The sequence below is a fragment of the Loxodonta africana genome, chromosome 16 (genome assembly GCF_030014295.1).
Source record: "Loxodonta africana isolate mLoxAfr1 chromosome 16, mLoxAfr1.hap2, whole genome shotgun sequence".
Taxonomy (NCBI): domain Eukaryota; kingdom Metazoa; phylum Chordata; class Mammalia; order Proboscidea; family Elephantidae; genus Loxodonta; species Loxodonta africana.
The window spans coordinates 60202249-60274337 of NC_087357.1; the positions used below are offsets into that span (position 1 = coordinate 60202249).

The window sequence follows — 72089 nt, forward strand, 5'->3', positions numbered from 1 at the left end:
GCTATTGTAAATGGTATTGATTTGGGCGATTTCCTCTTCAATGTTCTTTTTTGTTGGTGTAGAGGAATCCAACTGGTTTTTGTATATTTATCTTGTATCCTGATTCTTTGCTGAACTCTTCTGTTAGTTCCAGTAGTTTTCTTGTGGATCCTTTAGGGTTTTCTGTGTATAAGATCATGTATCTGCTAATAGAGATGCTTTTACTTCTTCCTTACCAATTTGGATACCATTTATTTCTTTTTCTAGCCTAATTGCTCTGGTTAGGGCCTACAGCACAATGTTGAATAAGAGTGGAGATAAAGGGCATCCTTTTCTGCTTCCCATTCTCAAGAGGAATGCTTTCAGACTGTCTCCATTTAGGATGATGTTAGCTGATGGCTTTGTACAAATACTGTTTATTATGTTGAGGAATTTCCCTTCTGTTCCTATTTTGCTGAGTGTTTGTGTCATGAATGGGTGCTGGACTTTGTCAAATGCTTTTTCTGCATCAATTGATAAGATCATGGTGGTTCTTGTCTTTTGTTTTATTTATGTGATGGCTTACATTGATTGTTTTTCTAATGTTGAACCATCCCTGCATACCTGGTATGAATCCCACTTGGTCATGGTGAATTATTTTTTGACATGTTGTTGAATTCTATTGGCTGGAATTTTGTTGAGGATTTTTGCATCTAAGTTCATGAGGGATATTGGTCTGTAATTTTCTTTTTTGTGGTATCTTTACCTGGTTTCGGTATCAGGGATATGCTGGCTTCCTAGAATGAGTTTGGGAGTATTCCATCCTTTTCTATGCTCTGAAATACCTTTAGTAGCAGTGGTGTTAACTCTTCTCTGAAAGTTTGGTAGAATTCTCCAGTGAAGCCGTCAGGGCAAGAGCTTTTTTATTGTTGCTGTTGCGAGTTTTTAAATTACGTTTTCAATCTCTTGTTATAGGTTTATTTAGTTGTTATAACTCTGTTTGTATTAGTTTAGGTAGGTAGTGTGTTTCTAGAAATTTGTCCATTTCCTCTAGGTTTTCCAATTTGTTAGAGTACAATTTTTTCCTAGTATTTTGTTATGATTTTTCTAATTTCAGTTGAGTCTGTTGTGATATCACCCATCTTATTTCTTATGTGTGTTATTTGCTTGTGCTCCTGTTTTTTTGTCAGTTTGGTCAGTGGTTTATTGAGTTTTTTGATCTTTTCAAAGAACCAGTTTTGTTCTTCTTAAGTCTTTCAATTGTTTTTTCGATTTTCTATTTCATTTAATTCTGCTCTAATTTTTATTATTTGCTTTCTTCTGGTGTCTGAGGGCTTCGTTTGGTGCTCTCTCTCTATTTGTTCAAGTTGTAGGGTTAATGCTTTGATTTTGGCCCTTTCTTCTTTTTGAATGTATGCATTTATTGCTATAAATTGACCTCTGAGCACTGCTTTTGCTGTGTCCCAAAGGTTCTGGTAGGGTGTGTTTTCATTCTCATTGGATTCTATGAATTTCTTTATTCCGCCCTTAATTTCTTCTATAACCCAGTAGTTTTGAAAAAGGTGTTGTTTGGTTTCTATGTACTTGATTTTTTTTCCCTTGCTATTTCAGTTATTGATTTCTACTTTTATGGCTTTATGGTCAGAAAATATGCTTCGTAATATTTCTATGCTTTGGATTCTGCTAACGGTTGCTTCATGACCTAATATGTGGTCTATTCTGGAGTATGTTCCATGTGTGTTGGAGAAGCAAGTATACTTGGCTGCTGTTGGGTGGAGTGTTCTGTATATGTCTATGTGGTCAAGGTGGCTGATTGTGGCATTTAGATATTCCATGTCTTTATTGAGCTTCTTTCTGGGTGTTCTGTCCTTCACTGAAAGTGGTGGGTTGAACTCTCCTACTATTATTGTGGAGCTTTCTATCTTTCTTTTCAATGCTGTTAGAATTTGTTTTATGTATCTTGAAGCCCTGTCTTTGGGTGTGTAAATATTTAATATGGTTATGCCCTCCTGGTGTATTGACTCTTCAATCATTGTATAGTGTTCTTCCTTATCCTTTGTGGTAGATTTTACTTTAAAGTCTGTTTTGTCAGAAATCAATATTGCCACTTCTGCTCTTTTTTGATTGTTGCTTGCTTGATATTTTTTTTTCCATGCTTTGAGTTTTTGTTTGTGTCTCTAAGTCTAAGGTTTGTCTCTTGTAGGCAGCATATAGATGGATCATGTTTTTATATCCATTCTGTCAATATACTGCTGCAAGTCCCTTTGAATGATCTTCAGCAAAATTTTAGTTGCCTGTGATATTGATGATATTGTATGATAATTTCTGCATTCTGTTGGACCACCTTTCTTTGGAATGGGCACAAATGTGGATCTCTTCCAGTCAGCTGGCCAGGTAGCTGTCTTCCAAATTTCTTGGCATAGATGAGTGAGTACTTCCAGTGCTGCATGTTTGTTGGAACATCCCAAATGGTATTCCGCCAATTCCTGGAGCCTTGTTTTTTTTTTTTTTTTTGCCAATGCCTTCAGTGGAGCTTTGACCTCTTCCTTCAGTACCATAGGTTCTTGATCATATGCTACCTCTTGAAATGGTTGAATGTTGACAAATTCTTTTGGTATGGTGACTCTGTGTATTCCTTCCATCTTCTTTTGATGCTTCCTGCGTTGTTTAGTATTTTCCCCTAGAATCCTTCAATATTGCAACTCAAGGCTTGAATTTTTTCTTTAGTTCTTTCAGCTAGAGAAATGCCAACCATGTTCCTCCCTTTCAGTTTTCTATTCCCAGTCTTTGCACATTTTATTATAATACTTTACTTTGTCTTCTTGAGATGCTCTTTGAAATCTTCAGTTCAGCACTTCTTAATTTTTTCCTTTTAGCTACTCTGTCTTCAAGAGGAAGTTTCAGAGTTTCTTCTGTCATCCATTTTCTTTCTTTCTCATCTTTTGAATGACCTCTTGCATTCTTATGTATGATATCCTTGATGTCATTCCACAACTCATCTGGTCTTCAGTCATTTGCATTTGATGTGTCAAATCTATTCTTCAGATGGTTTCTAAATTCAGGTGGGATGTCATGCTTTGGTTCTCATGGACTTGTTTTAATTTTCTTCAGTTTCAGCTTGAACTTGCATATGAGTAATTGATGGTCTGATCTGAAGTCGGCCCCTGGCCTTGTTCTGACTGATGATATTGAGCTTTTCCATAATCTCTTTCCACAGATGTAGTTGACTTGATTCCTGTGTATTCCATATGGCAAGGTCTATGTGTATAGTCACTGTTTATGCTGTGGAAAAAAAAGGTGTTTGCAATGAAGAAGTTGCTGGTTTTCCAATATTCTATCACGCAATCTCCAGCATCATGTCTATCTCCAAGGCAATATTTTCCAACTACCAACCCTTCTTTATTTCTAACTTTTGCATTTCAACTGCCAGTAATTATCAATGCATCTTGATTGCATGTTTGATTAATTTCTGACTGTTGAAGTTCAATTTCTTCATCTTTAACCTTAGTGGTTGGTCTGTAAATTTGAATAAAAGTTGTATTAACTTGTCTTCTTTGTAGGCACATGAATATTATCCTATCACTGATAGTGTTGTACTTCAGGATAGGTCTTGAAATGTTCTTTTTGATGATGAACATGTTGCCATTCCTCTTCAATTTGTCATTCCTGGTGTGGTAGACCACATGTTTGTGTGATTCAAAATGGCCAATGCCAGTCCATTTTAGCTCACTAATGCCTAGGATATCAATATTTATATGTTCATTATTAATGGATGTTTATAGCTGTTTCTTCTTATTTTGAGTTGTGCCACATCAGCAGATGAAGGCCTCAGAAGCTTGACTCCATCCACCTCATTAAGATCGACTTTACTTTGAGGAGGCAACTGTTCCCCAGTCATCTTTTGAGTGTCTTCCAACCTGAGGAGCTCATCTTCTGGCACTATATCAAACAACGTTCCTCTGCTATTCCAAAGGTTTTCACTGCCTAATTTTTTTCAAAAGTAGACCACTAGGTCCTTCCTAGTTTGTCTTAGTCTGGAAGTTCAGTTGAAACCTGTCTCTATGGGTAATCATGCTGGTATTTGAAATATCGGTGGCATAGCTTCCAATATCATGGCAACATGCAAGCCCTCACAGTACAAGAAACTGACAGATATGGGCGGGGGGCGGGGAAGCAAACATATAACTAAGAAAATCAGCAATGGCAACAATTGGTTCTTTGTAAAAATTAATAGATTTATACAACCATGGCAAGATTGTTCAAGAAAAAGGAGTGATGGTACGAATTGTTATTATCAAAAATGAAATAGGAGACATTAGTGCAGATGCAATAAACATAAAAAAGATGATAAGGTAATATTATGGAGACAATTTTACACCAATTTTTTGGGCAATCTGGATTAAATGGACAAATGGGCAAAATATAACTTACCAAAATTGTCAGTAGAAAGTCCAAATAGCTCAATATCTATTAAAGATATTTAATATCTTTTTAAGAAAGAAAATTGTGGACCAATTTCTCTCATGAGCATTGATGTAAAAATATTTTTTAAAATATTAGAAAATTGAAACTATGTAAGTTATCTTTATATATATATATATATATTGTGTTTATTCTAGGAATGCAAGATTGGCTTATTAATCCAACAACATTAGAAGGGAGAAAAAAAGGTTTAGAAACACCTTTATAGATACAGAAAATAATTTTACAAAATTATTATTATATATTTTAAAAAACCTCTTGACCCACTAGGAATAAAAGGCAACATTCTTAAATAAATAAGGAATATTGCAAATACAAACAAACAAGAACCCATAAAACATCATACTCAATGGTGAAATATTGAAAACTTTCCTTCTATTGAACATATTACTGGAAGTTCTACCCAGGGTAATTTACAAAAAAGAATATTATGATTGGAAAGTATTAAACAAAGCAGTTATTATTTTCAGACTTCACGATTATGTCCCCAAAAAATCCCTAAGAGCCTATGAACTATTTGAATTAATAACTTAATTTACAATGTTGCTGGAAATAAGGTGATTATTCAAAAATCAATTTTATTTCTATATACCATCCACATGGAGAAAATTATATTAAAAACAGATCATTGAGAATATAATCAAAATATCTAACAAAAATGTACAAGTCTTCTACAATGAAAACTACCAAACATCCTTGAAGTTAAATATCTAAATAAATTTAGAAATATACTTTTAATACTTGTTGTTGTTATTGTTAGGTGCCGTGGAGTCAGTTCCGACTCATAGCGACCCTATGCACAACACAACACTGTCTGGTCCTGAGCCATCGTCACAATCGTTGTTATGCTCGAGCTCATTGTTGCAGACCCCCGCGTGTCTGTCAGTTGGTCGTACTGTGGGGGCTTTCGTGTTGCTGTGATGCTGAAAGCTATGCCACCGGTATTCAGATACCAGCAGGGTCACCCATGGAGGACAGGTTTCAGCTGAGCTTCCATACTAAGACAGACTAGGAAGAAGGACCCAGCAGTCTACTTCCGAAAAGCTTTAGCCAGTGAAAACCTTATGAACAGCAGCGGAACACTGTCACATTTTAATACTTAGCAGACTCAATATGACAATGATGTCAATTCTTCCCAATATTTTAATGATGTCAATTCTTCCCAAATTAATCTACACAATCCCAATCAAAATTCTAGCAGAATTTTTTTTACAGAAATTAGCAAGCTGATGCTAAAATTCATATGAAAATACAAAGGGCCCAGGATAAACAGGCAACTGGAGAGGAAGAGCAAAGCTGGAAGACTTGTTCTACCTGAAAACAAGACCCATCATAAAGCTACAGTAATGAAGACCATGTGGTATGGCACAAGGACAGATAAACTAAGCAAAGAACTACATGAGAGAATCCACACATATGTGGTTATCTGATTCGAGACAAAGGCAACAGTACTGTGATGAAAGAACGGCATTTTCCGTAAATGTAGCTGAGTTAACTGGATAAGTGGGAGAAAAATGTACCTGGACCTTCCTACATCATTATTCTAAGGTCATTTCCAAATAGATCGTTGATCTAAGAAATGTATGTGGTGGTGAAAGAACAGATTTGCACTTTGCTAGAAATAAAAACATAAAGAGTTTTATTCAAGGACAAAAACATTTCGAGAAACGGGAGACACACAAGCACCCAGGCAGGATGCTGCAATGTGTTCCAAAATGCAAGGAGAGTGATTTTTATCAGATGAAGCAAACAAAGGGCTGTCACAGACAGGGGCTACATGGCAAAAGTTGCAAGGGGCTTATTAAATTGTAACCTTAAACAATTTTTGTGATGGTTAAGATTGTGTGTCAACTTGGCTGGGCCATGATTCTCAGTGTTTTGGCAGTTGTATAATGTTGTGATCACTTCCCTGTTGAAATTTGATATGTGATCACCCCCATGATGGAATCTGCTGAGCGGTACCAGCAGGGGTGGGGCCTGTGGTGGCTCACTGCCCCCTCAGTCTTCATCTCTCCACCTTCCTTCACCTGCTTCTTTCCTGCTTGCCTTAAAAATGTTGTTGGCTTATTCTGGATCCAGCAGCTGTCTCTTGTCTGACCTCTGGTTCTTGGGACTTGAACTAGCAGCTTACCTGTCCATCTTGGGATTTGTCGATATTCAGGGCCTGTGAGCAAGAGTCTACTCCCCAACCTGCCTATCTTCAGTTCACCAGCCCCTGCAGCTCCATGACTCAGGAGAAACCTTGCGGTCTGCCTGCTAACCTTGGGGATTCCTCGACCTTCACAGCCTGTGAACGGGAGCCCTGCTCTCCAGTCTGCTCACCCTGGGTTCACCAGCTTCTGTGGCTCCATGAATTGGGAGAGGCCTCTATCCTGATCTAAGGACTTGGGACGTTCCAACCCCTACAATTGCATGAGCTGTTTCCTTGATATAAATCTCTCTATGTATATTTATATGCTTTACCGGTTTTGCTTCTCTAGAGAACCCAGCCTAAGACAATTTTCTTAACATCAGTAAGTCTATTTGTTTACATCCTGGTGTTTGCTTAACAAAGCATTGTCAGGAATAATTGAGTCAATTTTCTGTCACAGCAGCAGGTTGATTTTTTTTTTCTTATCATAAATCAATAAGCTTATGTTTCTATCTTAGTTACAGGTTTACGAGGAGTCAGCAGAAATGGAGCAAAAGTCTCAGCGAGTGGTTTAGGATGGACTCTAAGTGAAAATGCTCTAATCTGAGGGAGTCAAAGTAGAAAATCAGGGTCTACAGGGCTAAATGTTGGTTACAGACTTATGAGACAATAGCAGACCTCATCTTTGACTTAACGTTGTCAGTTCTATTTCCTAACCTCTGGAAACATGTTTGAACAAGGTATTCCTTGCAGACCAAGCTGGCAAGCATTCTTAACAGACTCCTTTTAACAAACAATTCCTTGTACAAGCTAAAGTCTTAACCTTTGTTCTTTGCTATGCTATGAGCAGTTGAACTTTTATGAGAATCTGACTTGTCTCTTCAGAACGGTAGAAGTGAAGTTTTCAGTTTAATTCAAAATGGAGTTTTAATTTGGGCTTGAGATCAGTCCTTTTTAAACATGCTAAGTGCCTCAGTTTTAAGGTTTGCTTACTCAACCAAAAGAATAAAGCTTTGAGAGAAAAACATAGGAAGGCATCTTCAAAACTGTGGAGTAGGCAAAGGTTTCTCATACAAGACGTAAAAGGTGCTAACTCTAAAGGAAAAATCACTATATGTATATCTGAGAAAGGATTTGTATTCTAAATAGATGCACACTTGTAATCAATAAGAAAAAGATAAAGCAAGAGAAAATAAGCAAAAGATTTGACCAAATACTTCATAAAAGAGGGTACCCTTATGTCCAAAAAAACATATGAAAACATGCTCAGCTGCATTAGCCATCAGGGACATATAAATTAAAACCACAGTGAGATACTAGAACAGGTAAATGAAAGCCTAATTCCAAGTTGGAGAGGATGTATGGTAACTAGAACTCTTATACATTACTGTTAGATTTGTAATTTGCTGTAACATTTGGATAACTATTAGGCAGAATCCACCAAAACGAAATATATGCATACCCTATGACCTAGCAATTTCACTCCTGGGTGTATACATCACAGAAATGTGTACGTATGCTAACCAAAAGACATACTAGAATGTTCATAGCAGCTTATCACGATAACCCAAAACTGAACACTACCCAATGCTCATCATCAACAGAATGCATAAATAAATTTCACACAATAAGTCCCTGAGTGGGTTTGCACTGGACTAGTGACTAGTGACCTAAAGGTTGGCAATCTGAACCCACCCAGTGGCACTAGGGAAGAAAGGCCTGGTGGTCTGCTTCCACAAAGATCATAGCCAAGAAAACCCTATGGAGCAGTTCTATTCTGTAAGGCATAGGGTAGCCATGAGTTGGAATCAACTCAACAGCAACAGGTTTTTGTTTGTTGGTTTGTTTTGTTTTGAAGTCACACATGAAATATTATACCGCAGTGAGAATGAGCGAACTACAGCTACACACAACAGAGGTGAATCTCCCACACGAAAGAGTACCCACAATAGGATTCCATTTACAGTCATTTATACGAATAGGATTCCATTAGTAAGAAAAGCCAAATGTCATCCATGCTGTTAGAAGTCAGAATGATGGTCACCTTTGGGGGAAAGGGAGAAAAAAATGATTGACAGCAATGCAAATGAATGTCTGGGGAATTGGTATTACTCTGCTTCTTGATTTGGTGTCAAATTTGTGAATTCATTAGGCTGACACGATATGAGAACTTTTTACATGTATATTTGTCTTCAATAAAGAGTTTAACAAATAAACTTTAGAGAGGACTTAAACTAGAAGGCAGAGACCAAAGAATACTATGTATTTTCACCTTTTGACAATAATGTACCAAAGAACCTACCTTTTTAAATCGCCTATGATCTTAGCCAAGAGCCAGCTAGTAAAATTTATCTCCTGGCATATTTAGGAAATCATTCCTGTACTCATGAGGGTAGAGGAGGTGCTTTTTTCTTCTCAATCAGAAGAATTATGTCTATACCCCCAAAAAAAAAAGAAGGGTAAAAATGGCTTCAATTAAATGACTCAAAAGTCTGCATTTGAGTATAATGTTAAAAAAATGATTCCTATTATATTGTTGGGTTATGTGTGAGGTTAAGGGTTCAGAGTATACCGTGTGCTTCCTTTATAAAAAGGAGAAAGGTCTATATATTTTTTATTTTCAGGGTCAGTTCTCTTGATCTTTGGCTATAGTCACAAATGTTCCCTTTCTCCTCTTTGCTTCTAAAAATGAATGCCATTTTTCACCTAAAATAGTAGAATAAAATTTCTGATGTATTCTGTGTCCTAGAAAACAGGCCCTATTTTGACAGAACATCAGTTGCATAGTTCATTCTTCACATAATTACATAATTCAAACTCATTATTTAACAGTTCCCATATTTTAACTGTATCTTTTTTTGTATATTTCCTTCCATAGCAACATGCTTTCTAGCTCTCCCACACCCATTTCTCTGAAGGAAGATGTCTCAGAGGTTTTTCTCTGCATTTTAAACCACCAAGAAAGGAAAGAGCTGGAAGCTTTATGAACCATAGGTACTGAAAACCTTCTAGTATAGCCACCATTCATCCCATGGTTAACAACTGGTTTTTGAGGGCTCGCAGGGTACCAAGCAATGTTCTAGGCACTAAGATATACTGGGATAATGGTTCTAAGTTTAGACAGCCTGGGTTCAAATCCTAGCTATATTATTTACTATCTCTGTAAACACGATCTGTTTTTATTTAACCTTTCTATGCCTCAGTTTATGCATCTAGGAAATATGGATACCAATAATACCTTTCTCCTAGCCTTCTTCAACTTGAAACCAAAACCGTTGTTGTCTAGTTGATTCTGACTCATAGCAACCCTGTAGGAGGGGGCGGCTGGTGGATTCAAACTGCTGGCATTTTGGTTAGTAGGTGAGCTCATAACCAGGCCTCCTCTAGCCTTCTTGTTGTTGTTGTTAGGTACCATTGAGTCCATTCCGACTCATAGTGACCCCTTGTACCACAGAATGAAACACTGCCCGGTCCTTTGCCATTCTCACAATTGTTATGCTTAAGCCCATTGTTGAAGTCACTGTGTCAATCCATCTCGTTGAAGGTCTTCCTTTCTTTTGCTGACGTTCTACTTTACCAAGCATGATGTCCTCCTTCTGCAGGGACTGGTCCCCACTGATAACATGTCTAAAGTATGTGAGAGAATTCTCGCCACCCTTATTTCTAAGGAGAAGTCTGGCTGTATTTCTTCTAAGACAGATTTGTTCATTCTTCTGGCAATCCATGGTATATTCAATATTTTTGCTTGGACCCAAGTTCACACAGCTAATTAGAGGCAAAGCTAATATTAGACATTGGGTCTCTGTGTTCCTTGTCCAGGCACTAGGCTGGATAAACCTGCAAAATGGAAGATTAGCCTGTCCTCTTGGTCTGACTGACGTCTCATCTCACTAAAGGGCCCAAATAATTCACAAGGCTTCTCCAAGCTGGGGGGCCCCCTTCGCCACAGGTTATCTATTTTTAACCTCCATAGATGCCCTGCTCCCTGCAGGCTCACTCTGGCTAACAGGATGCTGTAGGATTTAAGGCACTCTTCATGGTGGGTAGCTTTCGTTGGTTGCCATGCCGATGAAATCAAACAAAAATAGAGTTTTCTAGCAGATTACTCTGGTGGAGGCTTTAAAGCCAGATTATAGTTCTGACTGTGAACCTTAAATGATGCAAGTTATAAGGACTGGCACATAGTACGCACAGCATAAAAACTTGTTGAAAGACAGAATGAAGACATGGATGAGCTCGGTGGCATCAGGGAGCTGGAAGATGTAGCACCAGAGAACTGATTGGCTACTTTAAGTCATTTTGAAGGAAGTTTACTTATATCCTCCTTGGGAGGTGGCAAAGTCCTGAATTTTAATAATTATCAGTTTGTGGATAAAATGATTTGTCTGATTCCATCAAGCTGCCTCTGATCTTCAAGCCACTTACTAGGCCTGCAAACCAGGGGGAGACTTCCACAGAGTCTCCACTTCACCCAGAGGTGTGTTGCAGGCATGGAAAAGGTAACAGGAATCTGACCCTGGGCCCCCATTGAGGACCTCTTATTTACACCTTAGTGGGTCTGTTTTTAGTTCCTCTAGGGTAGATTTTTGGAGCCCTGGTGGCACAGTGGCTAAGAGTTCAGCTGCTAACCAAAAGGTTGGCAGTTCGAATCCACCTTGAAAACCCTATGGGGCAGTTCTACTCTGTCCTCTAGGGTCACTATGAGTCAGAATCACTTGACACCAACAGTTTTTTTTTTTTTTTTTTTTTGAGTAGCTTTTTGGCAAATTTAATCAACACATTTAATAAAATGGATTAAAAAAAATTTAAACAGCCAAGACGTGGGTGGCGCAAACAGTTAAGTGCTTGGCTGCTAACCAAAAGATTATAGGTTCAAGTCCACCCAGAGGCACCTCAGAAGAACGTCCTGGGATCTAATTCCGGGAAATCAGCCACTGAAAACCCTGTGGAATACAGTTTGACTCTGGCACACACAGGGTTACCGTGAGTCAGAATCCACTTGACAGCAACTGGTAGGCGTGTATGCCTGGGTCAGGTTCTCATCTGTTCAAAAAAAAAAAAAAGCTACCACTCTAAGATAATTATGGAGTTATTTACAGTTAAAATAAAATCAGTGTCCAGGAACAGATGGATGTATAAACAAAATGTGATATATTCATCCAACGGACTATATTATTTAGCCGTAAAAAAAAAAAAATTTAAAGAGAAGTGAAATTCTGACACTTGCCACGACAGGGATGAACCTTGAAAACATTATGCTGAATGAAATAAATCAGACACTAAAGGACAAATATTGAATGTTCCCACTTTTATGAAGTATCTAGAGTAGGCAAATGCATAGAGACAAAAGTTGTTACCAGGGGCTGGAGGGAAGAGTGGGGATGTGAGTTATTCCTGAAGGGCTGCTGGGTTTCTGTTTGAGGTGATGGTAGCACAACACGTGAACGTAATTAATGTCACTGAATTGTACACTTAAAAACGGTTAAAATCACAAACTTTTGTTATACATGTTTTACAACAATAAAGTAAGGAAAAATCAGTGTTGAAATAAGTAATATTAAGCCTCTGAGAACAGAGACACCTTGAGCTCAAGAAGAGGCATCAAATAACTATGTACAGATGAACAGAACAGAATCTCACTTTTGACAAGAAAACCCAACAATTTTCATCCTGTTGTCATATTCCAAGAGTTGGACTAGGAGTTTCCGAAAACTTTTTTTTTTGTTAGAGCTGAGTCATCAGGGTCCCTCAGATGGAAAGAAACATGCTTTAGAACGGGAATCTCCCCTTCTCCAGGGGAAAGGGGCGTGCCCTTCAGAGATGGGGGTGTGGGTGTGGAATCTCGTTGTTTAACTATTTAACCACAACCCATGCACTTCATTAGATTTAGTTCTGCCGGTTAACTTAGCGACAGGTCACTCAAGACGAGAGTAGGCTCCCTAGGTTAATTATTTGGGCGCATCCTCTCTCGGTGGCTTAGGATGAAGGGCTCCTAACATGAACACTGGACCTTCCTGCCAGCAGATTTTCAAAGATGCCCAGCCATGCTTCATCCACATCCGCCTCCCCGCTCGCCAGTAACTGTAAAGTGTAAAAAGCTTGCCAGGGCCTGCAGAAGCGCATCTCCGAGGCTGGCACGCTTCTCCCCTTCCTCCTCCGGGAACGATCAGAGCATCTCTCCCTGTGATGTCAGCGGAATCCTGAGCCAGATCCCGCTCCACGCCAGGACGAAAGCAGACGGAACTCGCGGCGGCTGGGCAGAGCGGGGGTGCCAGCCCCGGGGTGGCGACCCCGGGACAGCGCGCCCCAGCACCCCCAGGGGCGCCCGCGGAGCCCCGGGTCCCGGCTGCCGCGGCACCGCCCCCGCCGGCCCGCGCCACGCTCCGCCCCGGCCGCCGCTGGGTCCCGGCGCCGGGGTGCGGCGGGGTGGGAGCGGGCCCGGCTCAGGCTGATTTACGGCTCTGCTGAAAACTGCTTCGCTCCCGCAGCATCAGCACCGGCCGCGGCGGCAGCAGCAGCAGCTGCAGCTGCAGCAACAAGTCGGGTAAGTGGTGGCCGCTGGGCATCCGCGCTCGCGGCCCGGCTCCGGGGGCGCGACGCGGCGCCGGGCAGAGGTCCCGCTGGAACTGCCCGTGTTGAGGAAGGGGTCCCCGGCCCCGCAGCCCCGCGGGGAATTGGGAGAGCCAGCTTCTCGGCCCCCGCCTGCAGGAACTCCTGTGCGCACGTATCCACTCTAGCACCGGTGGGCTGGCACGCAGCAGGGGGAGGTGCGGAGGGTTGGGACCCCTGAGGCTGGGTCACTGCCGCGCTGTCCTGCCCCTGCGGAGTAAATGAGGGCATCTCCACCAACCCTGTGGATTGGGGTTTCCGGTGGGCCCATGAAAGCCTGCGTGCCCCGGAGTGCGTGATTCCCCATTTCCTCATGCAAGGATGCTACCCCCCTTTCCCGTTGCCCCCTAAAATCCTGACCGCCCCTTCTTTTACTTCTTGCCAGTGTTTTTTAGTCCTGCGTTGGACCAAGGTTTGCATCCCACCCCTAGAAAACAGCGGTTAAACAGCCCGGTGTAGCACAGGAAGAGGTTCCCCTCTCTGGGGCCCGGAGGCTTACTAACCTGGAAGCTTTGCCCGCGCAGCTAGCTGCATGGGGACTGTTGGCACTTCTGCTTTTAATGAGTTGAGGGCCCAGTGACAACACTTCCAGCCTGAGAGCCCCAGCTCTTTTGGGGGCCAACATTTAAGTAGAAGCCATTCCTGGAGGGACTAGACCTACACTGCTTGCAGAATTTAGTTGCTGGCGGTAGTCATCTGTTGCTAGGGCTGAGATAATAGATTCTTAAAAGGAATCAAGAATTTCCTGTTATTGAAAGAACTATGTGGATACCTACTCGGTTGAAACATTGGCCATCTGTAGAGGTTATCATGTTAAAACAGGATCAGAAAAAGACAAGTGCACCCAGAACTCTCTATTACAATAAAATCTTGGCCATAGCCATTGCCCCGCTTATGTCAAATGATATTTGCTACATTGGGTCCCCAAATTTCAGTAAAGCTACAGTGTAACCCATTCCCAGGTCGATTCTAACTCATAGCGACCCTATAGGACAGAGTAGAACCTTCCCATAGGATTTCCAAGAAGCGGCTGGTGGATTCAAACTGCCAGCCTTTAGGTTAGCAGCCTTAGCTATTAACCACTGCACCACCAGGGTGGCCATTATTGGTATGATAATACATCAACCTGTGTCATCACAGAATAATTAAAAGACAAAATGAAAGGTAAAAATATCTCAGGCTGAAGAATTTTTCATTATGCTTGATGTCCCTGTGCCTAACTTATACTTGAAGAAAGATCACAGAGCTTGCTCTCTTAGGACCTATTTTGACAATTCATGTGAGTTGTCCACATTTTTTGTATTCATATTTATCAGGGTTGTATCGGTAAAATAGGCCACAATTTTGCATTCACTGTGCTGAATTCTAAAGGGCTGGAAACTTGAATTCCATCTCACCTTTGATTAATGCTTTTACCTCCAGACTCTGGTTTTCTCATCTCGGAGTGAATGTTACCCACTTTTCTTATCCTAGGCAGAGATTGGAAAACTTTTTTCTGTGGAGGTCAGATAATAATATTTTTGACTTTTCGGGCCATAGAGCCCCTGCCTCAACTACTCACGTCTGGCCTGATCGTGCAAAAGCCGAAGCAGACAATACAGAAATGGATGGGTGTGGCTGGATTTGGCTCATGGGGGCTGTAGGTTTTAATTTTAACATATTATATGCAGAAGTCGTTTGAAACCCAAAAGCCTCTGCCCACATGGAATTAAGCATCAACGGTCATTTCAGTGAATTTTTTAAACAGACATGTAAACTACATGATTTTTGTTTCTTTCTCTCCCTGCCCAGGACTTTTAGAGTGATGCAACAGAAGCCTTTTGAGGAAAGCAGATACCCCTGGCAGGAGTCCTTCGAGAATGTTGCTGTGTGCCTGCCATTCCGCTGCCCGAGGTGTGGAGACCATACCAGATTTAGAAGCCTGTCGTCCTTGAGGGCCCATCTGGAGTTCAGTCACAGCTATGAGGAAAGAACCCTCTTGACAAAATGCAGCCTCTTTACTTCCCTCAAAGACACAGACCTAGTCACTTCCTCCGAACCTCTGAAGCAGGGAAAGTGGCAGAGCAGTGGCAACGTGGTCAAGCAGAAACCGAGCTATGTGAACCTGTATAGCATTTCGCATGAACACTCAAAGGACAGGAAGCCATTTGAGGTGGTGGCAGAGAGGCCTGTGTCCTATGTGCAGACCTTCACTGCCATGGACCTGCGTGCAGACTCGCTGGATGGACCACGGTCGAGTCCCGGGCTCCCCACCTCCGACACCAAAGCTTCTTTCGAGGCCCATGTCAGAGAAAAATTCAATCGTATGGTCGAGGCTGTGGACAGGACCATCGAGAAGCGAATCGACAAACTCACCAAAGAGTTGGCCCAGAAAACTGCCGAACTGTTGGAAGTTCGGGCGGCTTTTGTGCAGCTGACACAGAAAAAGCAGGAAGTTCAGAGACGAGAGCGGGCCCTGAATAGACAGGTGGACGTGGCGGTGGAGATGATTGCTGCACTGAGGCAACGCTTGACAGAATCTGAGGAAGAGCTTCTTAGGAAAGAAGAGTAAGTGGCACTGAAACAGGATGGTAACCCTATTGCCTTAGGCATTCCTCTCCCCACCCCCAACCATACACACATCACTAGTATGTGTTAAATAGGGTTCAGTCCTTGTTGCAGCATTTCCCATTGCTATAGTTAAACCCAAGAGACGTAAGGCTTTTGATATTATTTACTCTCTCTGTGCCTGGTCTGAGGTCTACTTCCCAAAAAGCAGCCGTTGAAAACCCTGTGGAGCGCAGCTATACTCCGACACACGTGGGGTTGCCATGAGTTGGAGTTGACTGGGGGCAACTGTGGTGGTGGTGCGTGGTCTGCAACCCCGCCATGTGGAAATCAAAACATCTTATTCCTTCTCATCTTGGATAGTGTAAGCTACAGATGTTTTTAGACAGAGGAGTTGGACAGTCTACCTGTAATGGGGTCAGTTTTCACCACCAGCTGGTAAGCAAAGGTGAATGGAGTGGTATGGCAGATAGGACATCCTGGGAGATCCATTCCTTCATTGACAGTCTCCATGTTATAAAGTCCAGAACGTGAGATGTTGCCTTATTCAGTTCTAAAAATGTGCTCCAAATGCAAATAATTTTGACTTAACTCATCTGCCATATTGGATTATCTGCTCATGCTAATTAAATATTCATAGCTTGAGAATCCATTAAACTATATGTGTAGAAGAAACAAACATCAGGAAACCCAGATGAAAGACTTTCTGATATTGTTGTACTATGATTTAGATTTCTGAATTTTCTACTTTTTACAAAATGATGTGTGATAAGTCTTACCCCCTTGCAAAGAGTTGACACTGGTTTCACAAGTTATAGAAGCCATTACTTTAAAAATCATCATACCTGGATGAGCATGCCCTCATCAGTAAGAATGGATTCATCCCAAACCAGAAAAGTATACGTAACAACACCATGTATTTCCCAAATGCAGAATGTTGGATATCATTTTAAATAAAGGTTCAGAATTAATGGAACCAGAGGATTTGAAAATTGATAGACCAAAACATCCTAGAAGGTAGGTTTTCAAATAATTTGAAGTCTATTATGGAGATTGATTTAATTTCATACTTTCTTTGCCCTCTGGCCCTCTTCTATCTCGTGTTGTCTCTTAAAAGGTAGTAATTAAAGCTTCCTCCATTTAGTATGAGGATCAGAAACCCTATATATTAAAGAGATCATCACTCGCTATCACTAAATACTCATATTCTACCTAGAGGGAAAGTCGGCCCTGCTCAGACTAGACATTTTTTAATTACATAGTTAGGACGGATTTGAATAAGCCACTGATTTACTTTTCTCCTAGGGAAATGATCTTTAATGAAAAACGTTTCTCTCTCGGCTTCTGGTGCTTGCTGGTAGGAAGTGTCTTGACACATTGTGGCCAGCGGGATAACCAACCCATCACCACTGGAAAATGGCAGATGAGCTGCCCTGTGTGCAGAGAAAAGTCTAGAATTCATACTTTGGTTCAACAGCAGTGAGCTTAAAAGGCAACCAAATTAATCTCTTGTATTTACTTGTTTTATTTATCAGTTGTGAAAGTAATAATAAACATGGGATTTGGGATTGTGATTGCCAGGGTTTCGAAGAGTCAGTACGAGGATGGGAGGACCATATGGTTAGATCTAGGCTATTGTCAAGAATCTGTTTTTCATTTTTGGTCATGGATCAAGGTGATTTCATGTTAAAAGTAACTGATTAATGAAATAAAAGTGGGCCCCACATGTACCAATAATGATAGTGTGTCATGAACCAGTGGTTATGATTAATACAGTGCTGTCATGTGAGGACCAATTAAAAGACATTGTATGTGTTTTAACACACAGACATGGACCCCTCTCATCCTCTAGAGTTCTGTGAATGTCTTTCCAGACATTTCCTCTGCATATAAAATCTTGTGTAATGTATGGACATATATAACCAAAACCAAACCCAGTGCCATTGAGTCGATTCTGACTCATAGCGACCCTACGAGTAGAACTGCCCCATAGAGTTTCCACGGAGTGCCTGGCGGATTCGAACTGCCGACCCTTTGTTAGCAGCTGCAGCACTTAACCACTACGCCACCAGGGTTTCCCACGCACATATATAGAGCTGTTTTTCTTTCCCAAATGAAATCACGACACATACTTTCTGGCACTTGTGTGGAGTTTGTAATATATCAAAGGCATCCTTCGCGCACTGACTGGAGAAGTATGCCATTCCTTTTGACTATTGCATAGCATTTCATGGTACAACTGCACCTGGATTTATTTAACCAGTTTGCAATTGACGAATATTTAGTTTTGTTCCATTTTCTTACTATTAAAAATAGCACCTCAGTTAACATCCTTGTACTTATCTTTTTTTTGTTTTGGACATATATATCTTTGTGCATGTTTTTGTGAGTATATCTAAGGGTAAATTATGAATTGATTTTTCATATACCATTTTTGGGTTAACAGAAAAACACAGTAGAAAATACTTTGTATAGAAATAGAATGAAATTATTTAAATTTTTAAACGTAAAATAAACAAAGTCTTCATTTTTTTAAAGCCTTCATTTGGACCCAGCCCATTCGTTTTGTGTTCAAGCCTCAAATAATCCCTTTTTCTGTACATAAAATGGGACTGAAAGAGGCTTATTTCTAGTAAGGACACTGAAGCTCTTGGTCTGAGAGAGCGACAGTGGACAGTGCCCTCAGTGTCTAACCAGCCCCACCCCACATCTAAATGGGGGCGCAGAGAGAGCCAGCTGCCATCTGCCACTCTGTCAATAGCTGGGTTGATTTGACTGAGCTGGTTGGCTGGGCCATACCCTCCCCTCCTTACCACTCCCCTGGGGGCCCTCCTAGAGCTGTGCCTCCACCAAAGAGGTGACATTCCCAGAAAACAGAAGACTGTGTTTGGCCAAGGCTGTATCAGGAGCTGGTCTCCTCTGCTAAACCAGTTGCCATCCAGTTGATTCTGACTCATGGTGACCCCGTGTGTTGCAGAGTAGAACTGTGCTCCATAATGTTTTCAAGGCTGTGACTTTTGGAACTAGGTCACCAGGTCTTTCTTCCAAGGCACCTCTGGGCAAACTTGAACCTCCAACCTTTCTGTTAATAGACCAGCACTTAACTGTTAGCGCCACCCAGAGACTCCACTGTCCTGCTAAACACCTGCAAATGAGCCATCAAGGCCCATTGAGAGAGAAAATAGGTTGTTAAAGTCTCATTTGAAATTGTGTTAAACTCTGGAGACCCTTTGAAACACAGAGGATAGTTTTCGTTAAACAAAAAAAAAAAGTGCATATGTCTAGTATTTTAACATTTTCATAAGGCTTTCTTGCTTATGGATCCTTTCCTCAACTTTAAAATCCCTTCTTTCAAACTGAAATAAAAGACTCCAGGGCTAATTCTGCCCTGAGCTGTCTATATGCTGAATCACCTCTGCTAGTACATACTCTGTTACAGAGGCGGTGTTTTGAGTTGGCAGTATTTTCCGCTTTGTACTGGTGAGCCTCGTAGCTCAGTAGAGAGATATTTATATGTTTATGTAGTGCAAATCCAAGAAAGAAGTTGCTTATCATCTTTCCAAAGTCAGTGTAACTTTGAAAGTCCTATTGAAACAGGTATTTACTTATTCAAGGGTATTCAGAGCTGATGGGTAGCACTGCCTGTAATCAAGTAAATCAATCCTAGCCAACCTTGCTGCAAGGTATCCCTTAACAAGAAAGGACATACTTAGATCGTAGCAGAGTTCTGGCCAAGTTGATGCCCTGGGCTTTGGAGAACTTCGGAGTAATAATAAAACCAAAACCAAACCCGTTGCCGTCGAGTCGATTCTGACTCATAGTGACCCTATAAGGACAGAGTAGAACTGCCCATCTAGGGTTTCCAAGGAGCAGCTAGTGGATTCGAACTGCCAGTCTTTTGGTTAACAGCCAAGCTCTTAATGACTATGCCACCGCGGCTCCCAGAGTAATAATAGTAATCCAAAATTTGCTTAGACACTCTTCCTCTGGTAAGATTGGAAAATCTGTGATGTGACCAGCACTGTGCTCGCTTGGGTAGGTGGGTGGAGGTGGGGCCATAAAATTCTTTTTTTAAGGAGTTTATGCTCTAATAGAATAAAATACCCTTGAACATACCACTGTTCCGACTCAGGGCACTTTGAACAAATGCTTAACGCTAAGCCACTGTTTCAAGATGGTCAAGTGTTAGAGAAGAGATTTTTCTGTGGAGAGATTGTACCAAGGGAATGAGGAGAAGGGTGCGATTTGTATTGGTGGCAAGTGGAGGGTGATATTGAAGGGACAGTAGGGAGGGGCTGTTAAAGATGGCCTCTCTGGACCGTGTAACTTTAGAACTGGACGACATCCCTGTCTCCTCAAGATAATACACTTATCTTCCAGCCTGAGAGCCCCAGATGAGGAAAATAAGGCCCAGAGCAGTGGAATGACTCACCCAAGGAAAACAATTTAGTAGCAAAGCTGAAACTGGAACCCAATTCCCTGTCTCTCTGCTGAGTGCTTTTTTTCCAGTAATTCGCTACTTCCCAAACAGACTTTTGAAAATGTGATATTTGCCCAAAGCATAAAGTCTTATGTAATGCTGAATCTGGCCCATTTTGGAATGGGCTGGCTTCTTTGCTATTTTGAGAGTCCTACCCTGGTGACATCATTTATTTTTCAGATGTGATCAAAGAAGATGTCAGCTGGCATCAAAGGTGTTGTGAAATGGGGAAATGGTGGCGTCATAAACACAGTCATGATATTAAGTTTCCAGAACACCCAGCCCAGATTTTGGCCTGGTCTTCCAACAAGGGCTTTTAACTTGACTGTCCGTATTCATGCCCAGTCAGGGTAGGGCCCGTTCCACTGCCAGCCTGTGATTGCATCAGGGGCCTCTTTGTAGTCCCATCTCTAATTTCCATCCTACTCCCTTGTGAGCTACGATATATATATCTGTTTTCCTTCTTTCATTGTTTGCCCTGTGGCCAGCCCAGAGTCAGCCAGAAGGAAAATCTTTATTGCGTGCCTGCTGAATGTCAGGTACTATTCTAGGTTCTGGTCACACAGTGCTAAACCAGAAGAGTCTACTTCCTGCCTTCATGGAGTCTACAAACTAGAAAGGAAAGTAGACATTAGACAGATTGTCGTTGTTGTTGTTACTGTCGGGTTGGCTCCAACACGTGGCATCCCCATGTATAACAGAATGAAACATTGCCTGGTCCTGCACTATCTTCATGATAATCGGTATGTTTGAATTCATCGTTGTGGTTGTTGTGCAAACAGATCACTGGGGGTGTGATAAAAGAGACAAATAGGGGCAGCCTGAGCTGAAAATACACATTTAGGTTTCTTTCTAAAGCTCCCTGTGGAATGTTGACCTTTAGCAGGCAAGTTTGACTTGGTAACTTGTTTTGCACAACTAAACCATCTTGCTATTTAATTGCATCATTTTCCCATTTTTGATCAGCTAAAGCAGTGAATGGACAACGTGGTGTCCAGACTGATCCCTAGCTAGGAGGCAGGAAAAGAAAAATTGTGTTAGATGTAGAGCTTAGAGGAGCAGGGAGAGGCCTGTTTGCTCTACACTGTTAATGCAGATGGGGTCCTTTCTTTCCACACTGTGTTCCATACAGGCTTACAAACTAGTGTAGGATAAAACCAGATGTCTAACATGCTCTCTTAGGGATGGCACCTGGATTTTTGGAGATGCAGGAAATTTTTCTGCTTACTTCTCTTCTCCTCATCCACCCTCCTTCCCTTCCTCCTACCCCTCCCTCCTCTCTTTCCTTCTTTATTTTTTCCAGGCAAAATAACCAATAAGGGTATTTTGACTTTCCCTTTAGAGTTAATTTTTCTTATCGAGAGATGTATACGTCTTGTCAAACAAGCCAAAAACGAAAGATGAGGCAAAGGGCCAGCAAAAGTCTCTAGGTGACTTGGCTCCAGACATGTGGCTGGGACACAGATTCCACCCCATGGGGCCCTGTGGAGGGCAGGAGCTGACTCCAAGATCCAAGGTTGCAGCCAAGCTCTTGGGGCTGGGAGAAGGCTGACTCCAGCTTCAAGATTTGCCTCATGGCTGACATTACAGTCTGCCTGAGGAGCTCTGTGATCAATAGCTAGGCTATTTTTAGCTGGAGATATTTTTACCATTGCATATACCTCTGAAAAGGTTCATACATCAGTAATGTAAAATGAAATTTAAATATCTTGGTAGAGATTTGCCTTTGGAAGAATGTCAGAGTGTTGTTTAAGAATAGAAGAGAGACATCAATTTTAGATCCCACCCCCAACCCTATAGGAGGTACCTTGATGCCACCCTCAACCCTATTAGAGGTACCTAGGTTATTCATTGATTTTACGCCCTAGTACTTGCCTGGAAAAAAGAAAAAGGAAAAGAAAAAAAATCTACCGATCTTTTAGTCTGTTAAAGATTTTCAACTAGAGATGAAGTCGTACATTGCATGCATGCGGCAGAAAGTTGTTGAACGTTTATGTGTGTTAGACTCCTGTAAGTTGCTGGGGCTACCATAGTCAGCAAGCAGGTAGGTACCTGAATTCACTGACTTTGCAGTCTAATGGGGTAAATGGCAAAGCTAGTCCTCTGCAGAGTGCTCTGGGAAAGGGTCTGAGGGCTATGGGAGAACACAGCAGGTCATCTGACCCATACTTGGGAGCCCCACAGGGAGCCCTGAGGTTAGAGGGATAACTAAGGATGGGAGCTTGGGAAGGGCAGGGGGGACAGCATGTACAAAAGTAAGAGTATGGCTCCGTGGAGGAATGAAAGGATCTCATTGTGACTGGAGCTGGGGAAGGGGGCGCTGATGTGTGGAGATGTGGCAGGAAGGGAACATGAGACTACAGGAGGGCCGTGAAAGTTAGAAATATGGGTGAACTGACGTGATTAATGGTTTATTGATATACCATCACAATATCTGACATATTCAATGTGTTGTCCTTTGTTAACAATGCATCATTCAGTTGGTTTGCAAAGTTATAGCAAACACGATGCATTAATACACATTTCCATCAATCCCTGTACGTTCCTCTATGGTGTGTTGCTGTTTTGATTTGTGAGTTTGATTTTTCTGAGTAAACCTGTGCCTTCGGGCAACCCCAGAAAAAGTCAGAGAGGTGCTTCAATCTGTATAAAATAAAATATGTTTCAGGCTTTATGGCGACTCGGTAAATGAAGAGTGCCGTGAGTGAATGAATATTTTTCCTAACTAAAACTTTAATTGTACTGAAGGGGCTTTTTCATTCAGTGTCCCCTTCTATTTGTGTTGGCTTCTGACTTCCCGGAATGCCCCTAAGCCTCTGGGTGCTAACAGATTTCCAGGTCTGCAAATCATCCTGTATGATAATGAACTTCAAGACCAGTTCAGATTCTTTCCTTATAATACTAGTATCTTTTCCCTTTAGTATCAAATATTGCTTTAAATAAGCATATTTTCCAGTATAGCTTAAAATCTTGGATTTAACAGTAATTGACCTGTTTTATATCTTAAATAAGAAGTCAAAGGTGGGGCCGGAAGTGACCTAGAATCAGTTAAAGATAATTTCCCCAAACTCCAACTGAATTTCACTCTGGTTTGCCCTTATCTTTTCGTCTGACCTTGCAGCTCTCACATTGTATTCTGACTCACAGAGCTGAGAAAACTAAATAAAACCACATGAGTCTTTTACTGTTCTGCCTGATCTCATCATATTATTCTTCATAGCATTGAGCTCAATTTTGTAATTATATATTTGTTTTTATAATCTCTGCTTCTCCCACTGCAGTAGGGGTCAGCACACTTTGCCCAGAGTCCAGATCGAACCCACTGCTTGTTCATGTACAGCTTTTACATTTTTAAATGGTTGGAAAAATTGAAAAAAAAAATTTGTAATGTGAAAGTTACATGAAATTAAAATTTTAGTGTCTATAAATAAAGTTTTATTGTTACACAGCAATGCTCATTCATTTACATATTGTCTATGACTGCTTTCATGCTACGATGGCGGAGTTGAGTAATTGTGACAGAGATCACATGGCTTGTATAGCTTAAAATATTTACTCTTTGATCCTTTACAGAAAAAGTTGGCTGATGCCGAAGCCGAACAGTAACTTTCTTGAGGATAGCCATGGATTTATCAGTGTGCCCCCATCGCCAAGCCCAAGACCTCATGGTAGTTGTGTTGTTAGCTGTAGTCAAGTCAGCCCCCAACTCTTGGTGCTCCCTGGTCCTGTGCCATCCCTGTAATCGGCTGTGGTTTGGACCACTGTAGTCCAGACCATTGAAGAAGTAGATCACCGTGCCTTTCTAGTCCACCTTAGTGTAGAAGAGCCACTGAAACCTGTTCAGCATCATAGCAACAAATAAGACTCTACTGACAGATGGGTGGTGGCTGCTCATGAGGTGCATTGACTGGGAATCAAACCTGGGCATACCCAATTGAAGGCAAGAATTTTACCACTGAGCCACCAATGCCCGCACCAATTCCCCAAGGCCTGGTAGCATTTAGTAAATGCTTGTCGAATTAATGAATAATGGAATCTATAAATGAATGGATTGTGCTGCCTTTTACTGGAATTCTAGCCCACGTTATCTACCCTCAGAGTCCTCAGAGCTCAGGATCACTCTGGTACACATTATGGCTGCTGACTCAACCTTTTTTTATTTTTTTCCTTTCTTAATATTTTATTGTGTTTTTGGTGAAAGTTTACACAGCAACTTAGGCTCCCATTTAACAATTTCTACCCAGTTTGTTCCATGACATTGGTTACATATTACAGTGTCACCTTTCTCATTATTTCCGTTCTGGTTGTTGCGTTTCCAGTAATCTAGTTTCCCTGCTCCCTTGCCTTCTTGTCTTTGCTTTAGAGTAAAGGTTGACCCTTTGATCACATATAGATGACTTTTTAAAGGAGCACAGTACTCACGGGTGATATTGTTTATTTTATGAGCCAGTCTTTTACTTAGCTAGCTAAAAGATGTCCTCATGGGATAGTTTTGGTTCAAGGTTTAAAGAGTATCTTAGGGAGATAGTCTCAGAGAGTCCTCTAGTCCTCTGGTCTAGTAAGTCTGGACTTTTTAAGAATTTGAGTTCTGTTCCACATTGTGCTCCCATTCTATCGGGATTCATCTATTGTGTTCCTCATCAGATTACTCAGTAGTGGTAGCTGGTCACCATCTAGTTTTTCTGGTCTTAGGCTAAAAAAAAATGGTCAATTCTCAAACTTTTTGATCTCACTTCCCTTTTGCACTCCTAAAAAAATTTGATGACCCCAAAGAGCTTTTGTTTTTGTGAGTTATATGTATTAATATTTACTGTATTAGAAATTAAAACTAAAACTTAGAAATTCAAAAAAATACTAATTTGTGTAAAATTAACAATAATAAACCAAGTACATGTTAATATAAATAACAAGCTTTTTATGAAAAAATAACTGTTTTTTCCCAAAAACAGTGTAGTGAGAAGGGTGATGTTGTTTTATAGTTTTACCCATCTTTTTAATGCCTGGCCTAATAGGAGGCAAACCCATTGCTGGTTAGTTGATTCTGACTCACGGCCACCCTGCATGTGTGAGAGTAGAACTATGCCCCATGGAGTTTTCAATGGCTGATTTTTTGGATGTTTATCACCAGGCCTTTCTTCTGAGGCCAACTGGATCTTACTAGCTCTTCTGCATTCAGTCTGTTGCAAATGCATTTTTTTGGTCGAAGTATATGAAGAAAATCCAGCCTTCCATAGATACGTAGTAGGAAAATGGAAGAGCAATTTAATACCCATTTCAGGTCATCATGGATATTCTTATTTGATACTGCACCAAAATTCAACCAGTGGTAATTTCTTAAAGGTTAGTTGCCATGTGGAATCTGGAAGCATATCAATGAACATTTCGTTCTCTCTTACATTTTTCTGTTGAAATCTATCGGTCAGTCTTGTACTTTAAATGGATGTTTTACCGGAGTATAGTCATGAAAGATGGGGTACAAACGCAATGTGGTTAAACCTCTTTTCATTTAGATAATTTCCAAGACTTGTGGGGGGGGGGGCGAGGGGGCATAAGAGGTATTTCTGGGTAGTGATCATCCACATTGAATAGGATGTAAAAAAGGGATCTGAAGTCACATACCTCCTAATTCTATAGTTAGTCACCTGGTTTTGATATTGTTTTCATCTAACAAGGATACCCTATGACAGTCTCAGAATGGGGAACTTCCCCAGCTCTTGTGTGTCTTCTCCTTTAAAACAAAATCACACTAAATCATTAGGACTGTTTTAACTGCCATTTTTTTGTTTTGTTCTTTTAGCTAACGTGAAACAGCCACAAACTGAAATTAGGTTAGCATTGGTGCCAGGTTGGCTGAAAAATACAAAGGGTATTAGTGTTTCAGCTTCAGGGCGCAAGATAATTGCATGAAGGATGCCAGGAGAAGATTCTTCTCTTCTACAACATAACACTTCATGAACAGCTAGGAGCATTAATATTAATTTTTAAAAGCTTTATATGGAACCAGTAGCAAAACATTACATGATTTAAAAATACAGCCACAGTCAAATGTGTTGCATTCGGATTTGTTCTCTTGCTTCTGTGATGTTAATCCTGTGAGATTAAGCTGTCAAATGTTGCCATCTTCTTATGTGCTAGACTGTATATCCAGAGAACCCAGGAATGGTAAGTATGCACAGAGAAAAAAGACTGAAAAAAATTCACCAAGATGTTAACGGTAGTTACCTCTGGCTGGCGGGATTATGGGTCATTTGTGTTTTCTCCCTTAACCTTTTTGAACATTAATTACAATACAAACTTAGGAATATTTTTTTAGGTGTCAAGTATTGTACTCAGCCTTTTTGGGCATAGGGTAAAAAACAAAAAGCTGACTCAGCTCTCGCCTAGTTGGAGCCTCCAACAGCTCAATTTTTATATTATAATAAATGTGAACTGCTTTTACAATAAGATAAAAATGTATAGTAAATATTATGAACCAGTATCAGTTTTTTTTTTTAAAAAAAAAACAGATCTTGCTCTTATTTTTGTTTTTTAGGGTAGGGGTTTTGGTTGTTTTCCTTGTAAGAGCAGTTTGGAGACTGTTTCATGAGTCATTCATCCTAAATATCATCCAAGATACCTCTACCATGGGCTTGATGCCAAATGAATTGAAGCTTTAATGTTAGAACGGTGAAGTAAAAGCCATTTTCCTGGGCTGTGTTTTCAGTGGTGCTTTTGAACTGTGAAAATACACCATCAGAAGGATCTCAGCCATAACTGGGAACCATGAAGGGGCTGGGAGTAACATCTGGATGGACCCTCCACTATTTTGCTGCTAGTTAAGTCTTGGGGCTCACTCAGGAGGTAGGCCAAAGCTGAATGACATAGAGCTTGAAAATAGGCTCCTTTTCGTGTCCTGAAAAGCTAGTGCACTTGGAAAATGTACGTCTTCTATTTAGCGCTTGTATGGAAACATCTGGAAATAAACTTGAAACATGATGATGAAAGACACTCTTTTTAGAAAGTGCTCTTTTTGGTGCCCTGGCAATGCAGTGGTTAAGAGTTTGGCTGCTAACCAAAAGGTTGGCAGTTTGAACCCACCAGCCACTCCTTGGAAACCCTATGGGGCAGTTCTGCTCTGTCCTATAGGGTTGCTATGAGTCAGAATCAACTCGATGGCAACAGGCTTTGTTTTTTTTTTTCCCCCCCATTTGTATGGCTATTTCTTAGCTACTGAAAGATAATAGAATTATCATGTGATTGAGATTTATGGATAGAACACTGGCATAAAGGGACTTGGTATAATGAGCAATTCTTTGAGTGAATCATTGTTAGAACCAATCTCTTTTATATTTTTATATGAATACATAACTCACAAGATTTTGCAGAGATGTGTGACTCCGTAGGAAGTGTCAGAAAAGTTTCAGTATGGCCAAGTGTAACATATTTGTAGAATAAAAATCACAGCTAGTTGTAAAAGTGTCCCACTAAGTGGTGGTGCAGAAAAAAAGGAACTGGAAGCCACAATCAGCTATTTTCCAAAGGTCTTATACAAAGCTCTGACAGAACCGACTTCCCTCAAGTTCTAATCTCAAGAAATTATGGAGCCTTAGAAAACCACCAAACCGATTGCCATTGAGTCGATTCTGATTCATAGTGAAAATAAAAATCAAGCGGAAATCGAGATGGAATAGGGAAGGTGATGAATTTAATTTACTGAAGAACTGCCTACATACGGTTAGATTTAAAAATTAGGATTCATTAATCTAAAAAGAAAGAGGCGGAGGGGGCAGCGATCAAAGTTTTTAGAATCTTGGATTTACATTAAGTTGAACAGGGCCAGAAAAGTGAGGGGACATACCTTGAAGATTGAGAGAGATTTTGAAGACGCATGAAAAGAAATAATCTCCAACGGGTAGTAAAATTAGAGAACTCATTAGTCCCAAAGAGAATGGCAAAACATGTAAAGGGGATAGCCAAAAAGACCTCTGTGTTTTCTTCTTAATGTAGAAAATCCAATTAAGAGAACTGTGATAGTACATACCTGTTGTTAAGTGCTGATTACCTGGTCCTTGGACTGAAAGAGAGGGTGTGGAGGGAGGGGAATTGGTAGAGAAATAAGGTGATGAAAGGCAGAAAAACTCTGTGTGTGTGTGTGTATGTGTGTTGTGTGTTCATAAAGAGGTGCTCATGAAGATGGCTACCAAAATGTTAGTGGTGATAGTCTGAGGATAATAGGATTTCAGGTGATATTTCCTTTCTTTATATTTTTAACATGGTGTTTGAATTCTTTAAAAAGAACTTATTTATAAATCTGAAAAGATTGTTTTCATTAAAAAAATGAAAATATAAATGGTAACAGAGTCATTAAAAAATTTCTGGATTTGTGAATCCACATAGAATTTTGTGGGTAAGAGGGTTGTTTGAAGTATTTTGCTCAACTTTTTAGGGGAGGGCAACCTGCCCACTGCTGCTCCTATGTCAGAGTGAGAATAGCTTTCCAGATGGACCTTGGGCCTGCCTCAGGAAGGTGTTTCTTGGGGTGTTCATTTTTAGCTCAAAAATATAACATTGGACAAGGCGACTCACTTTATACAGTATGGGAATTAGCGTGGCATCTTGCTTCCACACCTTCCTTCCCTATAATCTCCTCTCCCCCGACAGCCAGACATTTAAGATGTAAGTCAGAACTTGAATCAAAAGCATCCAGTGGTTTCCCATCTCATTTTAATAAAATCTGGAATCCTATAGTGACCTACGAGGCTCTACCAGACTCTCTGCTGCTACTGTCCTTTCCTTCAGGCACTCTGCTCTGGCCACGCAGGCCTCCTTGTTGTACCTCAGACATGTCTGGATGTTCCTGTGGTGGCCTGTTTTGCTCTCCCCCCAGACATCTGTGTGGCTTATTCCTCGCTTTCTACCCTGGTAGCGTAGTGGTTAAGTGCAACGACTGCTAACCAAAAGGTCGGCAGTTCGAATCCACCAGGTGCTCCTTGGAAACCCTGTGGGGCAGTTCTACTCTGTCCTGTAGGGTTGCTATGAGTAGGAATCTACCGATGGCAATGGGTTTGGTTTGGTTTTGGCGCTTAAATGTTTCCTTATGCAAAAGGACATTCCTTACCTTCTTTCTGAACACTCACTCACTTCTTCCCTTCCCTTCTCACTGTCTCTTTACACTTAGTTCCAATTTTTTTTTCTTGCACTTATCACCATTTGACATGTATATGTATTTGTATATTTCATAGTGACTGTGTCCCTCTACTACCATTAAAAAACCAAACCAAGCCTGTTCCCATTAATTCCAACTCATGGTGACCCCATGTGTGTCAGAGTAGAACTGCGCTCCACAGGATTTTCAATGGCTAATTTTTCAGAAGTTGATGCTACCTTTTCTTCCGTGGTACCGCTGGGCAGACTCAAACCTCCAACCTTTTGGTTAACAGATAGGATGATAACTATTTGCACCATTCAGGGACTCCCCTCTTACCATTAGAGATTACTTAAAATATAATCTGTAAATGTAATTTATCTCTTGTCATCTCTGGTCAGAGTGCATAGAAGAGTACCCAACACATAGTTGGCATTCAATACATATGTGTTGAATGATCTAATTCCTATCTCTTTTCTTCCGTCTGTATTCTGATATTTTTGCCTTGCAGAGAAGTTGTTACATTCAACCATTTCCTGGAAGCAGCGGCTGAGAAGGAGGTTCAAGGGAAAGCTCGACTCCAGGACTTTATCGAGAATCTGTTACAACGGGTAGAATTAGCGGAAAAGCAGTTGGAGTATTATCAGAGCCAGCAGGCCGCTGGCCTTTGCCATGACATCAGTGAGCACATGGTGAGTCATGTCAGTCCAGCCACTAAGTGTGAGGTGTGAGACTGAACCGAGAAGTGATGACAGTGCTGACAGAGCTGGGTGGTGATTTGCAGGGAGTCTGTAGACATCATTTCAAAGCACTGCTTAGGCCATGCTTATGTTATGGAAGTGATACCAGTGAATCAAGGCACTTGGAAGTATGCAAAATTCTGGATGCACCATTTCCAGCTCTTCGTTAGCTCCCTACCCCAGGCCAAGCTGAACTGGTAGACATATTTTTATATTTGTGTAATATGGAGTTAAAAGTATCCAAAGAAATAATCTCTCCCAGTCTTGGTGTTCACGTAGATTAGAAGTTGTTATACATTTTTGGATCATGGAGTACCTGAAGACAATCTTACGAAAGCTTGGGTCTTTCTCAGTAAAGCAAAATCCAACCACATACACTTTTTTTTTTTCCTTAATAGGAGATTAAAAGCCATTCTATAGGTGAAACATTGTTTGTAGAGTCTTAAGATTTGAAGAAATTCATAGATGATCGTTCTAGAATAGATTTTTGCATACACTTTTATATATAGTTTCAGGGGCTTAAGAACCCCCCAGAACTGAGATGAGAACCCTAGATATGAATGAGTTTCCAAATTCCCATAAATGGCTTATTCAAGGTTCTCTGGTGTCCTTAAAGATTGCTAGTAATTTATTAAACACATATTTATTGGGGGCAGAGCACTTACTGGGTGCTGAGGAAACAGCTATAAACAAGATAGATGAGGTCCATGCTCCCACGGTCCTTACAATCCAGTGAGGAAGGGGACACAATAAATAAGTAAATAAAGATCTCAAGACATTCCTTGCAGATATTTATTATCCCATCCTTGGGGAAAATGGATACAGACGACCACTTTCTAGGTGAGACAAGTAGGTAGTCATATTTGCTGGCTATACAGTTTCTTTGCCAATGTAAACAACAAAGCCAAAGACAAGACTTTTGGAGGCCCAAAGTAGTTCATTTATAACATTTCCTTTATTTATTGATCTTTACGTATGCTTACCTTCTTCCCAAAAGATTTCACAATGGTTATTCTCCCCTCCCTCATAAACTATACAATAAGGAAAAGAAAAATAAGAAAAGGTTATTTATGCTAAGCAGAAGGTTAATAAAATTTATATTAAGCAGAAGGTTAATAAATTTGCTACTGTTTGATGACAAAGTTTAGTTGTGCTTTCTGGAAGTCAAGATTAAAAGGGAACATGATGAAGTGACAAAATGAATTACTGGAAGGAAGTGAAAGGAAGAAATGAAATGAAAGGCAAGTAGATAAGAGAAGGAAGACAGGAAAGGGAGAGAGACAGGAAGGAGGGAGGCATGGAAAGGAGGGGGAAGGAAGAAAAGAGAAGAAATTTAACGTGGAGCTTACTGTAACAATATACACTCAGCCTTAGAGCAGCATCATAATGTAAGTCCCAGAACTTTCCAGCCAGGGACAAAAATAGGCTGAAATGGAGTAAATTTGCTGTATCTGTGAGGAACCTGTAACTCTATTCAAAGCAGTTTCATCTATATGGCACATTAATTGTTTTCGTGTGTAGTTCTGTAAACGCTGCCTTGTACCATAGTGCACCATAGGAGACAGCCTGTGGACCCTAGGACCACTTCCCCTTCTTACCTGGGCTATTTCATTGTAGTAATAACACATTTATCCTACGAAATAAAATTAGGGCCATGTCTTTGCTGTAATGAAAGTGCTAACTAAGCCTGGCCTCCAAGGACATCTGTGACTGTAGATACACAGAGTAACTCGAATGTTTTTAACATGAAAAGCTTGGGATAATATCCTTATTAACTTACTTGGCCAGCTTAGTGAATGGGTTGGAGAACCCAGACACCCAGGCTTCTGGAAGCTCAGCCCCACCTGGAATAGCTCCCTGTCCCAGTGTATCCAGCATGGGCCAGAACATTCTGACCAGCCTTGCTGGTCCGCTCGCTTGCACATCTCAGCTCTCTCCTCTGGAGCAGTGAGGATTACCATCCTCAGCCTGACCCAGCTCTCAATTGCCACTAAGGCTGTACTGCAAAGCCAGTGTCAACTTCTTCATGTCTCTTCTTTCATTCACCACCGGTTAACTTCCTCTTCCCTTTTCACTGTTTTTCTCATTACCACCTCCAGTGAAATTTCTAGATTGACATATAAGCTGCTTCTTTCTAAGGTGCTTTCTAGCTTTAAGATTCTTCTGTGCTCTAGAAAAAAATGCCTTCCCCTCATATTTAGTGCCTTTTCTGAAATAATGTTTCAGCATCCAGGTCTTTCCCTTAATCCCTTTGAGCATTTATGCTCTTCTTCACCTGGCTGATTTCTAAAAATGTAATATGCTTACTGAGATATTTTATCCTTATGTTCTGAAAAATGCTGTCGAATTAGGCACAAAGTGACCTAATATCCCATCTGCCAAAATCTCTCACAGAACTGCTCAAATGGAAGATGGTGAAACAGCTTGGGTAATCTTATTTTAAAGCGTTACATTTATTTCCTGCAGGTTGCTAAGTTAGGACTACCAGTGATTCATTTAACACATATTTATTGGGGGCATAGCGCCTATTGGGTGCTGAGGAAACACCTGGGAACAAGAGAGATGAGGTCCCTGCTCTCATGGACCTTATACTCCAGCGAGGAGGGGGCACAATAAATAAGTAAACAAATACAGAAGATAATTTCAAATAGTGGTAACTAACAAACAAAAAGATACGTTTGAGATTCCCAGGGTGGAAGACTACTTTAGAGTTAATCTGTTGCTGTGAAGTTGATTCTGACTCATCGTGACCCCATGTGACAGAGTAGACCTGCCCCATAGGGTTTCCTAGGCTGTGATCTTTACAAGAGCAGATCACCAGGTCCTTCTACCACAGAGCTGCTGCGTGGGTTCGAATGGCCAACCTTTTGGGTTAACAGCTGAGTACTTAACCACTGTGCTACCGGGGCTCCTTATAGTGATCCTAAAAAACACCCCAAAGCCGTTGCCTTTGAGTTGATTCTGACTTATAGCAACCCTATAGAACAGAGTAGAACTGCCTCATAGGGTTTCCAAGGAAGCAGCTGGTGCATTTGAACTGCCTCTTGGTTAGCAACCGAACGCATAATCACTGCACCTCCAGAGCCACCTGTGGCCAGGAAAAGCCTTGTTGAGGAGGTACCCTTTGAATTGTGGCAGACCTGTGAAAGGTTTGAAGTGGAGCTTTCTGGACAAAGGAATGCCCCATTTTTTTTTTTTTAGGAGGGGACAAGCTTGGTGTGTGTGAGTGAGTGGCAGGAGATGAAGTCAGAGAGTTGGGAAAGAGCCAGATCGTGCTGGGTCTTATAGGTCATGTAAGGAGTTTGGATCTATTCCAAAGTGCCCAGGGAAGCCATTGGAAGGTTTTAACCAGGAGGTGATCTATGATTTAGCGAGATCACTCTGGCTGTGCTGTGGGGAATTGACTAGAGAAGTGCAAGAATGGGAGACCATTTAGAAGGCTATTGTCATATGGCCATTAAGAGGTTGGCAGCTGGGATGAGGTGGAGGGGGAGAGAAGTGATGGGTATTGGATGTATTCTGCAGGTAGAATTGACAAGACCAATTGGCCTTGCCGAGGGATTAGATCTGGTGGGAGAGGGGAAGAGAAATCAAGAATGAACCCAAGGTTTTGGTCTGAACAACTGGGTGTACAGTGCTGTTATTTACAAAAAGAGGATGTTGGAGGAGAGCTAGGTGTGCGGTGCCAAGCCTATAATAACCTGAAACACCATACTTCTGTTTTAGAAGTAGTCATGTTAGCTCTCAGTATAAGATTATTTATCCTTTTCCAACCTGAAACCCTGATCAAGGCTCTCTTAATCCTCACCTTAACACCCTTTTCTCTCTAGACAAAAAGAAAAGTAGTTGGATTAGGAGAAGTAGAGGAAGGTAGACAGGTTAAGTGGGGAAAGGTAAGGCTGGAGCGGCCAGGAGAAGCAACGGCTACTTGTGTAGCTAAGGAAAACCTACGAAATTCTGTGCTGGCCGTGATGACGGATGCTGGCTCCACTTCCAGACCTCATAATTTATCGGTTTACTGGAGAACTTCTAATCCAGCTAACAATTCCACTTACTGTACACACACTTTCTTGTCCTTATATAACAAACAGGTATTTTTTAGACAGGACCACATGAAGGCTTGGAGTCTACCAACTTGGGTTGGGAGCCCAGCCTTGACACTGGTAGAACATTGAGGCTTCGAGGCAGTTATTAAACTTTTCTGCTTCAGTTTCTGTATCTATGAAATGGGAATGACAATGTTTAACTCATTGGGTTGTTTTGAGGGTTAATTGGGGCTGTATATGGTAAGGGCTTAACCCAGTGTATGACCTTCAGACATGCACAATATATGTTGCTTATATAATGTGTGGAAACCTTGGTGGTGTAGTGGTTAAGTGCTATGGCTGCTAACCAAGGGGTCAGCAGTTCGAATCAACCAGGCGCTCCTTGGAAACTCTATGGGGCGGTTCTACTCTGTCCTGTAGGGTCACTATGAGTCGGAATCAACTTGACAGCAGTGGGTTTGGTTTGGTTTTGGTTTTATATAATGTGTATATGTGAGGTTCATGGCCATCTTAACCCATCTTTATCATGCATTTCTCTTCCTATAAGACACAGTTGTTAGGTGCCGTCGAGTTGGTTTCGACTCATAGAGACCCTGTGCACAACAGAACGACACACTGTCTGGTCCTGCGCCATCCTCACAATTGTTGCTATGCTTGAGCCCATTGTTGCAGCTACTGTGTCAATCCATCTCATTGAGGGTCTTCCTCTTTTTCACTGACCCTCTACTTTACCAAGCATGAAGTCCTTCTCCAGGGACTGATCCCTTCTGACAACATGTCCAAAGTATGTGAGACAAAGTCTCACCATCCTTGCCTTTAAGGAGCATTCTGGTTGTACTTCTTCCAAGACAGATTTGTTCATCCTTTTGGCAATCCATGGTATATTCAGTATTCTTCGCCAGCACCACAGTTCAAAGGCGTCAGTTCTTCGGTCTTCCATATCCATTGTCCAGCTTTCACATGCGTATGAGGCGATTGGAAACACCGTGCCATGGGTCCGGCACACCTTCCTCCGCAAGGTGACATCTTTGCTTTTTAACACTTTAAAGCGCTCTCTCACAGCAGATTTGCCCCATGCAAAGTGTCTTTTGATTTCTTGACTGCTGCTTCCATGGGTGTTGATTGTGGATCCAAGTAAAGTGAAATCCTTGACAACCTCAATCTTTTTTCCATTTATCATGATGTTGTTTTTCAGTCCAGTTGTGGCGATTTTTGTTTTCTTTATGATGAGGTGTAATCCATACTGAAGGTTGTGGTCTTTGATCTTCATCAGTAAGTCCTTTAAGTCCTCTTCACTTTCAGCAAGCAAGGTTGTGTCATCTGCATAACACAGGTTGTTAATGAGTCTTCCTCCAATCTTGATGCCCTGTTCTTCTTCATATAGTCCAACTTCTCAGATTATTTGCACAGCATACAGATTGAATAGGTATGGTGAAAGGATATAACCCTGGTGCACACCTTTCCTGACATTAAACCGTGCAGTATCCCCTTGTTCTGTTGGAATGACTGCCTCTTGATCCATGTACAGATTCCTCAGGAGCACAATTAAGTGTTCTGGAATTCCCATTCTCTGCAATGTTATCCATAATTTGTTATGATCCATACAGTTGAATGCCTTAGCATAGTCAATAAAACAGGTAAACATCTTTCTGGTATTCTGTGCTTTCAGCCAGGATCCGTCTGACATCAGCAGTGATATCCCGGGTTCTACGTCCTCTTCTAAATCTGGCTTGAATTTCTGGCAGTTCCCTGTCAATATACTGCTGCAGCCACTTTTGAATGATCTTCAGCAAAATTTTGCTTGAATGTGATATTAGTGATATTGTTTGACAATTTCCTCATTTGGTTGGATCACCTTTCTTGGGAATAGGCATAAATATGGACCTCTTCCAGTCAGTTGGCCAGGTAGCTGTCTTCCAAATTTTTGGCATAGACAAGTAAGTACTTCCAGTGCTGCATCCGTTTGTTGAAACATCTCAATTGGTATTCCGCCAATTCCCAGAGCCTTGTTTTTCACCAATGCCTTCAGTGCAGCTTAGACTTCTTCCTTCAGTATCATTGGTTCCTGATCATATGTTACCTCCTGAAATGGCTGAGCATCTACCAATCCTTCTTGGTATAGCGACTCTGTGTATTCCTTCCATTTTCTTTTGATGCTTCCAGCATCATTTAATATTTTCCCCGCAGAATCCTTCAGTATTGTAACTTGAAGCTTGAATGTTTTCTTTAGGTCTTGGAGCTTGAGAAATACTGAGCATGTTTTTCCCTTTTGGTTTTCCATATCCAGGTCTTTGCACAGGTAATCATAATACTTTACTTTGCCTTCTTGAGCCACCCTTTGAAATCTTCTGTTCAGCTCTTTTACTTCATCATTTTTTCTGTTTGCTTTAGCTACTCAGTGTTCAAGAGCAAGTTTCAGAGTCTCTTCTGACACACATTTAGGTCTTTTCATTCTCTCCTGTCTTGACGACCTCTTGCTTTCTTCATGTATGATGTCCTTGATGTCATTCCACAACTTGTCTGGTCTTCCGTCATTAGTGTTCAATACGTCAATTCTGTTCTTCAGATGGTCTCTAAATTCAGGTGGGATATACTCAAGTTCGTACTTTTGCTCTCATGGACTTGTTCTAATTTTCTTCAGTTTCAACTTGAACTTGCATATAAGTAATTGATGGCCGGATCTGCAGTCAGCCCCTGGCCTTATTCTGACTAATGATAGTGAATTTTTCCATCATCTCTTTCCACAGATGTAGTTGATTTGATTCCTGTGTATTCCATCTGGCAAGGTCCAAGTGTATAGTCGCTGTTTATGTTGGTGAAAAAAGGTATTTGCAATGAAAAAGTTGTCGGTCTTGCAAAATTCAATCATGGGATCTCCAGCATCATTTCTATCACCAAGGCCATATTTTCCAACTGTCACTCCTTCTTTGTTTCCAACTTTCACATTCCAATCACCAGTAATTATCAGTGCATCCTGATTGCATGTTTGATCAATTTCAGACTGCAGAAGTTGGTAAAAATCTTCAATTTCTTCCTCTTTGGCCTTAGTGGTTGGTGAGTAAATTTGAATGATAGTTGTATTAACTGGTCTTCCTTGTAGGTGTATGGATATTATCCTATCATTGACAACGTTGTACTTCAGGATAGACCTTGAAATGTTCTTCTTGACAATGAATGGAATGCCATTCCTCTTCAAGTTGTCATTCCTGGCATAGTAGACCATATGATTGTCTGCTTCAAAATGACCAATACCAGTCCATTTCAGCTCACTAATGCCTAGAATATTGATTTTTATGCTTTCCATTTCATTTTTGAAAATTTCCAATTTTCCTAGATTCATACTTCATACATTCTAGGTTCTGATTATTAATGGATGTTTGCAGCTGTTTCTTCTCATTTTGAATCGTGCCATATCAGCAAATGAAGGTCCTGAAAGCTGGACTCCATCCATGTCACTAAGGTCGACTCTACTTTGAGGAGGCAGTCGTATTTTGAGTGCCTTCCAACCTGAGGGGCTCATCTTCCGGCGCTATATCAGACAGTGTTCTGCTGCTATTCATAAGGTTTTCACTGGTTATTTCTTTTCAGAAGTAGACCACCAGGTCCTTCTTCCTAGTCTGTCCTAGTCTGGAAGCTCAGCTGAAACCTGTTTGCCATGGGTGACCCTGCTGGTATTTGAATACTGGTGACATAGCTTCCAGCAACACACAAGCCCTCCCAGTATGACAAACTGACAGATGTGCGGGGGATAAGACACAGTAATTTGCTCCGGTTTCCTGAGGTCTCAGCAGGGTCCCTTATTGACACTCATAGGCCCTAAGTTTGTATTTCCTAAGCTTTTTTGAAGTCAGGGACTCATTTGAGCATTCGATAACACTGTTGTTCCAACACACAGGCACTTAATTTTTCATCAGATTCCAAAGGGTATTACATAAACACATGCAACAACTCATCAAACTGTATACTTTACCATGAATACAGTAAAGTGAACACATTTGTTATACCTCAGTAATAAAAAAAAGAAAAATGTAAAGGAAAAAACCCTGTACATTTTTACACTTTATATATCCACTAATGTCCATTCAAAAATCTCAGCTAAGAAACCTTTATTGGGGTGGGTGGAGGGGGGGAGCAGGAAAAAGGGAAATGCTGTTGCCTGCAGGTCCCCCAGAAGCCACCAGCTGTCCTACCTTCCTTCTACATTGTATAACATCAGCACCCCTATGCCCGAATGGTGTTTTTTTCTGTTAACAATTTGCTAATCTCATGCCAAACCCAGCCAGCATGAGCAGGGTCAAAAATAATGCCAACTTCAGATTGTATAAAAAGGCAAGAAGAAATCTTCTTTCTCGTGTGCCGTTGACTAAAGCTCAAGCTGTGGACAGGAACTGGGGCAGTGAGCCCATGTGGCTAAGCTTGGTTTTTCCAGACTATTTTAGTATAGTGGGGATACATGTCTTGGCCAAACTGGGCCCCAACACCAAGGTGGCCTTTTTTTTTCACTTTTCCTTTGTCATCCACTTCTTCTGTCAGTCTTCCAGCTGACGTGACACCACTTCTTTTAGTGCAGGCTACATGTGGGAGGGCAGGAACTGAAGGCTGGGATTACATTGAACTTTGCCTGTAAACCGGATGGCGACAGCTGGATCACAAAATGATAATTATCAATTTATGCTGCAAATGCAGTTGTTCTGAGCCCAGCCCCAAAAGTGCATGCAGATATTCCATTGCGTGATTTATTGGGGATGGAAAATAATCGCAATGATAGATGGTCTCAGGGACAGTTGTGGGGCTGACCTTCATATGCTACCATTTTAGAAATGATGTATTCTGGGCCGTAAACATTTTATGCCAATTTTCCCTTTAGTTGATACACGCTGACCAGCCACAGCTGTAGTGAATTAGCTGCAAATGCAGCCTGAATCCATCAGGAAATAACAGCAGATCATTCCAGTGTGTAAAAACATGCTTCTTCAAAGGTTACTCTGCTGGGGGGCTCTTTGACTTTCTGCAGTTGTTGAGATCTGCTGATGGTGGCTTCTCAGGAAACACAGAGCAAGTGTACACAGAGGCTCCCCGAATAAGCAGAGGCTGGGCACGAGACGTTTTTGTCCCCAGATGTGATGGATGACGCCGTGGGTAATGCCACAGATACCAGTTACTGACTTCCGTAATACAAATACAGTTTCTTAAAAACAAAAGTAAAACAAGATCTTCGAAACTGAATCCAGCCTTCTGGTGATGTGATTTTTTTTCTGATTTGTTTCCTTTCAGCTTGTGGATATCTCCTCAAACAGGAAACCCAAATGCCTGTATGTATTCCGTTTTATACTTGGGCCATTTTATAATGCTAGTATAGTATGTTTTCGTGTTGCATTTTCCGTAGTATATGTCATATAAATGCATTTGAGAGTCTCAGGTTAAAATTTACCTGCATGTGTACTTAATTTGTAAAATGTTGACATGACTTTTAACTCTACTAATACTCTATTAGTTTATGGCATTATAATAGTATTACAAGAGTATTTTTATAGTATTATTTAGTATAGCTCTTTTTATTGAGATTTTCTTCTTATTGTTGTTAGTTGCCGTTGAGTTGATTTCAACTCATGGTGACTCCATGTGTGCAGAGTAGAACTGCTCCATAGGGTTTTCAGGGCTGTGACCTTGTGGAAGCAGATCTCTGGGCCTGTCTTCTGAGGAACCTCTGGGTGGGTTTGAACCGTCAACCTTTTGGGTAGCAGTCGAATGGTTAATTGTTTGCACCACCCGGGAACTCTATAGAGTAGCCGTGATAGCTCTATAGTACTATTAATGTAGCATGCTTACTGTATTATATATATATGAATATTTCTACTATAAATCATAAACTCTATAATAGCATACTACAGATTTGTTTGAGTCCCCTACTAGTCATTTAAAGGGTCAGGAGATAGGCGTTCTGGTCCCATCTTCTCCATAGTTGAGCTGTATGTATCATCCTCGGCAGTCATTTAAAATTTCTGTGCCTTGGTTTCTTTACCAGTAAAATAGGACTCACACTATCTCCTTGGGAGTTTAGTATCATGAGATCATTTCATGAAGGCCACTGAAGTTTTCGAAGAAAAATTCCAATATATATCGTTTGTTTTGCTGCTAGTATTATCACCACTGTATCATGCAGGAGCGATTGTGCCGTGAGGGGTTACTGTTCTCTCATGGTTTTGAAGAAATCTTTCTTTCTGTTCACCGCCCACCCCCCCAACCATCCGTAGAAGCCGAGGGCACGCACATTCTGTGTGTAACCACTCTGATCTCAAGACCCATTTCCACCCAAAGGGAAGAAACTACCTGAAAAAAGCCAAGGATGACAGAACCAGCATGCAGCCTGCTAAGTCCATCCATGAACAGGCCGAGTCCTCGAGAGAACTCTGCAGACCACCGAAGAAAGGGGAGCCACTGGGTTTTAGCCGGAAAGGCAACATCAGGCCCAAGATGGCTAAAAAAAAAACAACAGCAATTGTGAACATCATCTAAAAGGGTGGGTGGCTCTGAATCACCATTGCTGGGCTTTGGGGAATGTTGTTCCAGGGGCCAATAATAATGTCCTTTTGGACAGGTCCCATAGAATGACACATTGGAAAAGCAATAGGGCATAAATACATTTATCTTGTGTCTATACAGGAACCTTGATTAACCAGAATTTAACAAGCCAGAATTTTGGTGAAGCATAACTTTGTTACAGACCCCTTTTAGAAGCAAGAGGCAAATTACAGAAAGATTTAACAAATTAAGCAGTCTCACCGCAAGGTTTGAGTAAAACAGAGCTCCAACTTCTCAAATAATTAGCCTAGTCTCCAGTCATTTCTACATCTGGGGTTCTGTGCAGTGCTCATTAATTCTCAGACCCAGAGCCACAGAAGAAACCAGGCACCAGGAGAAAATTGTCCCATGGCTACTATTCTCTAAATTGTCAGGCAAGGAATGGGCATGTAAAGTTCTGTCAATAGGCATAAAATAAGAATATTTTTGTTTGCATTTAAGCTTCCCCTCAATGAATTTGAAAGCCACCTGTACCCCCAATTAGGATTCCTGTTTCCCCCAAGTATTCTGGTTTAATCAATGTTCCAGTGTTTGAGTTGCTCAAGAGACTTGTCCAGGTTGACTTCAGTTTTATCATTTCAAAGGCCCGTTTTTCAGTTTGTTGGACTTCGGATTTCTGTTTCCCCAAGATGCACGTTTGTTCAGACTTTAGTGCATCTCTGCTCTTTCCTCTAGCCGAGCATTATGGACCCTCAGAATGCAGTGCCAGGCTGCATCTTACGCACTGCTTCTGTTGCCATGCTTGGGGAGGGCACTTCAGCCTTTCTGGTCCCACCCCTCCTCGGTGTGGTGTCTGAGTGACTGGAATGCCAGCGGACCGCACATTCAGTACGTTGTCAGCCCTTCTGGAAACACTGCAGATGTTGCCCAGGCTTTTTCACAGCCCCGCTCCCCTCATGCTGATGGCGGCCTCTTTCTGTGAGCTGTGGGCATGACCTTCTCTTCGCTGGCCTAACTTTTCCACCAGGCAGCGTGCTTTACCTCCTGCTGCTGCTTTGCTGTTTTATGACTAAAATATATGTTCTTAACCTTTCAGCCAAGCACCTGAAATGTTCACTGTACACTGCTTCTAAAGTAATTTTGGAAATAAACAGTGCATGTGGGATCCGGAATCTGAGGCTGTCTTCCCCTCCCTTCTTAAAATGGCTTTTGTTTCCACAAAGAATTGTTAGGAACCTCCTGCTTTAAGATTTTCTTCTAGAATGAATTTCCAAGTTCCTTTTTTTTTTTTTTTTAATTAGCAGTATCATCAGGTCTCATGCAGAGTTTACAAGTGCTGACATCCTTCTGGAAACAAGGATAATTTTGTCCACAAATATATACATACATCTATATATAACATACATAAGATATATATATGTCAGGTATATTAATAATTTATTTTTAAAATACTTATGAAAAAGGTGTGTGTGGTGGGTGGTTTTTAAACTCTATATGTTAGTTCATGTAAATTGCATTCTCTTATTTTAAATATTAATACTGTAACCTAAGTAACATTAGTAGAACTATGATTATTGCAATAAGCATCGGACTAGCAGTGTATTAAAAATAGGTAATAAAGCAGTTAATTAAAATGTCAGTAAATCAAAAGTTGTTACTTATACAAGCAGTTCGAACCTCTCATAGTGAAAATGTTGATTTTTTAAATCTTCATCTTGACTTTTGGCTGATAGAAGTGGACCATTCATGTCCAAGAGAGGAAAAAACATTGCTGTGAATAAATATCACTGTTGAGGCTAACAGTGTAAAAATTCTAATGTAAGAACTATTTGGAGAATTATCCTACTGCAGAGATTATTTATTATTGATGTTTATACCATGATTGCACTTTAGTCTTTTACACATGAAAAAAACAAAAACGCTCTGTTAGTGGTATTGCATGCCCTCTGTTCTGTAACTTGTGTGTGATGACAACAACTTGGTTTTGACGATGGTATAGCCAAATTTTTTGTTCATTTGTTTTATTTAACCTTACTTAACATTTTCAATTTTTTTAAAAAACATGCCTGGAGGGCAAGACAGCCCTCTTCTACTGTGGTACCCAGTGAGCTTCAGAAAGCACCAAGATGTCATATCTATGCTATACATATTACACAAGACAAATGATTTTGAGACTCATTTTGTATTAAAAAATTTTTAATGTCCCAACTAAATTCTGATCCACATAAAAGGAAATGTGTCATGTATATTGTGCTTGTTTAGAGACATAAATTTGCCACTGAAATACGGGACCTGGCTCACTCTACGGTATACTCCACGTCCATGCCATGACCCAAGCCAGGTGCCATGTCCCACTTTGTGTCTTATTTCTAAATTTTTCCTTTGTCCACAGGGGTGGTAGATTTTAGAGTTAAGGAAGTTGCTTTTTTGAAGAAATCACCAATGTCTCTGGGAAAACAAGTTGAAAGTTAAACTGAAGTACAGATCTAATTTTATTATTTGTTTTGCAGGGAAGAAATCTTCATTTGAACTTTCTGTGTCCTTCTCCTCCAAAACTAGGTTACAGATTCTTAATGGCAAAGTTCAGACTACTTAGTCTGTTTTTCAGTATTCTGCAGGGCCAGTCAGTTGTACAAAAGTTGGGCATTCTGTTACCAAAATTAAAAAAAAAAATGTTTTTAGATTATGAAATATTCTAATAATAAAGTTATATTTCTGACTAATGTGTTGCATTTTTTTCTAGTTGAAGTGTTTATGGGGAACCATGTATGTTGGTCCATGAACCAAATGGTCCTTCATGAATACACTGTTCATTGTGCATATAATTACCATCATCTGGTACACCTGTAGGCTTCCTTGAAAACTTAGCTTGATCATTTTTGTTTCTCATAATGCCTGTATCTAAAAGTTCTTTTTGCATATGCTCACAATGTGAAGTCCTCATTAAAAGCCCATTTGGCAGTTTTTGCCCATCTTCCCCCACAGCCATGAGTAATTTTCCTACACTGTATATTTAAACTTGTCAGCTCTGAAAAAAGACTATGAGCAATTTCACACTGTATATTCCAACTTATGTGTGCTGTGTATCCTAGTCATTGTGAAGCCCAGGGAGCCTATCGGGATAGATAACGTTAAGTGCGTTGCTGGTAGAATTACACAGCCATCAGTCTTTTAAGTACCATGGAATCAGGAAAACATAGGGACTCCATTTGTTCAGGATCTTTTGGAACTATTGAGAAGATGATCTTGGACTGCTCTTAAGCTTACCTCTGTTAGGGTTAATGGGTTCACCAGGTGATAATATTTTTTAGAAACAACTGTGATATTCTAGATTATCTTTGTACATTGGAAAATAAATCCCAGTATCTTTATGCTGCTCTGTCTGGGTCCTTGAAAAAGGAATTCCAGAAATGGCATGCAGGATCCCAAACACAAGCCTTGGAGCAATTTCAAATATTTAAATGATGGGGATTTTTGAAGTTGGATTCCTTTGTGTTGAATCAAGGTGGTGGGATTTTTTTCTCTTTTTTTGACTATGTTCTGTGTCAGTAAAATTGACACTTGAAAATTTCCATTTAAAAAAGGAATCTTCAAACTGTAGCCCTGTGGTGGACTTACCCTGTCTTTGTAGCTACTGAAATCAGTTTTTCCACTAAAGGAACCTCATGTATAGGCAGGCTAAGCTCTCTTGCCTACACTGTAATGGGGTCACCGAAATTCTGCAGAGGAGGCTGGTGCCTAGGATGGTCAATGAGGACTTCGGTACCCATGAACCTGTGAGCAGAGGATGTGATCACTGTCCTCTGGTATCTGAAGGATCATTACATGGAAAAACTTACTTTGTGTGGCTGCAAAAGGCCTTCAAGAAATCGCCGAAGGTTCCAAGGAAGATCTCAAGTCATTGAATGAAAAATTTCTAGGGGCAATATAGAATGGCTTACCTTGTGAAATAGTGAGCTTCCTGTCTCTGGAGCTACTCTTCCCTTTATGATAGATGAGATTATATTTTAGGTAGGGAATTGGACTGGGTTCTTCTAAGAATGCTTTGACCCCTGGGATTCTATCCTTCTATACACTGATAATTGCTTTATTGTAAATGCTGGCTACATAAAACTTGGTGTTGATGTGGCAAATTGATTTTGGAAATGTTATTTCACTTACTTGGACATGTCTTGAAGGTTTTGGTAATACGTATTCACATTGATCCTCATAGAATCATTTTGAGGTAGGGAGAGAGGAGGAGGTATAATTTTCTTCTCTTCCCAGGTGGAGAAACCCACCAAAAAAAAACCCACTGCTGTCTAGTCAGTTCCGACTCATAGGTGGAGGAACAGTGGCTAGGAAAATAGGAGATATGCATCTGGCAGTATTATCTCAGAACTACGTACTTCTTGGAACAGAAGCATCTCACCTCACTAAGTATGGTTTTAGTGTTTAAAGAGAAGGTGCGTTTTTTGTCTCAACATGGCTCCGGAATGTAAGCCAGCCACGTCATCTGGTGTTCCCTTGATTCAACAGCAACCCTTTCCAACACAGACGGAAAAATTGGCAGTGTTGCACTCAGTGAGAGACGGGTGCACGGTGTGTCAGGCTCCAACATCATGCCTTCCTCAGCCATTTTCCAGGTAGTTACGGTTATATTTTTTGTCTTTCTTATGACAGTACTTAAGAAGGTGACTCCACCATATTTTATGATGAAGATGATGGTTTGAAAAAGTTGTGTGGGGCCCAAGAGCTCCTTCTTGACAGTCTGAGAACCAGAACCTTGTTATCCTGAATCTCAGCCAGTGCTATTCTTGTGACATGCTTACTCATTGACAAAAGTTCAAGAATATGTATTTAGATAAATGCATTTGTTGATTTTGCAAAAGTACTCAAAGTCCCAAAATTCAATTTAGTATTTATTATCAATCATTGCACTTATTTTATGCAAGCACTATGGGGGATATAAATGTTACCATTCTTTAATCTCTAGGTCACCCTCCCCAGGCCCACCCCAACTTGCCAGGGAATTCCAAAGTTTCAGATCTAAGTCTGTTGGAGTTCAGTGCACACGGTTCTGCTCATTTCACGTGGCAGTTCACTGAATGACAAGAGTGACACTGCATTCACCTTGGTCAGGCGTATCACAGAGAAAGAGAAAGCTGTTTATGTATCTCTATCCCTCCTCTTCCCAATTCCTAATCCCTTTGTTCAAGATGGAAACTCTGCCACCTTCATTTGTAGAAATGCGACATTTTATTTTTACCCCTGTTTAAGTTGGCCTGCAATTAGACACCATAGCTAAGATTTCTCGTGTAACGCTAAGCACAGAAGAAACCCGGATTCTTACAAGGTGAGGGTTCCCCTAGCATAAACACAAAGGAGCTCACAGCAGCTAAGGGCAAATGAGTGGACACACAGATAGTTATTGGGATGAACAAAGCCCCTACCTTGCCCTGTCACTCTGGCTACAGCCTGCCTCTTCATATCCTCCAGCATTTCACCTGCTGACTTGCTCTGCTCTGGCCACTGACCTCCTTTCAGAGCATCACAAATATCCTTCCTCCCTCTGCATTGCCTTTATGCAGTTTATGCCTTCTGCGTGGAATGCCTATTTCTTTCTTCTTCACCTAGTTAATTCCTACTCAGCTTTCAGATTTTGGCTCATCACTTTTCCAAGGCAGCCTCATACTCTTAGAGCACCGTGCGCCTTTTTACTGTAGGACTGATCCCAAGTGTACCTTTATATTATTTGATTATTTGGGTAATATCTGCCTCCTCCACCAGCCTGTTATTTCCATGAACAAAGGGACCATGTCTATATTTTTTATCATCTTTCATGCGCAGTGCCAGGCACAGTACCCAGCATAGAGTGGATCTTCTATGTATTTGTGGAATGTGTGAGCAACAGTGGTTTCAGATATGTTAAAAAAACAAAAGTACAGTGGGAGCCTAGAGAAAGTGGATTCTCTTCCTGCTGGAGAGGATCAAAGAGGAAGTGGCATCTGAAGAATGAGTAGGATTAGAGCTAGCAGAAGGGAGAAGGGTATTTTAGGCAGTGTGAGCAAAGGTGTAAAGGTGGGACACCACAGGACAAGCAAGGGCCTGGTAAGTAATGTAATTTCACTTTGTGTGGCCAGTTGTTTGCCTGTCTGCCTCCTTCTCTAGAGAGTGAGGCCCTTAGGCACAGAGAAAGTGCTGGAACTATCTTGGTGTCTCCAGCACGTAGCAGGACCTGGTGCTGAGTAAACATTCGGGAGATCAGGATAGATGGTCACAAAGGATGGGATTGTTTCTAGAGCCTGGTATCAGGCTTAGCCTGTCAGTTAGGGACAAGGAGCTCCAATTAAAGGAAGAGGACTGTTAGATCATTGGAACACTACCTTTTTAATGGCCCCTCTAGCACATACATGGATTGGCTGATTACCCTGCTTAGCAGCAGGCGTTTTGAAACTCTCCTTCCTTTAACCTGCATCTAAGGTAGGATGGAAAATACATGCATTTTCTTTTGAATACACGGTACAAATTGCTCCTAGTTATCTTTCCTGGTGAGCCCAGACAAGACCTCAGAACTCTTCTCAACACAGCTGTTACCAGTAGAATAATGGTCCTCCAAAGATGTCTGTGTCCTAATCCTTGGAATTTGTGATTATGCTTTACATGGCAAAAGTAAATTAAAATTGTAGGTGGAATTAAGGTTGACTTTAAGGTGAGTTTATCCTGGATTATGCAGGTGGGTCAAGTGTAATCACAAGGGTTTTCTGATATGTGAAAAATGGAGCTGGGAGAGTCAGTGTCAGAGACTACTTGATGTAAATAAATCTAGCAGCCATTCATTGCTAGCTTTGAAGATGAAAGGGGGCCATGAATCTAGGAATTTGAGGAATTTCTAGAAGCTGGAAAAGGAAGGAATAGGGATTCTCCTCTAGACCTCCTGGAAGAAGTGCAGCCTTGCTGACAACTTGATTTTAACTCAGAGAGACCCATTTTGGACTTCTGAACTAGAGAACTGTAAGAAAACAAATGGTGGTATTTTACGCCGCTAAGTTGTGTGCCATTAAATACTAATACACCAGCCAAAACAGATTTGGCACACAAATTGCAGCCCATCTGAATTGCAACTTATATTCTCCATGACTATGTGTCCAGTTTCCTCATCGGGAAAATGGACAGAATGATGCCTTGGCCATGTACGTGGAACAACCTTGAAGTCTTCCATCATCCCTACCAACTCCCTACTCTAGAACTTGAAAACAGAAAAGATTCTTTCGTGTTAAAAACCGAAATGTATATATATATATATGTGTCTGTATATGTGTGTGTGTGTGTGTGTATTTAAGGGAGAGTTGGGTAGACATGGAAACTTAAAAGGGACTATCAGAAAGACAAATATTAGCATCATCAGTAGGGGATCATGGGCCAGTTAATAAAATTCCCCCCCTAAGTTCTGAACCAACGAAGAATTGTGATGTGCAAGTCCAACAGACAAAGACCAAAATATCGGTTACTGGTAGTGTGGTTGTTGTTGAGTCGATGTTGACTCATAGCAATAAGTGTGACCATAAGGTTTTCTAGGCTGTAATCTTTAGGGGAGAAGACTGCCGGGTCTTTTCTCCCTCAAAGCCACTGGTGGGTTTGAACTGCTGACCTTTCCAGTTAGCAGCCAAGTGCTTAACCAGTGTTCCACCAGGGTTCTTAGTGTATGAAAGCTTGCATATGGAACACTCTTTGGACCAACAGCCAAATAGTCTTAAAGAGACTCATAGCTCTATACATTGCTTTTGGACTTAAATGCAACTGCCTTGCTTTGGTTCTTGAGGTCCTTTGTCTTCATTCCCCAGCAGGGACAAGACAGTGTCCCTGGACTTCTTTTCTTGGCAGTGTCTACTCAAACCCTAGTTAACATCTGTTATTCCCTTTGGATACCCAGCATTTGAACCCCTTTCCTGTGTCTGCAGGGAGATTTCCCACCTAATGAGGTAGAGCCATCTCTTACTATAGAAGCTGAAAATTCTACATTCTCATTTTTCCACTCTTTTTTGAAGCTCTGGAATGGGCAAGTAGCCTAGGTCCTGTCATCAGACATGTCTGCCCCAGTCTGTAATCAGGAGGAATTGACTAGAAAAGGCAGAGGGCACATAGAATCCAGTCTGGTGACAGACGATAGTGCAGACAGCAGCTCCATCCAGTTTCCTGAGGGTGAAGGAGAGAGAGAATACAAATTAACCAGTGCCAAAACTACTTGTGATTTTATCATTGTTTTTGGACTTCTTAGCACAAGTGGACAAAGACTAAAGCTCAAGGTATTCTATCTAGCTCTTTATTCTTAAAGCTCTCACTAAAAGAAAAAAAAAAAAAAAAAACTCTGCCCAAGTGTACCACCCAGTGGATCATTCAGGTAATCCATCCTCTTTTTTTTCTGCTATTAGTCGGAATCGACCCGACGGCACTGGGTTGGTTTTTTTTTTTTTTTTTTAATATGGCTTTCCCCCAGTTGCTGGCTTTTTATGATGTACCTGGATTTTCTTCCTTGTCTTGCATTTTGGCTTTTAGCACTTTTATCATGATGTGCCTGAGTGTGATTTTCTTCATATTATGTTGCTTAAAATTTCTTCTTGAATGTATGGCAGAGTTTCATGAATTTATGGATTTATATCGTTCTTCAGATTTGGAAAATTCTTGACTGTTAATGTCTTCAAATATTATTCTACCTCATTCTCTCCTCTACTTCTGGAACCTGTACTACATAGTATGTTACATTTTTTTCACTGTGTCCAGCACGTCTATTGTGTTCTTTTCTATATTTCTCATCCTTATTCTCTCTCCGTACTTCAGTTTGGATAGTTTTTATTGACCAGTATTCCAATTCATTAATCCTGTTTTCTCCTGTGTTTAATCTCTATTAAGTCCTTAATATCAAATATTATGTTTTTAAATGATAGAATTTCCACTGGATCCTTTTTTTAGAGATTATAATTCTCTGAGAAAGTCTCCATTTTAAAATCTATGTTCTCTCTTTCTTGAGACAATATTTTAAAGTCCTTGTCTGCTAACACCAATATCTAGGTCACTTGTGGTTCTGTTTATATTGTATGTTTTTCTCTTGGTTTTCAGAATTACAGTCATGACTCGCCACAGGTCTAGAAATCTTACATTGAATGTTGGTCATTGTGTATAAAAATCCTATAGGCTCCAAATGACTTTTTCTTCCTTCATAGAGAGTTCACTCTTTCATCTGCTAGGTAGGTAAAATTGGGACTGATCATTACTAACCTATCAGCGATTGAGCTGTGTTGAGGCTGATATTCAGTTTTGTCTACCTCTGATCTGTTTCTATTACTAAGCTGTTTTCCTCCAGGGTTTTCAACTGAATTCCTGGTGTGTTCACTGGAGTCCTCCTCTCCTCCTCACCCCTCTTTGTGGGATCTAATCTTTGTCACTTCAACATCATGAAACAGTGGAAAATGCATCTCTGATTTTTGGGCGTTTTTGGCTAGTTTGCAAGTAAGTCCTAAGGTCTAATCTTTGTCTCCTCAGTATCATAAGACTTTGGAAAATTCTATTTTATGTTTTAGAATTTTTCTGCTTAGCTTTTTGCAATTTCATAATTTGGCAAATATTTTGAGGGGTTATGTGTTTGTGACCCCTCAAGTCTTCAATTACGTCTCTACAGCCCCACAAGACCAATAAAATCTCTGCTGGTTTCTCTGTTTCACAGCAGTCTGGGAAAATCTCAGACTGCTATCTCTTAGACTTTGCAAATGCCCCTAGGGAATAAGTGGCTACAGATTGTTGATTTATCTCTCTGAAGTTCTTGCCCCTTGAGAATTTTAGCCTTTCTTGTCCTTTTTGGTTCAGCAGCTCTCTGATGCCTTTGAACAGATGAATTTCTATTTTATCCACTTTCTCTAGTTGTTCTTGAAGGTAGCGTTGGTCAGCCACAAATTATCTGCTCATAACTGGCTGTTCTTACCTTGACTTTTGGATTGACACTTTGCTCACATAATTTCCCTGACTTTTCACTTTGTTTTCACCTCCGAACGCTATTTCTTGGATTACCCTTAGCTCTGAGCTGTAAAAGTTTCTTAATCCCTCTCCCAGCCCAGGTACTCAGTCAAGGTCAACTGTCTCAGTTTCCACTTTATCAGATGAGAGATGACCAGAGATATCTACTATGAAACTAAGACTCAGTTGAAGCTGAACAAAGAGACAGCTAAATACAAGAAATGACTTTTGAAGCAGGAACAATTATTTGTACCCAAGCTTATATTCTCCTAACAAAAGAATGGGAAGTATTTTCACTAGGTATTAGTTCTCTGAAAAATGTTTTTTATCTGCAGTAATCCCAGGTTTTGCAAATACTGAACCCAAACAACAAATATCTGATCTCTTAAATGGAGAACATATCACTCCTGGTTTCCTGATGACGGAAAATAGGAAAAATAATGATTTAAAGATTTTTGAAAGGTGATGGATCCTAAGATATTAAGTTATAATAACCAGCTTGAAACAAACTTTTTCTGTACACATTAAAACCTTATAACAACAGAGAGAGCGAAAGAGAGAGAGAAATGGAAGTTGAGCAGGCATGTAATCATAGACCATGGGGTTATTACAATAATTTAATGTGCTTCTCCAAGCCAATTAGAAGAACCCTTGAAGGCAAGTTCCTCTGTAGCTCGGTAACCCAGAGAATTTCAAACAATTTGAGATCTAATAGATCTATTTTGTTAGCATCAGTCATTGGAAATAATACTAAAATATCTATTCCTATTTAGGAGAGTGGACATCAATAAGTATACTTACTTTGTTTATCAAATGACCACTTATGTGGTTTCTGAAAATTTACAACATTGGTCATCAACTCCTTGAGCCTACTTAAGCTAAACATGTCATTCTGTGTCCTTATTTTGCGTCACTGTACTGTTTGGGTATGCATCAGTTGAATGCTGGTTATTATTGTGCATCCTGTCTGAAGTGCTTGAAATAGACTATTTTAGTACTTTGTGCCCTAGTAGTAATTTTTTTTTAATACCAGTAATGATCCCAGTGGATAAGACATTGAACAGTCTTTCATAAAAAAACCTATCATAAATATGAACAAAATGTCCATTCTCATTTCTTTGCTAATGCCATATTTGATTCAGCTAAAGTTGTTTCCTGTACCTTTTACCTCTGAAGGATTGGCATAGAAAAAGAAGAAAAGTGAAAATCAGCTCATCTTAATAAAAACTTTGGAGGAATTGCTAATATTCCTCAGATCTATTTATCCAACTCAAGCTAGATGTGCTTCAACATCCACAACTCAGACCCTGTTGGTACATCTTTTCCTTGGAGAAGGGCTGGATGTTAGGGATCATTTAGTCTCTTTTCCTTTTTTATACCTGGAGAAACTGAGACTCAGTTCAATTGAGTGAATTTCCAAAAATCAGCTAGAGACTTAACCAAGAAAGAAATAAAGCCTGAGTGCCTTAATTTGCTTAAACTTGATACTCCTTGAAAGCAAGTAACAAATCTACTCTTCTTTAAAAACTTGCTTTTCTCTGTTGTTCGTTGCTGCTGTTAGCTACTGTGGACTCAACTTCAACTCATGGTGACCCCGTGTACAATAGAACAAAGTGCTGCCTGGTCCTACATTGTCTTTACAATCACCAGCATACTGTGGCTACCATGCCGACTCATCTAACTGAGGGTCTCCATCTCACTGATGGTTTCCCATGCCCTGACTGGCCTTCAACTTCACAAAACATGATGTCCTCCTCTAGTGACTGATCCCTCCAGATAATATGTCCAAAGCAGCAAGTTGGACAATGTTTGCTTTTCTCTATAAAATATGTATATTGCATCTATGTGTATATTACATAAATCAGAAACAGGTTAGAGGAGACAGGGATGAAACTAAGACTTTTCTGAATTATTTTATGGTTTTAATTTTGACATCATGTAAATGTTTTACAGAATCAAAAACCAAAATTTACCAATCCCTAAATATTGAAAAACAATGACAAAAATGCAAAAATAACTAAAAGGATAAAAAAAAAAAAAAAACAGAATTCAATATGATTATAGTATATAGTTAGGCATGATTTTAAATGGCTTAACTTGCTGTAGTGATATTTGACCATCACAATGAAAGACTCAACTCTGGTCAGTATTTCTAATGAGAGGAAAACCAACAGCACATGTGTGCGTTCTGCTTTGATACAGCCTATTCCCAAAGATAGTGTAACATAGGTTACATGACCAAATCTCAGGACTGGGTTGCTCTTAAAGATAGTACTATGTACTGGTTCTAATTAGGGCTCTACCATCAGATTGTTTGGGTTTTAGTCTCAGATTCACTACTTACTAGTCTTGTGACCTTGGGCAAGTTACTGAAGTTCTCTGAGCTTCCATTTGCACATGTAAGAAGTACACATAAAAATATTCTTACATCATGGAGTTGCTGTGAAGATTAATACAGATAATCCATGTAAAGAGCTTTGCAGTGCCTGGCATAAAGGAAGGGCACAATACCTTTTAGCATTTAAGTAAAGAAACACTGCTTCAACAAGTAAAAACAATTGAAAATTAAAAGTAAATTAATATATATTTTACATTAAAAACGTAAATGACATTATACACACAAAAGAGTATATTTCATATATATGTATATTTTAAAAAAAATAATAAAATGAACATCCAGGTACCACCTACCTAGCTTAAGATACAGAATATAAGGGATTTTGAAGCTGCTGCATGCCCCTATCCTGTTTCTAGAGGTAACCACTATCTTGTATTTAGTGTTACTTATCCCTTGCTTGTTTCTGTAGATTTAGCACCTATGTGGCGTCCCTGGGTAGTGCAAGAGGTTAACATGTTCAGCTGTTACCGAGAAGGTTGGAGGTTGAGGTCTACACAGGGGTGCCTTGGAAGAAAGTTGTGGAGATCTACTGAGAAAAATCAGCCATTGAAAACCCTGTGGAGCACAGTTCTACTCAGACACACATGATTCCATGAGTTGGAATCCACTCCATGGCAACTGGCTACTGGTTACCATGTATAGCTCTAACAATATTATCTTTAGTTTTGTTTCAGAAATTTTTTAAAAATGAGATTTTACTGTGTATATTTTTCTGCAATTGATTTTTTTTCTTTTTTTCTGAACATTTCTTAATTTGGGATGCATCCTTACCAGCTGCAGTTCACTCTATTTCAATACTTAAAAAGTCCATTCTACAGTTGATGAACATTTGCACTGATTTTAGTTTTTGCTATTGCTAGCACTGTTGATACCAACATTTTAATACATTTTTTTCTTGGTGCAAATGTGTAAGAATTTCTCTAGCATGTATCCCTAGAACTGAAACGATTGTGCTGTGGAATGCACGTTCAGCTTTACTGGATAACTAAAAGTTGTTTTCTGAAATGGTGTACTAACTTATAATCACACCAGCCATGTGTAAGAATTGCTGTTATTCTCCTTTCAGGCCAGCACTAGGTATTGTCAGTCTTTTTAATTATAGCCATTCCCGTGGGTATGTATTGGTATCTCGATTTTGGTTAAATTTGCATCCCATGATTATCAATTGGGTTGAGATTTTTCTTATGTTTTGGGCCTTTTGGATTTCTTTATTGGTCAGTTTTTCCTTTTTTAAAAAAAAACAAATTATTTACTTGTAGAAATTCTTTATCTTTTCCCACTTTCTGATTGTTTTTCTTGTATTTTTTTTTACATAATCTTTGAGTGAACAGCAACAGAAAACCAAACCCATTGCCATCCAGTCTATTCGGACTCATAGTGACCGTAAAGGACAGAGTACAACTGTCCCATAGAGTTTCCAAGGAGTGGCTGGAGGATTCAAACTGATAACCTTGTGGTTAGCAGCCAAGCTCTTAACTACTGTGCCACTAGGGCAAACCGAAGTTCATAATTTTAATATAGTCAAATGTATCAGTCCTTTCCTTTATGCTGAATGTCTCATTCCACATTTATATCTTTAGGTTTCTAAGTTTTTCTTTATGCATTATTTTGGATTGTCTACTGGTACACAGCACCATTCCTGCTCATCTTCTCTGTTATTGCTATGTTGGGTACTTTGCTCCAGATAGTTTTTTTAGGGATTCAGGATGGTGGAACTTCCACTGTCTTTGTAATTGCACAAACCAAAACTTGTACCTGTCTAAATAACCATGTCATGGAAAGAGAGAGATTAGAAAATTACATGTGGGGTTTTCTCTGTCTTAAACCATAAATTATACACATATCTTCTTACAATTAATTGGTCAGTATGGAAACCTTGGTGGCATAGTGATTAAGTGCTATGGCTGCTAACCAAAGGGTTGGCAGTTCGAATCTGCCAGGCGCTCCTTGGAAACTCTATGGGGCAGTTCTACTCTGTCCTATAGAGTCACTATGAGTCAGAATCAACTCGACGGCACTGGGTTTGGTTTTTTGGTTTTTACTACTAACATGCTGCAACACAGTTGCAGGAAGCCTAGGAAATATAGGAAAGCAAATGGAATACTTGGCAAGCATTATTCCCTGGCAACTTTCTGAGTTCCTGGCCTGGATTGCAGAAGGAATATTTGCAAGTTGGCAATGAATTGGAGAACAAGTGATGGTTTCCTTGACTCCTGTCTTCTAGCCCTTCCAGTAATGGTTTTGTAAACACAAATTCCCTAAGTAGGTTTGTAGGTACCTAGTTCTTCTAGAGTGGTTTTTATTTTCCGATTGACTCTTGACTTATAAAACATTTTGTATCAGAACTAGTTCCTGGAAAAAACGCAAAGGTAGGTTTAATTGTACTGAAAACTGATATGGGTAGTACATGACATACAGTGACTAAAAATTTATTTATCTATTTGTTCATTTATTTTTCCTTGGAACAAAGTAGCTGAGTTTTTGGTAAATCAAATGGCTATGTCAAAGGATTGTTCTGGTAGGAATAAAAGGAACATGGCAAATTTTAACTGAATTGACAAATCCATGTCTTAATTCTTGGATTAAGACATAGTTAAAGAAACATAAGTATGACTGTCCTAAAAGAATATATTATCTTTTGTAATTATGGTGCTAAACCACAAAGTTTGATTCTGCAGGCTGCTGAATTATAGTATAAATGTAGATGTGTGTGTATGTGTGTGTGTGTGTGTGTGTGTGAAAATTAGATCATTCATAGAGACCCAGAGAATTGGAATGGAGAAATTTGGATGAGTATGGGTAAATCTAAATTCCTCAGATCCCACTGAACCTTCCTCCTTTCCTGTTGAAAGATGCTAATTTCTCCTTGCTCAAAGATTCAATTATAATTTTACTTTAGGCTATCACTATGAAAGGGGATGCTGATTTTCCTTAAGACCTAGCCCCTACCCCACATCTTCTCCAGATCCATAACTAGAGTGAGATCACAGCATTCTACAGTGACTAGCTACCAAGTCCAAACAATAGGGGATAGATTAAGTACCAAAGAATTGCATGATGTTGCCGATTTATATTGGCAGAAATTTGGAGAATATGAGTGGGATTTGGCTATAAGTGTGCTAGACCAGCTGATAAAGTAGACGGCCAGGGAAAAAGAGGAAGACCCTCAACAAGATGGACTGACACAGTAGCTGCAACAATGGGCTAAAAATATAGCAATAGTTGTGGGGATGGCACAAAACCAGGCAGCATTTTGTTCTGTTGTGCATGGGGTCGCTATGAGTCAGAACTGACTCAATGGCACCTAATGACAGCATCAGACCAGTTAGGAATAGGCCAGTGTTTTCTCATGATGTTCTTAACAAAAATTCTGAATTGTGTTAGCTCAAATAATTGGGAGTGGTTTTACAGTGTACTTGGTTGTTACTGGACTCAGTGGTAACCTACAGTAAATAAAGTTGAAGAAGGAATCCTTGCAGAAGAACCCATCGGACTCCTGTAACCAATGAGAAAAACATTGGTGAATGGAGGTTAAGTGTTGTTGGAAAGTTCTGCAGTAGGTATCCTCTGCAGTTCAGGGATGAGGGTGGAAAATACCATCACTGAAAAGAACTCTTTAATGAGGATGATGGGATCCTGAAGTGGTAGCAGTCAAGTGACAGACTTAACTTTCAGAGACAAAGTAGATGTGGTCACTATAATGGGTAGTAGGGCAACAGCAGTAATCAGAATCATTTTACCCACAGACACCTTGGGCAGTACCTAACTGATTATGATGGCTCTAGAACTGAAAGAGGTAGGTGACCATTTGGTTTTCCCAACCTGAGCCAGTTCACAGAGCCCTGTGAATGGAGAGAGTCTAGTCACCTTGATGAAAGATCCTACAAAATTGGCACAATCATGTACAGTAAACTTTTCCCAAAATGAATCTGTGGCTGTTTACCAGGGTAAACTTACAGTGGGGAAAGGGAAATACCTAGACTTTTCAGAGGTTACTTTTCAGTGAACCTGAATTGATGCAAATGCCTGAGGACCCAAAATGCCCCTGTGGTACATCAGAGTGAAGGCTTTGGAGTATAGTGATAAATGGAATTTTAACCTGAGTCCCTATCACCGTGGGCCTTATCACAGGAGGTCTGCAAAACCACACTGCTCTTACTTGTCCAATCTTTTCCTGTGGTTGGAATAGATTTAACTAGCTACTAGCAGGATCCCTACATTGAAGCAAAAGCTATTATGATAAAAAAAAAAATTATTTTATTATGATAAAAAAAATTATGATAGGAAGGTTCAAGTGAAAATCCTTGGAACCTCTCCATTCAAATAGTAAAAAATAAATAAGTAAATAAATAAATAATTCTACATCCTTGGCGTAATTGCAGAGATCAGTATCGCCATCAAAATCTTGAAAGATGAAAGGCTATTGTTACCCTTCACATCAACATTAACTCATCCCTTTTACCCATGTACAATATAGACGAATCTGGTATAATGGTGGTGGGTTATTGCCCAAATAAGTAAGTTCAAATATAATTACAGATGTTATAAAAATGTGGGCTCTTACTGAAATAATAGCCGGTACTCAGCTATTGATCTGTATAAAGTTTTTCTTTTTTTTTTTAATCTCTATTCTGCTTAGCAAAGAACACCAGAAGCAGTTATTTTTTATCTGCAAGGCAAAGTGTTGTTATGTGCTGTCAAGTCAGTTCCAACTCGTAATGACCCTATAGAACGGAGTGGAACTGCCCCATAGGATTTCCAAGGAGTGGCTGTCGGATTAGAACTGCCGACCTTTTCGTTAGCAGCCATAACTCTTAACTATTGCACCACCAGGGCTCCGAAAGCAAAGTAGTATACCTTTATCATCTTAGTTCAGAGCTATGCCAACACTCTGGTTTCTCCAATAATCTAGTACACAGAGACCATTATTGTTTCATCATTCTATAGGAAAACATGCTAATCCATTATATTGATGACTCATGCTGATTGGATCAGTGAGTAAAAAGTAGCAAGTGCTTCAGATACCTTGGTAAAATATATTCATGTCACAGTTAGAAATGTCCCCATGAAAATTCAACGGCATGTCATCCTGGTCATCTTAGTGAAATTTCTAGGTGACTAGTGGCCTGTAAAATGTGGCTACATTTTGGATCCTTATCACTATAAAAGAGCTCTGCACAGTATTTGATGGGTTTCTTTGGATTTTGAAGGCAACACATACCACACTGATTGTGCTGCTCCTACGCATTTACCAGGTAATACCCCGCAAGTTTTGAATGGGCGTAGAATAAGAGACGCTCTGCAGCTAGTCCAGACTGCTGTGCAAGCAGCTCTGCTATTTGGGCCTTATGACCCAGCAGATCCAGTGATGGTCAACATGTCTATATAGGTAGAGATGCTGTATGGAGCTTTGAGAAACCCCAGTGGGAGAATCACAGTGCAGATATCTAGGATTTTATAGTAAAGCTATGCTCTCTTCTGCAAATAATCATTCCCTGTTTATGAAGTAGCTCCTAGCTTTCTACTAAGTCCTAGTAGAGATACTGAATGCCCGAAATAACTTACCAAATGACCATGCAACCTGAGTAGCCCATCATGAACTAGGTGTCATCTCATCTACCAAACCATAAAATTGGTCTTCACAGAGCACTCAATGATCACAAAAAAGAAAGAGCTGTATATAGATTGAAGTCAAGCAGATTTTGAAGGTTTAACTAAATTGCTACAGAAGCTGGCTTAGACTCCCATGGTACCTCCTCCTGCTGCGTTGCCATCTCTCAGCTCACATCTCTGGCTTCCTAAGGTGTTCCCTATGACTACTTGTCAGAGAAAGGAAATATCTGGGCCTGTTCACAGATGGTTTCAAAAAGTATGTTGGTGCCAGGCAAAAAGGGACTGTTGTAATTATTAAACAAATTTGTTGTAAGAACTAACATATATAACTGATGGTCATAAAAGTTAGTATCAGCAACTTCCAAACTGTGTTCTGTATGATGTCACTAAATAAAATACTCAAAAATAATCCCTAATCGAGTAAGCTTGAAAACATTTGAATCAAAAAATTTTTTTAATAAAAACTGCAGGGGTTCTAAAGAAGTTAATATACTAAGATATATTTTGAATTTCAGCGTTTCTCAAACTTGCCTACCCCCTTTCTTCACAGAGCATTACATAGAAGTAGTGCTTTGCAAAATCTACTTTGGGAATTGTGGTTCTAAATGATTCAGTCTTTGACAGAATATTAGTTTTGATAGCCAAGAGTGAAAGTGTTAAATCTTTATGCTTACCCTAATTAGAATGTAAAATGTGCTCGTCTTGGTAACTCTAAATGACTAGAATTTTCAGAAAAGGTTTTCAATAGAAAATCCTTGCCTATGAGGGCGATATAGATGACACTACCCAAAAGGAATGTGTAAACCAAATTTAATGATGATTTTTCCATTTTATAATAGGGATTAGGGTTACAAGGAGATCACAGCTCTGTGGATCAAATTAGGATGTAATGAAATGCACTCTTTGAGCTTACAAACCAATTGATTTAGGAAGAGAAATAATTATAATAATATGCATGATATTTGGGCTATGATTATGCATTAGGTTATTCAGTTTATTAAAATCACACTTAATTTCAAAATTGGATGTTCCTAGTTTTGTACAATGCATTAAAATTCATGGAGTGTGAATTATATTTCTTTGAGACAATAGGTGGAGGAAAGAACTGTGAACAAGATAGGGAACATGAAGTTAGGATAAAGAAAAAAAATGAGATCTTATTATAAATGACTTGCATTATAGGACATAGTAGAACTGCTCCATAGGCTTTCCAAGAAACAGCGGGTAGATTTGAACTGCTGACATTTTGGTTAGCAGCCAAGCTCTGATCCATTGCACCACCAGGGCTCCTGCATTATTAACGAGCTTTTATAACAGACCATCAAACATTATTATCTGTAGAAAGAATAAAAAATGATTGGTCAGGACAAATTGATGAGAACTCTATTACTTTTGTTATTGGAACTCACCCAGTGGCTCCTTGGTAGAAAGACCTGGCAATCTGCTTTAGTAAAGATTGCAGTTAAGAAAACTCTACGGGGCAATTCTGCTTGACTACATGGTGTTACCATGAGTCAAAATTGACTCGACAGCACCTGACAACAACAATACCACCAACAAATTAATTTGAGAAGCCCACAAATAAATGTATCTGTCCAATGAAGCTTAGTTTAATTTTGATCCTATTATCCACCCTTGCTATCAAATTCAACACTTAATGTTCTGTTTATAGGGAATATGAGATGAGGAGGTGGTAAGGTATTAAAAAAAAAAAAAAAAAAAATTTTTTTTTTTTTTTAGAGGATAGAAATTTTTTGTGTTGTTGCAAGCACTATGTCTAGCTCTGTTGCAGCTATCACATGATATTGTAGACCAGCCCTCCTCAGTGGGGGTTCTGGTAGAGAGTTAAACTGTAACGCTCTCAGGAATCCATTGTAGGTAATGAATTAACTTCTCTCTCATGCCTCTAAAACGGCAGTAGCTATGCTCCGTCTTTGGAAAATGAGAATTGAGAAAATAGTCACTCAAATAATTTTCTGTAGAGTTTAATTTTCTCCTGGAACCTTGTTTAAGAGTGGTTGCTCTAGATTACTTATTTCCAAACACCAGTCAATGAGAGCTTAAAAAATTCCTGCGTGCCATTCTCACTGATTCTGATTCAGTTGGTCGGGAGTGGGATTCAACAATCTGCACTGTAAAACTCTCTCTAGATATTTCTGATGTAACCAGGTCTGGGAACCACTGCTCCAGATATGGAACGCTGATTTCCAAAGTGTCTTTTAAACAAAGTTTCCATGGCCAAATGTGCTTTGGAAACAGTGCATAATATGTGCTCCTTTTGCAGAGTCCCAGTGATATTAGCATAAAAAAGCATCTCAATTGTCCTATAACTAAAAACATCAACAGTTTTCTCAAGTTTCTCAAACTTATTTTAACATGAAAAATTTTTTTTGCTAAATACCTGTGGTCGTCTGGCAGAACTAAAGTGCCACAGAAACACTTTGGGAAATGAGATCCTAGAGAATGGCTGGGGGTATCTGAGAATGTAGGCTTGAACAGGATTCTTTCCAAGTGTTATGGATTGAATCGTGTCTCTGTGTGCCAACTTGGCTCGGCCATGATTCCCAGTATTGTGTGATTGTCCACCGTTTTATAATCTGATGTGATTTTTCTATGTGTTATAAATCCTACCTCTGTGATGTTAATGAAGCAGGATTAGAGAAAGTTATGTTAATGGGGCAGGACTCAATCTACAAGAATAGATTGTATCTTGAGTCAATTTCTTTTGAAATATGAAAGAGAGAAGCAAGCAGAGAGACAGCTGGACCTCATACCACCAAGAAAATAGTGCCAGGAGCAGAGCGTGTCCTTTGGACCCAGGGTCCTTGTGCAGAGAAGCTCCTAGGCTAGGGGAATATTGATGACAAGGATCTTCCTCCAGAGCTGACAGAGAGAGAAAACTTTCCCCTGAAGCTGGTGTCCTGAATTTAGACTTCTATCTAGCCTACCAGACTGTGAGAGAATAAACTTCCGTTTGTTAAAGCCATATACTTGTGGTATTTCTGTTATAGTGGTACTAGATAACTGAGACACCAAGTAATTTCAACCCACGCTGCCTGCTATATCACCTTTAGAAATATATTCTTTCTGGGTAATTAAAGTTTTTCTATTTCAAGAGTTTCTTGTTCTTTAGACAGCAAAAAACCAACCAAAGAAAGAAAGAAAAAAAACAGTTGCCATACAGTCAATTCTGATTCACGGTGACTCCATATGCATCAGTGTAGAACTGGGTTCCATAGGGTTTTCAATGGCTAATTTTTCAGAATTCGACTGCCAAAACTTTCTTCTGAGGTGCCTCTGGGTAGACTCAGACCTTTCAGTTAGCAGCTGAGTGCATTAACCATTTACACCACCCAGAGACTCCAAACAGCAAAAGCTACCATATTTACTATACCAAAATAAATTCCAGATAGATCAAATCTCTAAATGTTACTACAACAACAACAAATATCCATAAAATTAAGAGATGGGAAAAGAGAGTGATTTTTTTTAATTCTTGGAGTGGGGATGACCTTTCTAAATAAAAGACATTAAAACCTAGAAGCCACAAAAAAAAGGTTGATATATTTTATTACATAAAATTTAACACTTCTGTATGGCAACTATATCTAAATATATGACAAGGAGCTATATACTCGCAATGTACACAAAATTAAAGCACAAATGACAAACTGAGGATAGATGGTTGAGTGGAATGTCTTTGGTTATTTTCCTTCCTGCTGTAACACCCAGACATAAGCTATCTGACAAACAAGATGTAATACGACAAAGTGTGGCCTCTGGTGTACTCCTGAATGGTTGGTTGTCACACCAGTCTTCTAAGGAGGTGGAAATCAGGATTAAGAGTCTAATCCTATCATTTCAATGCTGTTTTTATTTTTCAGGTAGGGTGTAATTATAGAGTTTCTCTTTTAAATGGCTCTTCAGGTGTTTGGCCAAAGGGGAAAACCAAAGCATTGGGTAAAAGACAAATGCTTCACCATCTGTCCCCATCACATTTTCCTGGTTGCGGTCCCAGCAGTCCCACCTGGGAAGACTAACTTCATTTTACAAATAGGTCAAATCTATTGATTTTGGCCAACAACCCTAAACTTACAAAAACACAATGGCCTTTTCTGTTGTTCGGCTTTTTTTTAAATTACTTATGAAATTATTAACCAAGTTATAATGCTAATAATAAATAGTATTTCCCTTCTGTATCCTTCCAGAATTTTCTATGCAGAAACAAAGATATGTGGCATGTATGTGTTTAAACATTTGTTTTTAACTCACATGGAGTCCTCCTACATACATGCCTACTGTTCTTGTTTCCTTTATAATAGATCATGAACATCTCTTCATTTCAATAAGTAGAGACCTTTCTTTTTCTATTTTAAATAGCAACGTGGCCCATGCATGTCTCTAATACTACTTTTTTAAATTAGTTCCCTCCTATTTTTGATCATTCCAATCAATGTCATAATGCAGATTCCAGTATACTTACGAGAATGTATGTCTACAATAAATTTGTAGGCCAAAGGGTATCTGAAACAAAAACTGTTTCAATGATAAGAATAAAACAAAGAATATACTTCTGAATTTAAGAATGGGTAATATTTTACAGAGGATTTCATAAAAAGAACCATCTGAAAAGTTTTCCCTTCTATCATTTTCATAGAGAGGCTTTAAATAGCACTTTTGTTGTTGTTTGTTTGCCATTTTTTAAAGTACCCAGTGCAAATAGAGACTCCAAAAATGATATTGAGATTCAAGAATGACGGTTATAAAAGAAGGTTTGGTGTAGAGGAAAGAATAGGATACCCAAGGTCATGTTATGGTTTAATACTAACACACAATATGATCTTGGGCAAATCACTTTTGAGATCTCAGCATTTTCATCTGTTAAAAAAAAAAAAATTGGAAGAGTTGCAAGAGTTTTAAGTTATCTTTTAAGTTGGTTTTCTGTGATTTGCCTGGTACTTAGGTGGTATTGTGAATGAGCAGATGTTGGGTAAACCTGGAATTCATGGCCTTGTATGCACAGGCTCTGTTGGCAAGGAGTCCAGCCTTCGCTTGCCCAGATTAGCACTGCTGAGTGCTGAGGGACAAATATAAGATATTTTGGGAGAATGTTTTGCATGTTTCCCAGATTGTCTGTTGTCATTCTGGCCCCAGACATTTGCTCATCTGCTCCAGGATGAATTTGGGCCAACACTCAGAATCTTCCCTAGTAAGGAGTGATCCAAGGAGCCCTGGTGGTGCAGTGGTTAAACCCTCAGCTGCTAACCGAAAAGTCAGCAGTTCAAACCCAAGGGAGAAAGATTTGGCAATCTGCTTCCGTAAAGATTTACAGCCTTGAAAACCCCTGTTGGGCAGTTCTGCTCTGTCCCATAGGGTCACTGTGAGTCGGAATCAACTCGACGGCATTGGGTTTGGTTTGTTGTGGTTTTTTTTTTTTTTTTTTTAAGGAGTGATCTTAGGAATAACTAATTGTCAGTCTGGCTTCTATGGTTTGAGTAACTTTGGTCTTTTCTATTTTGGAGTCTGATTACTAGAAAATATTTCACCGAAATGGGCACCTTGGTGTTTACAAAGCTAGCATGGATAGATTGACCACTGATATTTTCTGTGTTGTCTTTCTAAATCCCTCACTTAAACAGTTTCTAAAGATTCCTTAAAAGACAACTGCCTTTTTAGACTACTGTGAGTAAAATAGTCATCTATATTTTTTATTTAGTCCAATGCTGGGTAGGAAGTAAATGCTCAATAAGTGATAAAACCAAAACCCATTGCCACTGAGTCAATTCCAACTCATAGCGACCCTATAGAACAGAGTAGAACTGGCCCATAGAGTTTCCAAGGAGTGCCTGGTGGATTTGAACTGCTGACCTTTGGTTAGCTCTTAACCATTGCAGCACCAAGGTTTCCCAACAAGTGCTAGTAACTATTGTTATTATGACAAAAGAAGAGCAATTTTGCAAGGCCCTTCTAAGAGCAGAAAAAGTTTAGAGCCTGAAAGACTTTAAGACACATCAATAAGATTTAGGAGAACTGTGATAAGAGCAGTAACTTCTTTATCTCAAAAAATATTTTAAAAAGAGTATTTTCCCAGAATATTCTATTCTAAATGTCAAAATCTACACTGATCCTGTTCCCAGGAAACCCAAACCAGGCATTTCTACCTACTGACTCTTCATTTATCTAAGAACCTATCCTCAGCAAAACCACTCCTCACTTTGGATTTCCCTTGAAAGTCCACATTACCAGAGAAATCAAACAAAAGGAAGCACACATTCATTCTAGATTGTGGGATGTTCCTCTTAGACCTTCCTGGATTACTTTGAGGAGGGATGAACGCTGAAAGCGAAAGAAAAGACTGGACTAACTCGAATAGAGCTGATGAGTTACTAAAGAGCTTAAAGAGCTTTTGGAGGCCCCCAGAATTTGGGTTCCTGAAATGAATTCCCCGCAGGCAGCAGACGAATGACTCACCAACTTTGGCCATCAAGGCAGGCTGAGTCATCCAAAGGCAGCTGAATCATCTGCTTTCAGCTCTGTTTTGTAAGAACCGGGGCTGGCTGGATATTTCTGTCTCTCTGATTGCAAGTATTAAGCATTTAAATATATGGAGAATATGATGTCCTTAAGAACAACCACACAAATTGCTCATGAACAGATGGGCTACGTTAGTGAACACAGATTAGTAATCGCTTTTAGTTTCTGATGATGAAAAAACTGATCTGAGTACCTCCCTGGCTGGATTCTTTACTCACCAGATGATCCGAGTGATACTTGGTCAGGATCCAGATGAGGACTGCAGAAAATGGTGGCCTGACTCCACATAGTCACAAGACAGGTCCGCAGGGCACCCGGAGTTGCTATTTGCAGAATTTCCTTTTAAAGTTTAGATGATAATCTAGGCCATATACACATTACGATCAGAGAGGTTTAAAAAAAAAATTTCATAGTGAGGAAATATTCCAAGAAGTCAGCTAACATTTTTCACTGGAAAAACTGAGGAAGCATAGGGCATTTTTCAGTCCTCGTTTCTCCCACAGAATGTGTTCCGATAGTGTTTTAGGGAGATGGAGGTTTAGTGGGAGCAGACTGGCATAAGGGAAAGAATCCAGGTCAAGGAACTGAAGATTTTTATCGAGCTGTGTGACCCAAATAAACATCTACGTCTTTCAAGGCCTCAGTTTCTTCATCTACTAAATGAAAGAGTTGTATTACATTGGTGTTTCCCAAGCTTCTTAGAACATAAAGATCACCTGGGGCATTTGTTAAAAATACATCAGTCTTACCCAAGCCGCTGAGGCCTGAGAATTGATATTTTAACCAGCATTTCGGATGATTCTTATTTTCAGGTATGTTTGGGAAACACTGGATTAGATGATCAGTAAGGTTTCTTTCAGCTCTAAGATTGTTCAATAACCCTTCAAAACACTCCTTTTTTTTTTTTCCTCCCCAAATTGGTGAGTTAAAAATCAAATGGAAAACAAATTCAGTTAGGTTATAGGTGGAGAGATATTAGAGGGGCTGGTCTGCAGCTGGAGCCCTGGTGGCACAGTGGTCAGGTCTCGGCTGTTAACCAAAAGGTCAGCAGTTCAAATGTACCAGCTGCTTCTTAGAAATCCTATGGGGCAGTTCTACTCTGTCCTATAAGTTGCTATTAGTTGGAATCAACTTGACAGCAATGTTTTTTTTTGGGGGGGGGAGTTGGTCTGTGATTAAATTATAATTCATGTGAAGATTATGCAGGGTATACCCAACCTTAGCTACAATGACTGCATGTTCCCTCTCCTCCCAATTAACACCTCTGTTCAGGAAGGGCCTGATTAATTTATTCACCCTGGATAATTCATAGCTCAGGAGCCTCGTGCAGTTTTTTTCTGGCACATGAAGGACCTGAAACCAATGGAACTGAGACATCAACAATGTCAGCAAGCAAGACAAGTACTGAAAATATCCAACGACCTCACCTACCTGAAGAAGGGGAGCCTGCATGGGTACAAGGAGAGTGAAATAGGAACTTCATGCCCCAAGCAAGGAAGCATATCAGAAATTAGAACAAAATCAGTGCTGCCATTATAGGACACGAGCTCAGGGCTGCCTCCTTGCGCAGTTTTCATCTCTTTCCAGGCCCCATCTGCTAACAAGGGCCATTGGGGAAAACTTGTTTAGAAGAACAGAAATTCACAAATCGTAAATTCATTCTTCCATGTATTCATCATCATGCAGTGAGTCCTCCTAAGTACCAGACATTGTTCTAGGCACTCTGTATACATCAGTGAACGAGATGAGCTCCTGGGTGTATGGAGCTTGTATTCTAGAAGGGGAAATAGGCAATAAATAAGACCATTTCAGAGGATGGTAAGTGGTATGATGGAAACAAAATACAAAAACAGTCTTTGTGGTTAGGGATGGTGGCGATGTAGAGCCTACTCCATCAGTCTTGCTAAGGAGATTCAGGAAGGCACGTGTAGACATGACCTCTGCCACCCCCAGATGAGTATATGACTATGCTTCTGGTGAGCGAAATAACTGAGGTCCAGAGAGGAAAAGCACATATCCAGGAAATGGTAAGACTACAGTCCAGGTTTCCTAGTATTTGGAGGGAATTATTTATTTTTTTTCTGATAAACTTAACCTGAATGATGCTCCTAATGAAATGGTTTCATTTTTGGCTCACATGGTTCCTTCAGTGTATTTCTCTGAGTTTTATCGTGTTGGTCACTAGTTGGGGTTTGGATGATGAAATGAACTTAGAGCGCTGGAGCAGTGTTAAGACTGAGGAATCTTAGTGGCCCATTTTTTGGGAAATTGAGGGACAACGATGAGCTTGAAATAGTGAGATTCTCTACATATTTAACATCATCTGACAAAAACTATGGGAAAAGTGATTTTGTTTCCAGTCAAAGGAGATCTGGACTGGTTTGACCACCAAAAGTGAAATCAGTCCCAATTCTTATCCATTCTGTTAAGTAGCATGAGAGTTGTTGTTATCACAGGCCTTTATAGTAACACTTTCATCCAGACTCCTGGCAATGCCTAAATCCTTCTATCACAAGAAAACAAAGCAACTGATTTCTTTTAAAATGCATTGACTCGATCTGTCCCGTTCTGTGGCCCATAAGCAAAATCAGCAAATGGCATACTCACCTATAAGGCTGTTTCTGACACATTTAACAAAAGGTTATTTGTATCAAAAATGATTTTTTTTTTTCACCATTGATAGGAGATAAGCTGCTCATTCTAGCGAGTTCTATGGTACTTTGTGATTTTTTTTCTTTGATGCTTAGCAGGTGGAATTTTACACTTGTGAGGCTCGTAGAAATTATTGCCTCTTTGGTATTGGGATTGCTTTAAGACTGTACCTGTATTTGGATTTGTAATACTGTAAGACTGTATCTTTCCTTCCTTAACCAGCCTTACTGATGCACTAGTCTGAACACATTTGCATAGTTTGTTTACACACATTTAAAGGAGCCACCGCCATCTGGTGTATTATACAGGATACTGCAGTTAGCATGTAGTTTGCAATCCCATCAGGCAAAAACCTGTTGCCGTTGAGTCGATGCCAACTCACAGCGGCCCTGTAGGACAAAGTAGAACTGCCCCATAGGATTTCCAAGGAGAGGCTGGTGGATTCAAACTGCCGACATTTTGGTAGCAGCCTTTCCTTAACCGCTATGCCACCGCCAGCCCAATTTTTCAGCTCCTGAAAATTTTCTTCTAGAGAGAAGGGGAAAGTTCCAATGGCCATAATGATCTAATAGAATAAAATCTAGGTTAAGTGGTACTGAGCTAACTAAAATTCTGAATTAAAATGAATTATTGACTGTTGAGAGTTGAAAAAAGGCACAAGATGTCATATTTTGTATTTACAAGGGGAAAAAAAAGCAACTGGAAAGTGATAATTGAGATTTAGTTAAGCAAAAAAAAAATCTAAAATCTATCCTGGTTACCTATAATAGCACATAAAAGATGTAAAGTTCAGAAGGATATTTTGATGACCTACAAGACATTAGATTCACTGCTTCTTAAGGCAGAAATATTTTCATCAACCACTTTTTAATCATTAAGAGAGAAAAATTCCCTGAAGCCTTTTGAATCCTCTCCAGCTCTCTTGCTGACCAGTGTCATTGTACTTGCTAAGTTCCTGGACCGTTGTTGAGTAAAACCAATTAACTAAAGAAGTCAACGCTAAAACAATAGCATGCTGGAATCCAATGAGATCTAACCCCACAGTTGGAAATCTTGTCGCAGGAATTTAATATCTCTGACAGACTCACATGTAAAATGGTGTATAATGCTCTATTTCATCAGTAGGTTTTTACCCAGTTGCTTTCAAGTTGGCTCTGACTCATAGCAACCCCACATGTGTCAGAGCAGAACTGTGCCCCACAGGGTTTTCAGTGACTGATTTTTTGCAACTAGATCACCCAGCCTTTTGAGGTGCTTCTGGGTGGACTGGAAGTTCCAAACTTTCAGTTAGCCAAAAAACAAACAAACCAAACCAAACCCCTTACCATGTAATCAATTTGGACTCATAGTTACCCTATAGGACAGAGTAGAACTGCCCCATAGGGTTTCCAAGGAGCAGCTGGTAGACTCGAACCGCCAACCCTTTGGTTAGCAGCCATAGCTCTTAATCACTGCACCACCCGGGCTCCAGTTAGCAGCTGAGTGCATTAACTGTTTGGGTCACCGAGGGTCTCCTCATAGGCGAGTTAGGAGGGTTAAGGCCAAACATAATTGCATGGTATATAATTGGTGCTCAAAAGAATGTTGTTAGTAAACACACACACATCCCAAGTGTTTCAAGCAAGTCCTATGAGCACATGGTCTTCTTACTGTAAACATAGCTCTCTTTAGATAAGAAAACCAAACCCATTGCTGTCGAGTCGATTCCAACTCATAGTGACCCTATACGACATTGTAGAGCTGCCTCATAAAGTTTCCAAGGAACACCTGATGGTTTCGAACTGCCAACCTTTTGGATATCAGTTGTAGCTCTCAACCACTACACCACCAGGGTTTCCCTTTGGGTAAGACAGGGAGTCAAATTCCACATTGAAATGTATGTATGAAAAAGAAAATGTGTTCTCTGCTTTCAGTGATCTCAGAGTTACAGAGACCAAATTGGATCACGTATTTTGTACCTATTTTTTTTTATACCCATAGATGGAGTCGCAGGGTAGTGCCAACAGTCAACACACTCGACTGTTAACATGAAGGTTGGTGGTTCAAGTCCACTTAGAGGCACCTGGGAAGAAAAGCCTGACAATGTACTTCCAGAATATCAGCAACTGAAAGCTTTATGGAACACAGTTCTACTCTGACACACGTGGGGCTGCCATGAGTCAGAATTGACTCGACGGCAACTGGTTATCTCTCTAGATACAAATATAGGTGTCTGTGGGTGTTTTAGGGGATAAGATTGGGTGGAAGCAGGGAAATATGGCTGACATTTTTAGTCAAACAATGGATTGTTTTGCACGTAACGATTTGTAAGTACTGGTTTGGATGAATTCAACTTTTTTTTTTGTTGTTGTTGTTGAACATGATGTAGTTTCCTGAAATTCACCTCAAAAAAGTTGATCTGTATCAAACTTTAGGAAAACTTGGCCATGGTTTTCTTGCTTTCTGGAAGGTTTTATGCATGTCACAGAGTAAATGTCAAATTTTAAATAGAAAATGAATATTCTTCTCCAAAAGTCTTTGAGAATAAATAGCTATTTTAAATATCTCTTAGGAAGTGATTCCATAAGTGAATGTAATGACATAAGCAGACACAGTTCAAAGGGAGTTTTAAGGAACTCCTCTTCATCTCTAGCTATGTTTTCCAGTAAGCTAACAGCCACATCCTTAGCTAAGGTGCAGTTCACAAACTATTACACACACACACACACACACGTATATACATACATATGTATATTATGTGTGTACACACAAACGTACACACACACCTATGCCATTCAAAGGTTGTGAGATGGGCAGAAAAGCACTGTTTTCTGCAAAGCCTGCGGCTTCTTTCCTTTTGAAAATGATGATATATTTGGAACCCTGAAAAGTACGTTCTTTACCACTAGGGGGTGACAGCTGATAATGAATCAGCTTTCCTTAAAGTGAGACAAACTACAGGTATTCGAGTAATGTTTCTTCTTTTATTGATTGCCTGGTGGTGTTGGGTTTGATGCATCTTGTTCGCTGAACATGCTCCACACCCAACCCCATTCCTGTCGATGCACAGCCTGGGCCTGAGAGAAGCACAGCTAGTGGCGGACAGCATCGCAAATTTCACTATGTCTGGAAAGTTAGTTAACGGGAGCATTTATTTGCTCATTCATTCATTTAATAAATATTGAGGGTGCCCTGAGACAGGCTCTGGGGTACAGTGGTGAACGAGAATACAATATCTGTCCTCACAGGGTTTTTATGGTAATGGAGGATATTATAAAAGCCAGGAGAACAAACATATAAATAAAATAACTGTGAGCTTTAACAAGACATAAAGGAAAGAAAAACCCTAGACAGCAGTGGGTTTGTAAAGTAAAGTAGCATGATGGTGAGATATAGAATAACTGGAGCCAGGGAAGAGATACTACATTAAAGATCAGGACAATTACCTTTTCTAAAGCTTTTCCTGGAGTCCTGATGGTGCAGTGGTTAAGAGCTCAGCTGCTAACCAAAAGTTGGCAATTCAAACCACCAGCCACTCCTTGGAAACCCTATGGGGGAATTCTACTGTCTTATAGGGTCTCTATGAGTTAGAACTGCCTCAGTAGCAATGGGTTTTAAAGGTTTTGCTATTCTCCACTCAGACCAGCAGACTTCAGAGACACATCATACCCTCCTTTGGTTGTCTTTGACTTCCATAGACTATGGCCATATTCTCACAACTCAGCAGTTTGGTTCCTACAAAGCTTGGAATATCATTGATGGGTGCTGTCTAGCCTCAGCATCCCTCCTCAGTCCTCCTCTCATAGGTACCTGGAAAGCTTCATTAAGAGAGATGCCAAACCGGGAGGATGTGCCTGTTTTTTTTTTACATTCTGCTCTATAGCCTGGCTGACTTCTGGCTAACCTGCATCCATTTTGTCTACATAAAAAAAAAATAGAAGACAAATATCCTGAAAAATATCTCACACACACATACACTCCATTTCAAATAAGAGATATTATTCCCTTAAAATTAGTAATTGAGCATGAAAAAATAAGAAAATTACCGTAACATGGATATGAAAATTGGCAAAAGAAAATCTTTGGTTCTGTTGATATTGCACATATGCTTTCTAGTCATTATAAAAAATAGTCATTATAGATAATTTAATTCCATTCCCTGTTTTCTTGATTTCTTTCCTTGCCTGAATGACCTTCTTCTTTTATTCTCCATCAGTTTAAGTCCTCGTCATTGTTCAATCCCAATGAATCTCTCCGTCTCTTTAAATTTCCCTGAATGTCATTCCT

General features: G+C 40.0%; 1 protein-coding gene across 2 annotated transcripts; it reads left to right on the forward strand.

Annotated features, from left to right (window-relative positions):
- Window positions 1–13003: 13003 nt before the first annotated feature.
- Window positions 13004–44549, forward strand: ZNF365 (zinc finger protein 365). 2 transcript variants are annotated; one of them, XM_003409285.4, is made up of 6 exons: window positions 13004–13115; window positions 14972–15727; window positions 29843–30023; window positions 39392–39429; window positions 40372–40637; window positions 43150–43419. In XM_003409285.4, exons 2-5 carry the CDS (start codon window positions 14985–14987, stop codon window positions 40631–40633), a joined length of 1224 nt encoding a protein of 407 aa, XP_003409333.1. In that variant the 5' UTR covers window positions 13004–13115; window positions 14972–14984; the 3' UTR covers window positions 40634–40637; window positions 43150–43419. The 2 variants fall into 2 exon arrangements, with proteins under 2 accessions (XP_003409333.1, XP_010587448.1); XM_010589146.3 differs by having other exon boundaries at window positions 40372–44549.
- The last annotated feature ends 27540 nt before the right edge of the window (window positions 44550–72089 follow it).

What these genes read in the sequence shown, in the direction of transcription:
- ZNF365 (XM_010589146.3), top strand. Translation starts at nt 14,985, where the DNA reads ATGCAACAGAAGCCTTTTGAGGAAAGCAGATACCCCTGGCAGGAGTCC. An exon ending in ATGACATCAGTGAGCACATG is followed by an intron (nt 30,024 to 39,391) that starts GTGAGTCATGTC and finishes GTTTCCTTTCAG; the next exon opens with CTTGTGGATATCTCCTCAAA. An exon ending in AACAGGAAACCCAAATGCCT is followed by an intron (nt 39,430 to 40,371) that starts GTATGTATTCCG and finishes AACCATCCGTAG; the next exon opens with AAGCCGAGGGCACGCACATT.